Source organism: Stomoxys calcitrans, chromosome 1 (assembly GCF_963082655.1).
Source record: "Stomoxys calcitrans chromosome 1, idStoCalc2.1, whole genome shotgun sequence".
NCBI lineage: Eukaryota > Metazoa > Arthropoda > Insecta > Diptera > Muscidae > Stomoxys > Stomoxys calcitrans.
In genome coordinates this window covers 20,107,512-20,179,600 of record NC_081552.1, presented here as the reverse complement: position 1 = coordinate 20,179,600, position 72,089 = coordinate 20,107,512, and the positions used below count along the sequence as shown (strand labels likewise).

The window sequence follows — 72,089 nt, the reverse complement described above, 5'->3', positions numbered from 1 at the left end:
TAACATGGTCTGGGCTTATTGAAGCCGGGGCAAATGTGTGCGGTGATGGCATGCCAAGCAGTTGTTGTGCTATGCTGTCTTCGAAATCCAACGAGACTCGGAAGGAGAAATCTATTATATTTCTTGGCTACTGGTGAGAGAAGGGAGATCGGCCTGTACGACTACCCCTTGCAGTAGCGAGGTCACTTTGCCCACCTTTTAGACATCAGGTACTAAAAGGGTGCCCAAAGATCCAGCTGCTTCAGCATCAGTGCAGAGATTCCGTCAGGGCCCAACATCATAGATGACTTAGCGCCACGGATGACATTCATAACTTCTTTCACGGTAAAATGTGTTGAATTTCTCATCCTAGCTTTGGCACTCTCCAGATGCTCAATTAATTGATGGTCGAACAATCTGGTGCATCTCTTCGGTTCAGCCACAGTTACCGTAGTTCCGGCCTCTGGAAGACGCAATTTTTGTCCGATTTGGCTGAAATTTTGCGTGCAGTGTTCTGTTATGACTTCCAACAACTGTGTAATCAACTGCTCCCATATAAACCAATTTCCCGATTTGTATAAAAGAGTCCTTACAACTGTGCCAAGTACGGTCCGAATCGGTTTATAACCTGATATAGCTCCCATATAAACCGATCTCTCGAGTTGACTTCATGAGTCGTTACAAGCTGAAATCTTTAATTGTTGCTGGTTTAACAGAAGTTTGGTATGTAGAATAAAGTAATTTCCTTCAACTAAATTTAGTTTCTATAAATTTTTAGCACAATCCATGGTGGTGGGTTCCCAAGATTCGGTTCGGCCGAACTTAGCACGCTTTTACTTCTTATTATACCCTACACCACTACTGTGGTACATGGTGTTATAACTAAGTGCATTTGTTTGTAACACCCAAAAGGAAGAAAGATAGACCCATTGAAAAGTATACCGATCGACTCACAATCACTTTCTGATTCGATTTAGCTATGTCCAAACTACAGGTCGAAGTTTTCATCCGATCGTCTTCAAATTTGGTACAGGCCTAGAGAAATTGGAAAAAATCGGTTCAGATTTAGATATAGCTTCCATATATATGTTTGTCCGATTTGCTGTTATAATGCAATAAAATTGTCATTTGTTAACCAATTCTCTCGAAATTTATCAGGGAGGACTTTCTAATGACTCTCGATATAATTGGTGAATTTCATAGAAATCAGTTCAGATCTAGGTATTATAGCTCATATATATATATATATATATATATATATAACGCCCGATTTTCACTCCTAGAGCCACTGCAAGCGCATTTATTAACCAATCTTCCCAAAACTGTACAACGCTTTCCTCGATGACTTCCACAATACCTACGACATTTAGTGGAAATCGGATTAGATTTAAATATAGCTCCCATATATATGTTCGTCAGATTTGCATTAATGTTGTCATTTGTCCACCGTATTTATTACAGTTTGAACATATTTGCACGTAATTTAATACGGATTGTTTAATACTCAATCTGAAAACATCCGCCGAGGTCCATCAAAATTGGTTCAGAATTAGATATAGCTCTCACATTGTACATATAGTGTAGGTGTAGGGTACTATAAAGTCGGCACCGCCCGACTTTTGCCTTTCCTTACTGGTTTTTCATTGCATTACATATGCAAATACATTTCTGGGAGACACATTCAACCCTATACAGTCCACTACTTACAGAAGTTCTTCTGGGAATTATGCACGGACCGTTTGCATGAACCTATCCTGGATCTTGACTTCTTGAGCAGCTAGAGGGCGCTAGTATTATCCGATTTGGCTTAAATTTTGCGTGAAGAGTTTCTTTTTAACTTCCAACAACTGTGCCAATATGGTTCAAATGGGTTCATACCCTTATATAGCACTCATATAAACCGATCTCGAATCTTGATTTCTTGAGCCGTTAGCGCTGTTAGTGTAGGTCGGTTGGAATTGTAAATGGGCTATATCGGCCCATTATTTGGTATAGCTCCCATACATACCGATCTCGGATCTTGACTACTTGATCCGGTTGAGGGCGCAATTATTATATGATTGGGCTGAAGCTTTGCATGACTTGTTTCAACTTACACTTCCTACAACTATGCTTAGTATGGTCCGAATTGGTTCATAACCTGATATAGCTCCCATATAAACCGATCTCGAATCTTGACTTCTGGAGCCGCTAGAGGGCGCAATTTTTATATGATTTGGCTGAAACTTTACATGACCTGTTTCATTTTAAATTCCAACCACTGTGCTTTGTATGGTCCGAATTGGTTCATAACGTGATATAGTTCCCATGTAAATCGATCTCGGATCTTGATTTCTTGAGCCATTTATATGACAGCCATATCAAAACATAAAGCTATATAGCCCGTTGATTGTAAATGGTCTATATAGCTGTATATATGGCTGCCATATAAACTGATCCATATAAATCGATCTCGGATCCTGACTCCTTGAGCCGCAAGAGGGCGCAATTATTATCCGATTTGGCTGAAACTTTGCATGACTTGTTTCATTTTAACTTTCAACAACTGTGCTTAGTATGGTCTTAATCGGTTCGTAACTTGTTTATATTTCTTGAGCCTCTAGAGGGCGCCATTCTTATCCGATTTGGCTGAAATTTTGCACAATGACTTCTTCTATGACCATAAACATACGTGTTAATGCACCGAATCGGTGCATAACCTAATATGGCTCCCATATAAACAAATGTTAAGATTTTATTTCTCGAGCCACTATAGGGCTCAATTCTCCGATATCCGAAATTGAAATTTTGCACAGTGACTTTTACTTTGGTTTCCAATATGGCCCCAATGGGATCATAACATAGCAATTCTATCATTATTACCCATTATCCTTTGTTTGCCCATAAAGAGGTTTCGGCCAAAGAACTTGACAAATGCGATCCATGGAGGAAGGTATATAAAATTCGGCCCGGCCGAACTTAGCACGCTTTTCCCTATTTAATTTTTATGGCATTTGTTTTTTAAACATATAATAAACATTTGTAACGTTTTACATAATTTTTGCGGGTTGTTAGGGTCAATATGTTTCAAAATGCAAATAAAACAAGTTTATTTCATTCTTTTCTCGACGTTTCGTCGGCTTTTTTCCAAGAGTTTATTTAATGAAATATATGTTCACATTTGCATTATTCTATTAATTTATTAAAAAACTGGACATCACGACACATTTATAGTAAATAAAATAAATAAATAAAATGTAAAATATTGCAGCGAAAAATTAAAAACTAATATCACAGAACTATGTTTACACTCTAATTCACTGTGTTTGGACATACGAAGCCACAAATGTTCAGTAGAACCTCGTGTATATACCGCCTTTGTCCTTTGGCAAGAAGTTTATTGCGCATGCCTGGCTTTTAACATGCATAGATGCATGGCTATGTATGTATGGGTGACTTAAACGAAGTCGCACGCCAAACCTGCTAACCCGAAATAAGCGGTGCAGGGTTTCTAAACCAATGGAAGGAGAGAGAGAAAGACACCAGTTTAAGCCAGGTCTGTTGTGGTGCAAAATTAATTTCTTGGTAATATTTCAAAGCGGCAACAGATGACACGAGCCAAGCCACAAACGCCCTATGATATGGGTGCCCTGTCCGTCTGCTATGTGACTGGGTCCTACTGGATCCCCTAAGGGAAAGAGTGAAACCAAACAAATGTATTGTAGTGCAGTTCGAAAGCATTTGCATCAACTTTATCTTGCTAAATGTTGTTGTTGTGTTTGTGGTGTATGCAGCACATGTCGCCTGGTTCTATAATGACGATGACGATGACGACGCCAACAACAACGATCAAGACAATCCTTGCTGAAGTGTGCTCCTAGCTCCTTTTTCATTTGTTTCTTCCAACAAGAATTGCCTTATTTATGGCCCAGTAAAACCTTTTTCGAGAACAGATCCTTTAGGGACGATTTTGTTTTGCGGTCCTTACAAAGGACATTATTTTGTTTGTTGCCATTTATCGAGCATTTCTTAGTTTGGCAATACTTGGCTAAATGTTTGTCAAAAGATTAGCTGTTCTTTTGCTGTTATGGCTAAATTCGGCTTGTTTCTTTGACATGGGGTAAATGGCATGAAATCTAAGGTTTATTGAACCTTTTGTTTTATTTATGTTTGACAACGGCCAACAATTTGCTACCGAAGGTGGCAATGACCCTAAGACCCTAACTAACAACATTTGATAGGGGTTTTTGGTAATGGATAAAGACAAGCAAAATTAACATCAGAAACAGTTAAAATGGGCACGAGCCTTTCCAAAAAAAAAAAAAAAAAAACATTTTATGGTTGAAAACTATGGCAATTACCGTTGCATTGGGGATCAATAAACTCCTTGGCCTTTTTGCATCAAAGGATCAAAGGATAATAGCCTTAAATTCTTATGCAAGGAGATGGCATCAGTTCAATCACCTTCACTTTGGGTAAGAAGAAGAAGACTTTGCGAAATTTATTTTATTGCATTGGAAATAAATATTGTGGCGAATTTTTTTTGTAATTTTCTTTCTCTTTTTTGGGCGAAGAACATGCATACTTAGATGTTAGTAGCAACCACCAACATCAACCCTTACCAATCAGGCCAACAAACTGCAACTGCAGTGCATTAAGAAAAGTCTTTCGGTATTAACATACCATTCAAAAGGTTTCTTTTTGTAATTTTTACGCAGACCCTTTTCATGATGTTCTTTTAAATCATGTCTACCTCATTTCAAATATTTTGCCATTTTAATTGTGGTCGTCCATTGCGTACATTTATTTACAAAATGCATAGTACCCTACCTAAAACATGATGGTCGTCTTAGATATTCGCAAAAGAATAAGACAAAATTGGTTTTGAAAAAAAAATTATTTAAGAAAATTTTAGTGAAATTATGTTTTTTATTGAAAACTAGCTGAACCGGGTCTGCTACGCCTTCATATACTCCCTAATTAGAGTCCATTATCGGCAAATAACTCCTATTTGGTGTTGTTTTGGAGGTGGGACGGACCTCAGAAATTTCGCCAAGAATGGGGATATTAAATTCGTGCTCTACTTCCAAATACCTTTCATTTGTCATATTCGGTAATAAAGGGTTTTCCTATAGGGACTTGACAAATTTAAATTTATTTTTTGAAGGCACTTTAACATTAATCATCGAACTATCACTGTAAATTTATTCAGTGAACTCAACGCACAGTAGGATAAAGCCGAAAAAACTAGTACAAACTAGTACTGTTAAATTGCGGTTAACAGCGTTTTAACGAATTTATAATCATAATGAATTTGCCAAAATGAATTATAAGAATTAAGATTTGGAATTATTTAAACTTACCCTATTTAGACTAAGAATGGTGGGAACCCTTACGTGTTACAATGAAGAAAAACTTTTGCTTTTGTTTGAGTTAAATTGTACTTTTGAAGTCTACACTTGCTGAATATAAATAAGAATGTCTTCCCCGCTTTAGTGGTTGTAGCTTCAACTTTACTTGGTATCAAAACATTGAAGCGGTAAAAAGATAAAGGCTACCAATAAGACCACAACAACTAAAACGGAAAACATTGTTCTTTTTATATTGGGTTTTTTGTCTGGTTTACAATCTGTGAGAGTCCACAATAATACAGTCGATTTCCACCATAGAAACCTCACAGGATTTTACGTGGTCCTTCGAACCAAATTCGGCACAAACATTGTAATAAATATAAGTCTATGTTCAATTCTTTAGAACAAAATATTGCCTTTTTGATAGCTATATCCAACTATAGACCGATGTGAAGCATAAACGACATTGATGTCGAAAAGCCTAACACAAGTCACTAATTAAAATTTCAGCGAAATCGGAATATAAATGCGCATTTTATGGGGTCAAGACTTTAAATCGAGAGATCGGTCTATATGGCAGCTTTATCCAAATCTGAACCAAATTGAAGAGGAATGTCGAAGGGCCTCACACAACTCACTGTCCCAAATTTCAGCAAAATCGGACAATAAATGCGCCTTTTATGGGGCCACAACCTTAAATTAAGAGATCGGTCTATATGGCAGCTATATCCAAATCTGGACCAATCTCAGTCAAATTAAAGAAAGATGACAAAGGGCAATAAACGCGCTTTTTATGCTCCCAAAACCTTAAATCGAGAGATCGGTCTATATGGCATCTATTTCCAAATCTAGACCGATCTAAGGCAAATTGAAGAAGGATGTCGAAGGGCCTAACACAACTCACTGTCCCAAATTTTCGGCGACATCCGACAATAAATGTGCCTTTTATGGGCCCAAAACCTTAAATCAAGAGATCGGTCTATATCACTGCTATATCCAAATCTGGACCGATCTGAGCCAAACTAAAGAAAGATGTCGAAAGCCTAACACAACTCACTGTCCCCAATTTTAGCGAAATCGGACAAAAAATGAAAATAGAAAGATATCGAGGAGCCTAACGCAACTCACTGTCCCAAATTTCAGCAAAATCGGATAATAAATGTGACTTTTATGAGCCTAAGTCCTTAAATCGGCGGACGGTATATATGGGGGCTATATCAAGATATAGTCCGATATAGACCACTTAACCCGTCTATGGACAAAAAAGAATCTGTGCAAAGTTTCAGCTCAATATCTCTATTTTTAAATACTGTAGCGTGATTTCAACAGACAAACGGACGGACATGGCAAGATCGTCTTAGATTTTTACGACGATCAAGAATATATATAGTTTATATTGGCGGAAATTAATATTTCGATGTGTTGCAAACGGAATGAGAAAATAAATATACCCCTATCTTTCGGTGATGGGTATTTCCAAGACTCTTAGAAGTGAGATTTTTGAAATCCGTCTTAATATCTTTGGTTTCTAAATTGAAACAAGTAAAAGCGTGCTAAGTTTGGCCGGGCCGAATCTTATATACCCTCCACCATGGATCGCATTTGTCGAGTTCTTTTCCCGCTCTCTCTCTATTCAGACCAACAAAGGATAAAAGAAAATAAATGCTATGCTTCTGGAGCTTTATCAAGTTATGGTCCGATTCGGACAGTAATCGAATTGAATGTTGGAGACCATTGGGTTATATTTCAGTCCATCCGAAAAAGAATTGAGTCCTTTAGGGGCTCAAGAAGTAAAATAAGTAGAACGGTTTATATGGGAGCTGTATTAGGCGGATTCAAACCATATTTGACACGTATCTTGAATGGTGTATAAACGGTCCACCAAATTTCAGATGTGTAACAACATTTGCTCTTTAGGCCAGTTACTCCACAAGCTCACTCATTGATGGTTTTGGAAATCCCTGAAGGGCCTCAAGAATCAGAAGAGGATATGGAATGAGAACAAATTTATTTATTTAAATTTAAGTACGAGTCGTTTTTATACCCACCATCATAGGATGAGGGTATACTTACCTTGTCATTCCGTTTGTAAAACCTCGAGTATATATATTGTGGATTCGAACTAGAAGTGTCTGTCGAAATCACGATAGCGGTCGAACTCGTAAAGCTAGTCGCTTGAAATATTGCACAGATACTTTATATTGATGTAGGTCGTCCCGATTTTGCTGAAATTTTGCACATAGTGTTCTCTGATGACATCCAACAACTGCGTCGAGTACGGTCCATATCGGTCTAGAACCTGATATAGCTCACATATAAACCGATCCTTACAACCCGCAATTGTTGTCCAATTTAGGTACAATTTTGCACATAGTGTTTTGTTCTGACTTCCAACAATTGTGCCAAGTACGGTTCAGTCGGTCTATAACCTGATATAGCTCCCATATAAACCGATCTCCGGTTTTGCCTTCTTACTAGCCGCAATTTTTGTCAGATTTGGCTCAAACTTTGCATGCGGTGTTCTGTTATGACTTCCAACAACTGGGACAAGTACGGTCCAAATCAGTTTATAACCATATAAACCGGTCTCTTGATTACCCTTATTCGGTTTCCAGAAGCTTTAATTTTTGCTAGTTTGACAGAGTTTGGTATGTAGGATAAAATTATGCCCTTCAACTAAATTTAGTTTGTATAAAATTTTAACAGAATGTCTCAAAAAAGAAAAATAATGGACTATCACTTAATGACGTACTTTATACAGGAATAACACTTCAAAATGATTTAATGAACGTCATTCTACGATGGCGGTGTTCCCAATACGTTTTCAATGACTTTGCTGCAGTATGCGTTAACAATCGATATTTCACATAAAAATTATACAGTTAAAAGGTGCACGTGCACGCTCACGAGACAACATTTTTACTCACGCACGCTCACGAAAAAATCACGACTCACGAAAAACTTGCGAATAACGGTTGAAAAACTAGTTGTCAATGAAGCGAATAACATTTAGCAATGTCCGTCTCTCTGTCTGTCCGACCATGTTAATTCGTATACGAAGTACAGGTCGCTATTTTCATCCGATCGTACTAAAATTGGGACAAGGCATGTTTAGAGACGAAGCCTTTCGAAATTGGAAACAAGTAAAAGCGTGCTAAGTTCGGCCGGGCCGAATCTTATATACCCTCCACCATGGATCGCATTTGTCCAGTTTTTTTCCCGGCATCTCTTCTTAGGCAAAAAAAAGGATATAAGAAAAGATTTGCTCTGCTATTAGAGCGATATCAAGATATGGTCCGGTTTGGACCACAATTAAATTATATGTTGGAGACCTGTGTAAAATGTCAGCCAATTCTAATAAGAATTGCGCCCTTTATGGGCTCAAGAAGTAAAATAGAGATCGATTTATATGGGAGCTGTATCGGCCTATAGACCAATTCAGACCATAATAAACACATATGTTAATGGTCATGAGAAAATCCGTCGTACAAAATTTCAGGCAAATCGGATAATAATTGCGACCTCTAGAGGCTCAAGAAGTCAAGATCCCAGATCGGTTTATATGGCAGCTATATCAGGTTATGAACCGACTTGTACGTTAATTTGACATAGTTGTTGAAAGTAACAATAAAAACGTCTTGCGAAATTTCAGCCAAATCGGATAGAAATTGCGCCCTCTAGAAGCTCAAGAAGTCAAGTCCCCAGATCTGTTTATATGACAGCTATATCAGGTTATGAACCGATTTGAACCATATTTGGCACAGTTGTTGGATATCATAACAAAATACTACGTGCCAAATTGGATAAGAATTGCGCCCTCTAGAGGCTCAAGAAGTCAAGACCCAAGATCGGTTTATATGGCAGCTATATAAGGTTATGGACCGATTTGAACCATACTAGGCACAGTTGTTGGATATCGTAACAAAACACGTCGTGCAAAATTTCATTTCAATCGGATAAGAATTGCGCACTCTAGAGGCTCAAGAAGTCAAGACCCCAGATCGGTTTATATGGGAGCTATATCAAAACATGGACCGATATGGCCCATTTACAATACCAACCGACCTACACTAATAAGAAGTATTTGTGCAAAATTTCAAGCGGCTATCTTTACTCCTTCGGAAGTTAGCGTGCTTTCGACAGACAGACGGACGGACAGACGGACGGACAGACGGACGGACATGCCTAGATCGACATAAAATTTCACGACCATCAAGAATATATATACTTTATGGGGTCTCAGACGAATATTTCGAGTAGTTACAATCAGAATGATGAAATTAGTATACCCCCCATCTTATGGTGGAGGGTATAAAAACGGTTCAGGTTTGAATATAGCTCCCATATATATGCTCGTCCGATTTACAGTAATAATGCAATTAAATGGTCATTTGTTAACCTACTCTCTCGAAATGATAAGTTTGCTCGAAATAGGTTCAGATTTAGATATAGCTCCCATATACATGTTCGCCAGATTTTGGGTAATTTGCAAGAATGTAGTCAATTGTCAACCGTGGTTATTACAGTTTGGTCATATTTGCTCGAAATTTGATAAGGATTGTTTAATAACCCATCTTAAAACATCCTCCGAGGTCCACCAAAATTGGCTCGGAATTGGATATAGCTCCCACATTGTACTTATAGGATAGATGTGGGGTATTATACAGTCAGCATCGCCCGACTTTTGACTTTCCTTACTGGTTTAAATGCTACTTCTACTCACTTGGAGTGGCTTAACGCCTATAACATTGATCCTCATATGGTAGTCTATATATAACCAGTAAGGAAAGGCTAAAGTCGGGCGGAGCCGACTATATAATACCCTACACCTACCTTACAATTATAAATTCGGCCAACATATATATGTATATGAGAGCTATATCTAAATCTGCACTAGAGCTATATCCACATCTGAAGCGATTTTGATTAAATCTTGCAGATATGTTAAGATCAGTAACAAAACAATCGGTGTCAAATTCAGTGCAGATCGGGTGAAAATTATATTTATTGCGGCCTAATAAGTGTGAATCGGGCGAAATATATATAACAGCTATATATTCTAATCTTAGCCGATTATAATGAAATTTTGCATCTTTGTTTAAATGAGTAACAAAACAATGCGTACCAAATTTTATGCAGATCGGCAAAAATTTGTAGCTACTATGGCCATATAAGTGCAAATCAGGCGATACATATATATTGGAGCTATATCTAAATCTGAACCTATTTTAATGAAATTTCACAGATATGTAAAGACCAGTAACAAAACAATCCTTGCCAAATATTGTGCAGATCTGTTAAAAATTGTATCTACTACGGTCATTTAAGTGCAAATCGGGTGATACATAAATATGGGAGCTATATCTAAATCTGAACCGATTTTTACTTAAATCAATAGCGTTTGTCCTTGGGCCAAAAAAGTGACATGTGCAAATTTTCGTGATTTTGGGACAACAAATAAGACCTGCACTTTGATTACAAGAATACATGGACTTCCAGACGGACATGGCGGAATCGAAAGAGAAAATGATTCTGAGTCGATCGGTATACTTATCAATGCTCTTCTCCTTCTTAGCGTTGCAAACAAATGCACAATCTTATAATACCTTGTACCACGGTGGTGGTGTAGGGTATAAAAATGAACTTGTGTTTGTTTGTTTGGTTGTTTGTTTATTTGTGGGTATGTAAGTTTCTTTGTTCCCTATAGACTCAAAAACGGCTGAACCAATTTTCTTTACATTTTCACAGATTGTGCGGAGTGGTGTGGAAGGAACAATAGGTTACATAATTTTTTGATATCGGAAGGGGGGCGGACCCTTCCACTTACCACAAAAGTATCACCCAAAAATAAAATTGGACCGATAGGGACAATATGGTACTCAAATGAAAGGAATTTAGGAGTAGAGTACGAATTTGATACCAAAAATTGGCTCCATGTAACTGGGGGACCGCCTCAACCCCAAAACCCCCTAAAATAGGCTTAATGGACGATCATGACAATATAGGACTCAAATGAAAGGTATTAGAGAGTAGATTACGAATATGATCAGGAAGGAGGCATAGGCGACATAATTTGTTGATATCGGACTCGGCTTAAAACTTGAATCGGACCGCCCTCATTGATATGTGAAAAGTTTGTCGCTGTTCCTTATTGGAATGTTCATACCCAAATTTGAGAGATCTGCAATAACCGAGGGCGGTTTTTGAATTCATAAATTGGTTGTCCAGGGATTGAATGTCTACCTGGCGGTCTGAGAAGATATTTATGCCAATCGTCCAAATAACCACAATGTCCAGAGACATCACAACTGCACTGAGGACATGGTGTCGACCTAAGTGCAGCTGTAATCCCCAAACAAGCCATTCTTTGAATCCTGCTGAGTAGTGGTCAGTAGGTGGACTTATGAAGCGCCATCCACCAGACCACAACACCATAAAACATTATAAGTTTAACAACTTATGATCAAAAATGTTTGATTTGAAGTTTTTTGATGGACAGGATGTCCATCACTTCGTTATTAATAAACTTTCTTATGGTAGTGTTGCAATGTCTAAAAACTCCAGCACCTTCATGATAGACGTCGGTTTTAAATATTGAAAGTACCCGGCCAACACGGGATAAAGGTGAGCACCCCACGAGCTGGAACTTTGAGCTCCGACTTGTGTGGAGTTCATCGGTTATCACGGGAAGCTTAGCTGAAAGCTAATGTCCACAGTTGCGGATAGTAGAAAGCTTCGTATTGTGCGGATTAGCAAATGTGGCCGCGGGCAGTCAGCGATTTAGAGAGGAAAGTCCAATGATACTTCAAATGACAAGGCGTGTTATTGGCGCCTTCGGTTTGGATATCGTCGGGCCTAATAACACTCACTCATCCAAATTTCGGCGAAATCCGGTAATAAATGCAGCTTTTAGGGGCTAATCGGTAGATCGATCTATATCTTTATCTAAACATAGTCCGATCTGAACCATAATTGGGTAAAATTTCAGCAAAATAGGGCAATAAATGTAGCTTTCATGATTTTCAAACCTTTAGTCTGCACATTGTTCTATATAGCAGCTACATAGCACGATCTGGACCACATTTAAGTCGGATGTCATGAGGCCTAAAACAACTCTATGTTTCCAATTTCAGCGAAATCGGGTAATAAATACTGCTGTTATGGGCTTCAGACCACTAATCGGCAGATTGGTCTATATGACTGCTAATCTAAATATGGTCCGATTTCGCCCGTTCAAGAACTTAACCTGCGTGTAGCAAAAAGAAGAATCTGTGCCAAATTTCAGCTCAATAACTCAATTTTTGAAGGCTGTAGCGTGATTACAATAAACAGACGGGATTTTAAGACGATCCGAAATATATATACTTTCTAGTGTCGGAAATGGATATTCCAATATGTTGCAAACGGAATGACTAAATGAATATACCCCCCATATATACCCCATAAAAAGCTTTAAATACATACCAACAACAAAACACATACGTATATTGTTGTGGATGGGCTATCGTCGACTATAAAATTCTTATCGTCGATTATCGATGACGCCGACTATGGATAGTTCTCCACTTCTAATTTCAACATAAAACAAGTAAAAGCGTGCTAAGTTCGGCCGGGCCGAATCTTATATACCCTCCACCATGGATCGCATTTGTCGAGTCCTTTTTCCGGCATCTCTTCTTAGGCAAAAAAGGATATAAGAAAAGAGTTGCTCTGCTATTAAAACGATATCAAGATATGGTCCGGTTCGGACCACAATTAAATTATATGTTGGAGACCTGTGTAAAATTTCAGCCAATTCGTATAAGAATTGCGCCCATTGGAGCTCACGAAGTAAAATAGAGAGACCGATTTATATGGGATCTGTATCGGGCTATAGACCGATTCAGACCATAAGAAACACGTTTGTTGATGGTCATGAGAGGATCCGTCGTACAAAATTTCAGGCATATCGGATAATAATTGCAACTTCTAGGGGTCAAGAAGTCAAGATCCCAGATCGGTTTATATGGCAGCTATATCAGGTTATGGACCGATTTCAACCATACTTGTCACAGTTTTTGGATACCATAACGAAATACTTCGTGCAAAAATTCATTCAAATCGGATAAGAATTGCGCCCTCTAGAGGCTCAAGAAGTCAAGACCCAAGATCTGTTTATATGGCAGCTATATCAGGTTATTGACCGATTTAAACCATACTTGGCACAGTTGTTGGATATTATAACGAAATACTTCGTGCAAAAATTCATTCAAATTGGATAAGAATTGTGCCCTCTAGAGGCTCAAGAAGTCAAGACCAAAGATCGGTTTATATGGCAGCTATATCAGGTTATGGACCGATTTAAACCATACTTGGCACAGTTGTTGGGTATCATAACAAAACACGTCGTGCGAAATTCCATTCCAATCGGATAAGAATTGCGCCCTCTAGAGGCTCAAGAAGTCAAGACCCAAGATCGGTTTATATGGCAGCTATATCAGGTTATGGACCGATTTGAGCCATACTTGGCACAGTTGTTGGATATCGTAACAACACACGTCGTGCAAAATTTCATTCTGATCGGGTAAGAATTGCGCACGCTAGAGACTCAAGAAGTCAAGACCCAAGATCGGTTTGTATGGCAGCTATATCAAAACATGGACCGATATAGCCCATTTACAATACCAACCGACCTACACTAATAAGAAGTATTTGAGCAAAATTTCAAGCGGCTAGCTTTACTCCTTCGGAAGTTAGCGTGCTTTCGACAGACAGACGGACGGACGGACGGACGGACGGACGGACGGACAGACGGCCCTCTAGAGGCTCAAGAAGTCAAGACCAAAGATCGGTTTATATGGCAGCTATATCAGGTTATGGACCGATTTAAACCATACTTGGCACAGTTGTTGGGTATCATAACAAAACACGTCGTGCGAAATTCCATTCCAATCGGATAAGAATTGCGCCCTCTAGAGACTCAAGAAGTCAAGACCCAAGATCGGTTTATATGGCAGCTATATCAGGTTATGGACCGATTTGAACCATACTTGGCACAGTTGTTGGATATCGTAACAACACACGTCGTGCAAAATTTCATTCTGATCGGGTAAGAATTGCGCACGCTAGAGACTCAAGAAGTCAAGACCCAAGATCGTTTTGTATGGCAGCTATATCAAAACATGGACCGATATAGCCCATTTACAATACCAACCGACCTACACTAATAAGAAGTATTTGTGCAAAATTTCAAGCGGCTAGCTTTACTCCTTCGGAAGTTAGCGTGCTTTCGACAGACAGACGGACGGACGGACGGACGGACGGACGGACGGACGGACGGACGGACGGACGGACGGACAGACGGACGGACATGGCTAGATCGACATAAAATGTCGCGACGATCAAGAATATATATACTTTATGGGGTCTCAGACGAATATTTCGAGTAGTTACAAACAGAATGACGAAATTAGTATACCCCCCATCTTATGGTGGAGGGTATAAAAAATCACAAAGACAAGGTTGTCCTCAGATCAAGAAGTAAGAAACCAAATTGATCACGTTGTAATATTTGATCGATCCTAGGAGCGAATCATTACCTTGTTGCAGAAAAGATTCGCACCCGCTTGAGTATGGCGAGTACGATCTGACACTGCACGGAAGCTAGGCATTGAAAAGCTGCAAACACAACAGATAGCAACGGCATACTCCACTCGACTGACCCAACTGCTTGATGAAAGCACTCCTTGTTCCGATGATATAACGGGGCAGTGGCAATCCATTGCCCACACCATGGAAAATGCGGAGAAATCCGTACTTGTGTACCAGAAACCAACCCCAAGAAACCCATGGTACTACCAAGAGCGTCGAAATACGACTGATGTCAAGAATGATGCATACAGAGCAACCCTGCAATCAGTAGTAACACACTAGATAAATAATAGGTATCGTGAGAAGAGAAGAGAGAAAAACGACTATTCCGCTGAACGAAAACGGAAATGGAAACACGTGAGTGTAGGCGAATTGAGATTTACAGGAGTCAAACTGTATATAATATATAAATATATATACTCTTGAGCAGCGTAAAAATCTAAGACGATCTAGCCATGTCCGTCCGTCTGTCTGTTGAAATCACGCTACAGTCTTTGAAAATAGAGATATTTAGCTGAAAATTTACGCAGATTCTTTTTTGTTCATAAGCAGGTTAAGTTCGAAGATGGGCAATATCGGACGATATCTTGATATTGCCCCCATATAGGCCGATCCGCCGATTTAGGTTCTAAGGCCCATAAATCGGTCCAGATTTGAATATAGCTGCCATATAGACAGATCCCTCGATTTAAGGTTTTGGGCCCACTACACGCAAAATTTCAGCCAAAGAAGCCTTTAGAAGTCAAGCGAAGACCCAAGATCGGTTTAGATGGCAGCTTTATCAGGTTATAGTCCGATTTGGACCGTACTTAGCAATGTTGTTGGAAGTCAAAAACTGCGGCTTTGAGAGGCTTAAGATGTCAAATTGAGAGATCAGTATATATGGGAGCTATATCCAAATCTAAACCGATATGACCCATTTGCAATTCCCAACGACCTACGTCAATACTAAGTATCTGTGCAATATTTCAAGCTGCTAGCTTTACGCGTTCGACCTCTATCGCGATTTCGACAGATGGACGGACATGGCTAGTTTGACTTAAAATGTCATGACGATCAAGAATATATATACTTTATGAAGTCTTAGATGAATATTTGGAGGTGTTACAAACGGAATAACTAAATTAGTATGCCTCCATCCTATGGTGGTGGGTATAAAAAAGATGAAATAATCCCCAAAGTTAGTAATCTTTGTCATCCGTACTCATTTGACCATAGGCCGAGTCTTCGAGAGATTGAGGACAAGAGGCGGTTTATGGACGATACACTCTGTCAGGATATGCTGGCCATTTGTGAGTGGGGTCGAATGAATCGAGTAGATTTTAATGCCCGGAAGACTCAGTGCTGTTTGTTGTCACACAAACGATTCGCTGACCCATTACGATCATCTCTTTCTATCAACGGTATAAATGTTGAGTAATCAGAAGCTCTTGATATTCTAGGCATGAAGATACAAAGTGATGTGCTACATGCTGGTACAAGTAGAGCATATCTCCCTAAACCAAGGAGCCAGTCAATCGGCCACAGCTTGTAAATCAACCGGTGATACAAAATCACGACTTGTCGATTTAAAGGAGTCAAAACTTTTGAACCCCCAAAGGAATTTTCGACTCAGACACAATTTCCCCAAAAACCTCTGACGACTGCGTATCACTGATAAACTCTTCAAGCGCCACGTTGTCCGTTGGAAGGTCGGGAAATATGGGTCAACGATCAGTTTCATAGATTCTCTGACTTCTTAGTGTACCCTACCGTAATAGGTTTGGAGGATAGGATCTTCCGTAGGCTAGAGGATACGAATGTATCCTCCACGGAACTGCAGCATTTCAACCTGAATTTTCCTGACCTTTCTCACCTTTGTATTTTCTGACCTCGGCCTTATAGAAGTACCAGTCGTGGTGTCCTTGTGGCTTTCACTCTATTGAAGAGTTTTCCACAACCATTCCATAGACCAACCAGTTCAGTTGTCTACCATGGCGGTCACGGTTTGCTCCTTGGCTTGCCTTTGGCATCACGAATAACTTTCTTATTAAATGAACACAGAAGCAAATGCTTTTGGTGGCTTGAAAACAATATAACGAGCTGTCAATAAAACAAATATCATGTATATGTCATTTCTGACAACACTTTGTGTCAGCTACCCTGTATGAAATATTTGACACATAAGAAGAAATTACAGATAGTGATTATCCGGCGCGCTCACACGTATGTGCATCCCAGGAGTGCCAGCCAGTTGTCCTGGTTGTCTACGTATGCTTGACTGCGTTTTTAAAATTTCATCGCATTTCCCATCGAAGCTATCTCGCGTTATCCAAGTACCTGAGGAGGCAACCCAGAGATACATCTTCAAGATCGAAAAAAAACCGCCTCCTTAAGATTGAAAGCCTGTGCCTCTGCAGACCCGGGTATGAGTAGAGCAAGTGATTGATCGTCTCCTCATCCTCATTTGGACAGCTTCTTTGGTAACCTCTGGAGTTATAACCGCTCAGTGCCAGGTTATAACTCCTGTATTAGTACTCATTGAACTTTTAGCAAAGGCCAGCAGTTTCATTATTCTCTTCCGTTCGACGGTAGACCAGAGTGTACTGGCAGTTTGGTAACAATGAACAGACTACCCCGGTAGCTGAGTTCGCAGCGTGCTCAGATTACCAGCTCGAGGGTCGTGGGATCGATTGTAATCAGAGGACTGATGTGGCGCTATTATGTCTGTTTAGAAAAAAGGCTGCCACTTTGGCCTAACCCCTCTGACAGCCAACGTAGCGCAGAGGTTAGCACTCTGGCGAGACCATCGGAAAAAATGTTCAGCGTTGGTTTTCACCTCCTAATGCTTGCAACATTTGTGAGGTACGATGCAATGTAACAAAATCTCTACAAAAAAGTGTCGCATTTATAGCCGCTGTTCGGCTATAAAAAGGAGGCCCCTTGTCATTGAGCTTAAACTTGAATCGGACTGCAGTCATTGATAAGTGAGAAGTTTGCCCCTGTTTCTTAGTGGAATTTTCATGGCAGTAGTTCGACCAGTGGCACGTTTGCAAGTCCGGTAATTGGTTCGCCCCCAATGGAGTAGTCTTTTCTGGCAAATCGTCCTCCCTCTCGTTTGCCGGAATATTAACTTGTCCGGAAACCCAAATTAGAGCTATGTAGTGAGCCCGTAGTCTATTAGGGATTCTAAACACTCAGGCAAGCACTTCGACCTCATTCTCTTCTAACCCAAACACTTCCACCTCACTCTCCTCCATTTTTCGGAGACGGTAAATCGCTTCCCAGAATTTCGTTCGAGGCTATCGTTATGGCAAAAACCGCTGCCTGAAAGCCCATGCACTAGTCCGACAGTCCCACTGACATACTGATGTTGAATGTCTAGTAGTATACCCCCAATGCAGTCCCTGATTCCATCTTGGAGCTTTCTGTCAAGACTAAGGTCACATTCTTTTCAAACGCAGAATTCGCCACTAACTCCAACCCCACACGAAAGCAAGTATTTTAAAATCCCTCTCGAACCGGTCTCGGTGCCAGATAGTCTGAGACCCTCCTCATGGATCCGTTAAAAAACATTGATTCTCAATTTGTTAGTGTTTTTCAAAGAACTCAAATAAATAATAGGAACAATTTCGGCGTAATTTAACAGTGCAAATAAAAACTCTGCGAACTACAAACAGAGTACTCCTAGTCGACCACTCCTTAATAAAACTGTTACATATTGAACTAATCGTATGTTTTAAATGCAAGACGTTAATATACACATTGGTTAACTTATCAATGGTTTTCTTTCAAGAGGAGATGTGCGAGTGAGTAATATTTCACTCAGGGCCACGCGAAAAAAAAATTACTCACGCACGCTCCCTCACGGCTATGTCGACTAACGTTTACGCACGCTCACGAGACAAACATTTTACACACGCACGACTCACGAGACAATCACGAGCACGGTTTTTTTCCATGCGTCTCAAAACAGTATTTGAACGTTCGTATATCTATATCTATATCTATATCTATATATATATATATATATATATATATATATATATATATATATATATATATATATATATATATATATATATATATAAATGAATTTGTGTTTGTTTTTTTTGTTTGTATGTTTATAATTGGGTGTCGCTCACCTTCAAATGAGAATATAATTCGATGCTAGCTATATGAGCCTCAAATTAAAAATATTTGGTAACAGATTACGAATATGACATTAAACTTTGTGTCCAAGAATCTAGATGGTGCTTTACCTTCTAAAGTCGCCTCCAATAGTTTATTTGACCCATTAAAACAATGGGGGATCAAGTGATAGATATTTTTAAGTGGAGTGCATCATTCAAATTTGTGCTCAAGTAGCAGAAGGAGTGAGGCGCCCCCACCAAACGGCTGTATACACCAATTATGACAATATGAGGTTAAATTCAAAGTATAAGGTTGTAGACTGTCTTTATTCTGCTCATATTGATATCTAGCGGACCACCTCACCTCAAAACAGTTGATCAATTATAATGACCTAACAGGACACTGCCGCCGTACCCCCAAAGTTATGACGTTCAGTGTGATAGGAGCAGTTGCAAACCTTAAGTTAAGGTGGCCGCTATTTTTAGCTCATCGACATGGAGCCTTCTTTTCCTAGAGAAGTCCAAACAACATGCACTTTCATGTTCAAAAGTTTTACATGGTTAAATTACTAAAAACTGTCGCCACCGGCAAATTAGTTCTCTACCACTGAGAATCGTTTAATATGGCAATTTGATTTGATTTAAAAACAAAGACTAATTTATGACTATTCAACAGGTAGCCATTTAGTATGTTTTAGACAACTCCCACATCATGATCAGTATTATAAGCGCTAAGCCGCTCCAAGTGAGTAACAGCATAGACAAAGGAAATCTATAGACTCATAACATATGTTCAAAAAAGTTCTAACAGATGGGAGAAATGTAAAATTCTCAGTCGTTTATATGTGATTGCGCAAACATTCGGGGCGACATGGAACGGAGAACTTTTAAATTATTTTTTTAATATTTAGGGTATCAAAGTCTAAACCTTTCCGTTATTGATGGCAGCAATAACATATAAATAAGCGCCATCTATTCTGTTTGCAAATCAATCAACTGAATGGAGATGCCACCACAAACAGAGAGAGGGCAGAGTGGTAAAAATGTATCATGATTGTTATGGCAACCTATCGGTCCGTAAAATAAAGAAAAATAAAGTATAGGAATTTCGTTGCGGTTTATTGCTATATTATTTTTTAAATTTCCCACCCTAAGATAGGTGTTTCAGGTAGTTTAAGTAGCTATCTTTGCCATAGATAAAAATTTATTAAGTAGAGTGCAAATGTCCAAGTTTGTGTTAAACTGTTAGAGTGGAAGACTCAACGAACGTACACAGAAACAGAGCTTTTGGAGAGTAGGTTACATTACAGAGGTGAAATTTGTCTACGTCTTAAAAGCGAAAGCTCAGTGGAACGAATTTGATAGAAAATTTAGCTCAAAGATAATAAGCCTCCTTTTTATAGTCGAGCCCAAGTGGTATACCGATAAGCACACATTTTTTGTTGGTTTTGTCACTCGATTCGTTCGCCAAGTCATTGAAAACAGCTGATTTTATAAAGGGAAAGTAGTTGTTTTCAATGACTTGGCGAACGAATCAAGTGACAACAAGTAAAATCAGAAAAAGTTCGGCCGAGCCGAATCTTTCATACCCTCTACCATGGATCTCATTTGTCATTTTTTTTGCCCGATATCTCTTTAAGACAAACAAGTAAAAAGGCGTTAAGTTCGGCCGGGCCGAACTTTGGATACCTACCACCTCGGGTATATATGTAAACCACCTTTCATAAAAATTCGGTGAAAATTTCATACCTTATGTCCCATATCAGTTATATCTAAATATGTTCCGATTTGGATCACATACTAATAAGTACACTAGCTATATCTAAAAATAAACCGATCTGAACTATATACGACACGGATGTCAAAAACCCTAACAGTCACTGTGTCAAATTTCAGTGAAATCGGATTATAAATGCGCCTTTTATGGGGCCAAGACTTTAAATCGAGATATCGGTCTACATGTCAGCTATATCCAAATCTGGAACGATTTGGGCCAAGTTGCATAAACATGTCGAAAAGCCTAACACAAAGCACTGTCCCAACTTTCGGCGAAATCGGACAATAAATGCCTCTTTTATGGGCCCTAAACCTTACATCGAGAGATCGGTCTATATGGCAGCTATATGCAAATCTGGACTGATCTGGGCAAAATTTAAGAAGGATGTCGGAGAGCCTAACCAATCTCACTGTGTAAAATTTCAGCGACATCGGACAATAAATGCGTCTTTTATGGCCCCAAAACCTAAAACCTAGAAATCGGTCTATATGGCAGCTATATCCAAATCTGAACCGATCTAAGCCAAATTAACGAAGGATAATAAATGTGGCTTTTGTGGGCCTAAGACCCTAAATCGGAGGATCGGTCTATATGGCAGCTATATCCAAATTTGGACCGATCTGAGCCGGAGGATGTCGAAGGGCTTAGCACAACTCACTTCCCCGAATTTCAGCAAAATCGGATAATAAATGTGGCTTTTATGGGCCTAAGACCCTAAATCGGCGGATCGGTCTATATGGGGGCTATATCAAGATATAGTCCGATATAGCCCATCTTCGAACTTAACCTGCTTATGGACAAAAAAAGACTCTGTGCAAAATTTCAGCTCAATATCTCTATTTTTAAAGACTGTAGCGTGATTTCAACAGACAGACGGACAGACGGACGGACATGTCTAGATCGTCTTAGATTTTTACGCTAATCAAGAATATATATACTTTATAGGGTCGGAAATGGATATTTCGATGTGTTGCAAACGGAATGACAAAATGAATATACCCCCATCCTTCGGTGGTGGGTATAACAAAGCATAATGGATAAAAATTGCAAAGCTATTGGAGCTATTTCAGGTTATCAACCAATTCGGAACATGCTTGTTTTGGCTGTTGGGGACCATAGTAGATGTCATTGCGCAAAATGTCTGCAAGAATTGAATAAGAAGTGAGCCCTATAGCGGCTTAAGAATTAAAATCGGGAGATCGGTTCATATGGGAGCTATATCAGGTTATGGACCCATTCATACCATATTTGGCACGTATGTGGAAGGTCATAGGAGAAGTCGTTAAAATAATGTTTAGCCAAATCGCATAAGAATTGCGCCCTCCAGAGGCTCAAAGAGTGAAATTATGAGATCGGTTTATATGGGAGCTATATCAAGTTTTAAACCGGTTTGAACCATACTTAGCACAGATGTTGGAAGTCATAACAAAATATCTTATACAAAATTTGAGACAAATCGGCTAAAAGTTGCGGCGCTTAGGGGCTCAGGAAATCAAAATCCAAAATCGGATAATATGGCAGCTATATCAAAACATAGACCAATACGACCCATTTAAAATCCCAACTGACCTACACTAACACGAAGTATTTGTGGAAAATTTTAATGCGCCTAGCTTTATTCCTTCGAAAATTAGCGTGCTTTCGACAGATGGACGGACCGACATGGCTAAATCGACTTAGAATGTCAAGACAATCAAAAATATACATATATACTTTGTTGGGTCTTAAATGAATATTTCGATGCTTTACAAACGGAGTGACGAAATTATTTGCGAGTAAAATACAAATCTGATATCCAAACATGACTTATTTACTGACCATGACAATATGGGGTTTAAATAAAAGGTATTTGAGTGTAGAATACGAATATGATATCCAGATGTGGGACCAAGTGTATGAGGGGCCGCCTATCTCCGAGAACATCCCCCAAAAAAGACAAATTTACGACCATAGCAATATGGGACTCAAATGAAAGGTCTTTGGAAGTAAAGCACGAATCTGGTGTCAATGTTTGGGAAAAGTGTCTATGGAGCCACCCCACCCCCTTAACACCACCCAAATAGCAAGTATTTGCAGACCATTGCTATATGAGGCTCAAATAAGAGGTATTTTAGAGTAGAACACGAATCTGATATATATTTTCAAAACCAAGTCACTGAGTGGCCGCCCATCCCCCAAACCGGTCATGTTTGGCGAAACATAGAAAACGAATTTGATATCCAATTTTGAGGCCAATGGCAATATGGGGTTCAAATAAATGATATATAGATATATGAGAATAGAACACGTTGCTGATATATTTTCAGGGCTTAGTGATTGGGGGACCACCCCAATCCCCAAAACACACCTAAATCGGGCATACTTACCGACCATGTCAATGTGGAGCTTAAATAAAAGGTATTGGGGGGTAGAGCAAGAATTGATACCCACTTTCGGGACCAATTTTCTGGGGGTCTACCCCTTTCCCAAAATACCCCACAAACAGCAATTTTTTAATGACCATCGCAATATGGAGCTCAAAAAAAGTATTTGGGAGTAGAATACGAATTTGATATCCAAATTTAGGACCATGTATTTAGGGCATTACCCCTTCCCCAAAACACCCCCAAAGAGTAAACAATTGTTGACCATGCCAATATGTGGCTCAAATGAAAGGTATTTGAGATTAGAAAACGAATTTTATAACCAATTTTGGGGCCATGTGCTTGGGGGCGCCTCATTGTGTAAACTCCCCTAAACCAATTGCAATATGGGGTTTAAATAAATGGTATTTGAAAGAAGAGCACAATGCTGATATTTTTTCAGGGCCAAGTGTCTAAAGGACCACCTCACTCCCGAAAACACCCCTAAATCAGATATCATGAGAATATCGGGCTGAAATAAAGAATTTTAAGAATGGAGTACACCTTACATCCAAACTTAAATTCGTAGGCCAATAAAGATCATATATTGTTAAACTGTTAGTGTAGCGATATACTATTTTCGTAGTAAAAGAAGGCGCAGCGGAGCAGGCCCGGGTCAACTAGTTAATGTATAAAATGTATCAGACCTGCATAACCACTTACTTGATTTTTCCTTTCTTTGCATCTGTAGACGATATTTTTGTACCCTCCTTCATAGGATGGGGGTTTACTAATTTCGTCATTCTGTTTGTAACACCTCGAAATATGCATCTAAGACGCCATAAAGTACATATATTCTTGATCGTCATGACATTTTAAGTCGAACTAGCTATGTCAGTCCGTCTGTCTGTCGAAAGCACGCTAACTTTCGATGGAGTAAAGCTAGGCGCTTGAAATTTTGCACAAATACTTTTTATTCGTGTAGGTTGGGATTGTAAATGGGCCAAATCGGTGCATGTTTTGATATAGCTGCCATATAAACCGATCTTGGGTCTTGACTTCTTGAGCCTCTAGAGGGCGCAATTATCGTCCGATTTGACTGAATTTGCACGTGGTGTTTTGGTATCACTTCCAACAATTTTGTTAGGTATGGTTCAAATTGGCTCATAACCTGATACAGCTGCCATATAAACCGATCTTGGGTCTTGACTTCTTGAGCTTTTAGAGGGAGCAATTCTTGTCCATTTGGTTGTAATTTTTCATGTGACGTTTTGGTATCACTTCCAATAACTGTGCTAAGTATGGTTCAAATCGGTCTGCAGTCTGGTATAGCTGTCATATAAACCAATCTTGGATCTTGATTTCTTGAGACAATTCTCATCCGATTTGGCAGAAATTTTGTACAACGGCTTCTCTGATGACCTTCAACATACGTGGCTAATATGGTCTGAATCGTTCAATAGCTTGATAAAGCTCCCATATAAACCTATCTCCCGATTATGCTTCTTGAGCCGCATACAAGATGCAATTCTTATCCGAACGCACGCTCATTTTTTTTTTGTTTTGTTTCGTAAGTCGTAAGCGTTTCGTGAGTGTCTCGTGAGTCGTTATTCGTGTCGTGAGCATGATTTCACTCACTCACGCTTACGCACGAAGAATTTTAATTCAATCACGCTCACACACGATCACGTGATTAGATTTGGATCTCACTCAAGAATCACGTGACTCACGCGTGACACGACAACTCACGTGCACACCTCTACTTTCAAGTTCTTTTCTTATATGTGTGTGTGCCTATGTGCTTATCCCCTTCTATTCGTTGTGTTATTGCATTTTTCCATTGATTTCTTTCCTGTTTAAGTGTGACATTTCTTCCGATTTACAAAGAACTCAAACCATACCCTTCATTCTTTTTTGCTATTTATCCATACGTTGGCCTATCCACAGTTTTGACTCGGATTTGTCATGGCGGTCATTGTGCATTTAGCGCTCAACAAACGGAGCCCCCCACATAGTAGACACTAGAGAGGAGATTAAAAAATCTACTGCTTCTACAAACCACTACTACCACTAGCTTTGAGTACCTTCCTTGTAAGAGTAGTGGGTTACAAGCTGATTTCTCTACTGATGTGGGGATTGGTTACAAGTACAAGCCTCTAGATTTTCATCACCACCCATAGCAGGGGTTTGTTGGGACACTTCTAGGGTTTCTGATTTGATTTGCGTCTCTTTGCTAGTGAGTGTGCGAAAGACTTTTGCTGTTCTTTGTAATGGAATGCATTTAAGTGAGATTAAAATAAGACATCGTCATTAAATCAACAATGATTTGACTTTTTGTTTGCAGTCAGTCAAGGAAATTTTAAATATATGAAGGCTTGGAAGAATCTAGAGAAATGTGAAGCTCTTTCAATGCTTCTCTCAGCAAACAAAACAATTTAAATTCAGGAATAAGAGGCATTTAACGGTAAAAAGGCGTTAATTTTTGCCGGGCCGAACTTCGGATACCCACCACCATTCATCATAATCCGGTGAAAAATGCATAATTTAAGAACAAGTCATTGTTAAATTTTGTAAACAAAATATTGATCTTTATGGTAGCTATATCAAAATGTGGACCGATCTGAACCGTATACGACACTGATGTCGAAAAGTCTAGCATATGTCACTGTGTCCAATTTCAGCGAACTCCGATTATAAATGCGCCTTTTAATGTCTGCGAAATCGGACAATAAATGCGTCTTTTATGGACCCCAAAACCTAAAATCAAGAGATCGGTCTATATGGCAGCTATATTCAAATCTGGACCGATCTGGGTCAAATTAAAGAAAGATACCGAGGGCCTAACACAACACACTGTTCCATATTTCGGCGAAATCGGACAAAAAATGCGTCTTTTTTGGGCCCAAAACCTTAAATCGAGAGATCGGTCTATATGGCAGCTATATTCAAATCTGGACCGATCTGGGTCAAATTGTAGAAAGATATCGAGGGCCTAACACAACACACTGTCGCAAATTTCGGCGACATCGGACAATACATGCGCCTTTTATGGCCCAAAACCTTAAATTTTGAGATCGGTCTATATGGCAGCTATATCCAAATCTGGACCGATCTAAGCCAAATTAAAAAAAAAATGTCAAAGAACCTAAAACAACTCACTGTCCCAAATTTCAGCGATTTCGGACAATAAATGCGCCTTTTATGGCCCCAAAACCTTAAATCGAGGGATCGATCTATATGGCAGCTATATCCAAATCTGAACCGATCAGGCCCAAATTGAAGATAGACGTCGAAGGGTCTAAGACAACTCACTGTCCCAAATTTCAGCGATTTCGGACAATAAATGCGCCTTTTAAGGCCCCAAACCCTTAAATCGAGTGATCGGTCTATTAGGCAGCTATATCCAAATCTGGACCGATCTGGGCCAAATTGAAGAGGGACGTCGAACGGCCTAACACAAATCACTGTCCCAAATTTCAGCGACTTCCGACAATAAGTGCGCCTTTTATGGCCCCAAAACCTAAAACCGAGAGATCGGTCAATATGGCAGATATATCCAAATCTGGACCGATCTGTGCCATATTGCAGAAGTATGTCATGGGGCTTAACTGAACTCACTAGCCCAAATTTCGGCGACATCGGATAATAAATGTGGCTTTTATAAGCCTAAGACCCTAAATCGGAGGATCAGTCTATATGGCAGCTATATCCAAATCTGGACCGATCTGGGCCAAATTGACGAAGGATGTCGAAGGGCCTAACACAACTCACTGTCAAAAATTTCAGCAAAATCGGATAAACAGTGTGCCTTTTATATGCCCAAGACCCTAAATCGGAGGATCGGTCTATATGGCAGCTATATCTAAATCTGAACCGATCTGGGCCAAATTGATGAATGATGTCGGAGAGCCTAACAGAACTCACTGTCCCAGATTTTAGCAAAATCGGATAATAAATGTGACTTTTATGGGCCTAAGACCCTAAATCGGCGGATCGGTCTATATGGGGGCTATATCAAGATATAGTCCGATATAACCCATCTTCGAAATTAACCTGCTTATGGACAAAAAAAGAATCTGTGCAAAGTTTCAGCTCAATATCTCTATTTTTAAAGACTGTAGCGAGATTTCAACAGACAGACGGACGGACATGTCTAGATTGTTTTAGATCGCTGATCAAGAATATATATACTTTATAGGGTCGGAAATGGATATTTCGATGTGTTGCAAACGGAATGACAAAATGAACATACCCCCATCCTTCGGTGATGGGTATAAAAAGTACGTTAGGAAGATGTTCCACTTTTTTTTCTCCTAAAAGTATGCTATATATTGTTATTAATAACATACCCCATCCTTCGGTGATGGGTATAAAAAGTACGTTAGGAAGATGTTCCACTTTTTTCTCCTAAAAGTATGCTATACATTGTTATTAATAACATTAGATGTAATTAATGAATGCTCTAAAATATTTAGGTACATAGAATATTCAATGAAAATATCATTACAAATCTATTGAAAAAAAGGCAATATATTAAAAAATTTAGTTTCAACGCAAATGATTCAAAATTTAGTTTCAACGCTAAAAATCAAACTCAGGGAAAATGTGTCTAAAACTTCCATAAATTCCTAAATATATAAATACAAAATATTGACATTTTCTATAAAATAAAATGTTGACAAAATTTTCTTAAATAGAGGAAGTCATAGCGTCAGCTAAATCGGAATTGTATTGCGCCATCTAGAGGCTCAAGAAGTCAAATAAGGAGATTGGTTTATATGAGAGCTATATCAGGTTCTAAACCGATTGGCACGTATGTTGGACATCATAAAATAAGTTTTTGCAAAATTTCAGTTAAATCGGATAAGAATTGCGCCCTCTAGAGACTCAAGGAGTCAAATCGGGAGACCAGTTATTAGGTATTGAACCAATTCAGACCATACTTAGCGCATCTGTCGTATGTCAAATCTGATAATAATTGCACCCTCTAGGGCCGTAAGAAGTCAAATCGAGAGATCGATTTTTATGTATATATTAGCTGAACCGGGCCCGCTCCGCTGTGCCTTCTTTTACTTTATATGCAACAAAATTATTCTTTGAATATTTATTTTCAACAATTACAGAGCTTATAGTCAATACCATGCTACGAAAATAGTATATGAATATCGCTTGATTAACAGTATAACAATATAAATGCCTTAATCTGAATCCTTTATGATCTTTATTGGTCTCTGAATTCGCTCGGCGGTTTTAGGGCCATCTAAGTTTGGATGTTATATGTACTCCATTCTTAAAAGACTTTATTTAAGCCCGATATTCTCATGGGGATTTTGGGAGTGGGAAGGCCCCCAGGATGGTGGTTGGAGGGATTAGGGGGTGGGCCTCAAAGGGGGTATGCCTTTCATTTGAGTCCCGTATTGCCATAATCGGTAAATACGTAGTCCGATTTAGCGATTTTTTCGGAGGCGAGGCTGTCCTCCATACACTTAGCCCTGAAAAAAAATCAGCATCGTGCTCTACTCTATTATACCATATCCTATAGTTTTGGGGAGGGGGCGGTGCCCAAAATACATGGTCCCACATTTGGATATCAGATTCGTACCCTACTCCCAAATATTGGGTAGCCCAAAAAGTACTTGCGGATTTTTCCTATAGTCGGCGTTGACAAATTTTTTCACAGCTTGTGACTCTGTAATTGCATTTTTTCTTCCGTCAGTTATCAGCTGTTACTTTTAGCTTGCTGTAGAAAAAAAGTGTAAAAAAAGTATATTTGATTAAAGTTCATTTTAAGCGTTATAAAAAATGCATTTACTTTCTTTTAAAAAATCCGCAATTACTTTTTGGGCAACCCAATAGTTTTATTTTAAAATCCATTGCGAACATCAAATGAACATTTTGATGCTTTACAAACGGAATGACGAATTTAGTTAATGAAAGAAAAAAAAATTTAGTGGTTGTTGTTGTAGCAGTTTATTGTGTTCTATCTTTCGTCTGCTTAATTCTGTTGAATGTCAAGACCCAGGAACTCTACGACTAAGATGGGGTGCGTCCACAGGGATCTGGGTCTGAGTCGAGTGGGTCTGGCCGGGCAGTTAAACAGGTGACGTGTATCGTGCTGTCAATGGTTATAATCGGGACCTCTTGCTCGTCGGCATCAATCCTTGCTCTGTAGGAGTTGAGAAGGCTGCATCTGCGGGAACGTAATTGAGCCAGAACTACTCTGGTTTGGCGGGGGAGGTCAATTTCTTCAGGTGCAATGGGAGGCGGTCGTTCTCCAAGAACTACATTCACCCGGTAGCCATTTACCGCATATGCTACCGTGTCTGCATGAATGTTGTTTAAACCTGCTTGATATGCCGCTTGATCTAGAGGTTCTCTCTTGTAGCGCTGAACCTCATGCTCTAGGTCATGTAGATCTACCTTAAGGCTTCTGGGCGGTGGATATCTCTCCACAAGTTGATAATTTGGATGGTCTCTGCCGTTACAGTTCAAAATGTATTGCTTAGACAGCATGTAGTTATGTCTTCGCACTGGTAGGATCTTTGTCTCCAGATGGAGGTGGTCAACCTGAGAACTGAGGAGACAACTCGTCGTGGTTCGGAGGGCGGCATTCTGACAGATCTGAATATTATTCCACTACGTGTCACTGGCGCTGCATAACTTACCACAGATCGGCCAATTGCTTAGTACGTAGTCAACAAGGTTTCTTTGTCTGCACCCCAAGTGCTGCCAGCGAGTGACTTGAGGACCTTGTTTCTACTTTTGACTTTATCGCAGATTGCTGTGGCATGTGGGGAGAATGTGTAAGAGCTGTCAAATGTGACGCCAAGTATTTTGGGACACTTGATGGTCGGAATCATTTCTTCATCGACCATCACAGCCAGCTCAGTATTCACCTCACGCGTATTTGTAGTGAACAATGTGGCTGAAGATTTGGTGGCTGATATCTTCAGATTTCTTTCAGCGAAATATGAGGCAAGTTCGTTGAGGTAGACGTTCAACCTATCGCAGGTGTCATCAATGGGTGGGGGCGCTGATGCCATGATCGTACAATCGTCCGCATATGATACGATCTCTATGCCGTCTGGAGGGGGTGGAATGGAGGATAGGTAGAGGTTAAACAGTGCCGGAGATATCACACCACCTTGGGGAACTCCCTGTTTCACTCTACGGTGCTTCGACTTCTTATCCCTAAATTCCACAAATGACTGGCGACCACACAGATAATTCGCGACCCAGCGTTTCAAGCCTGGCCTCCAGCCTGACCGTTTGGCATGGCTGACCATGTCGAATGCCGTCGATAGGTCTAGTGCCACGAGGACCGTTGCAGTTTAACTGCATAAACGATACACTTCCCGGCACTGGCCTGGCAATATTTGGGCTGGGATGCTGCCGTTGCGTAAATTACCGTACAGGAGAGGTCAGGAGGTTCCCATAGTCCGACGACGAGGACGCTTGTGACCCACTGCTGGCCATGTTCGCACAGCACCTTACGACATAACCAGTATGACTATACTCCCGTAGTGAAGTGAGGCCAGAGCAAGATCGGAAATGTACCCACTCCATGCAACACCTTACCGACACCGACCGATGATGGAGGCTGTTCTGGCAAACCGAACAGAAACAGGGTCCGGGGTTCTTTTCAATCCCGGCACGGGCCAGAAGCGTGCGGAGAAGGCTCTCCGGGATGTTTCTCTCCCATGACGAAAAAAGACGAATACGTACACTGAGGCGGCAGCCCTTGCCGACGAGGATTCCATCGAGTCGATCTAGTGCGTACAACCGGCTGCCATGGGATTTTTAAATCGATAATGATTATTGTCACAACTATTATTGAAGGAATTTGTTTTTCATATTTTTGGCATGGGTAAGCCGAAGATGCTTACCCATGCGCAACGGTGACATTAGAAAGCAGACAAAAGTGGAAATTCGATTGAATTTAAAAATAGGCAATTGTGACAATATGATCGGAATCAACAGCGAGCATCACCAAAAAATGTCTATGGGGCCACACCACCCCCATAACACCACCTAAATAGGAAGTATTTGCTGGCCATTGCAATATGAGGCTCAAATAAGAGGTATTTTAGAGTAGAACACGAATCTGAAATATATTTTGAAAGTCAAGTCACTGAGTGGCCGCCCATCCTCCAAATCGGTCATGTTTGCCGACTATGGAAAAATTGAGTTCAAACGAAAGGTATTTGGGAGTAGACCAAGAATCTGACATCGACATTCGGGACCAACTGTCTAGGGGACGTCCCACCACCATAACAACCCCCATGTAGGACGTATTTGCTCACTAACAAAAGAGTGGAGCTCGATATTCATAGTTTTTAGGGCCCATGTCCCAAACCGAACATATTTGCTGGCTTTTTCAATAAGGGGTTAAAGTGAATAGTATTTGAGATCAGAAAACGAATGTGGTGCTTAAATGAAAGGAATTGGGGGTAGAGCTAGAATTGATACCTACTTTCGGGACCAATTTTCTGGGGGTCTACCCCTTTCACACAATACCCCACAAACAGCAATTTTTTATTGACCAAGTGTCTGGGGGGACCACCTCACCCCCGAAAACACCTCTTAATCAGACATCATTATAATATCGAGCTGAAATAAAGTATTTTAAGAATGGACTACACCTTGCATCCAAACTTAAATTCATTGACCAAATGGGATTCAGATAAAGGCACTTGTATTGTTAAACTGTTTGTCAAGCGATATACTATTTTCGTAGCATGGTATTTCACTAAAAGCTCTTTAATTGTCGAAAATGAATATTCCAAGTAAAATTTTGTTCCATATAAAGTAAAAGAAGGCGCAGCGGAGCGGTCCCGGCCCAGCTAGTATCGCCAAGCGAGCGCGGAAGGCTAGTTGCATAGCAACCAACAATAGGGCAACCGTTAGAAAATAAGCTCTCGACGGCGGAGGCCCGCTGCTCCCTAGACCAGCAGAGCATGAAGGCAATTGACTGGAGAGAGAAACAAACTTCGGGACTCACCGCTGGGAAGTTTTTTTCAAACATGTAAGCTTCTCTAGCGCATCCTGTACCTCCATCAACAGCTGGTTGAATAAGTAGATATAAGATTTTAGTGGCACCACCCCGCACCTATCCAGCAAACGAAGCAAATGCCTATGATGGATATGAATATACCAGGCACACACAAAAATCAGCAGTAGTTATAAATTCTTGCAAAATTCAAATGACACCATTTCTTAATCGTGCAAATCTAATCTCACACATTATTCTGATAGGGAAAAGTATTAAGTGATAACATTAACCGCTTTATCTTTAAAGATTATTTTTAAAATTTATACTGGCATTAAAAACAAATACATGATTGTAATTACAAGTACTTGGAGGGAGATCAAGTAGACGGAATGATAAACACATTTGCGTGTGCTCTTGCCCGCTACTATAGACGTTTCCAAGTGAAAACAATAAATGGAATTATTATAACTAGAAAATTGAATTATCTACCGCACTGCAGCAAAAAAAAGTTGGTATTATACTAAGCCAAATCACAGTTAAAATTAAAATTTTAACATATAAATGTTCAATTTTTTTCACACTACCACTGCCAATGCATAAGTTAATGTTTTCTAAGTATTCTCTGCTGCTGCATTAACCATTTCTTAGCAGACACTCCTGAGTTATAGTTCTAAACAACAGTCAATGAATCCTACTATCAATAGCAAATTGACGAAGTAAGAATACTTTTACACAAGGCATTATTTTGTACAGTTTTTTTGATATTTATATAGGTATAGCAAAAATAATATAACTCATTTTTAATATCATTTGATGAAATACTTGTTCATTTATCTTTCTTCTCAACCCCATCGACCACTTGCCGCAGACATTCTTCCGTTATCTTTAGAAGCACCTCCGATAATTTATCTGCCCCAAAAGGCATATCCAAGGGTGGTACATGGACAAATAAAGAACGCGAGCAATCATAGTCCAAAGATTTCAAATAGATATAACCACACAGATAGTTGCCAACATTTTTAGAAACTTTAGCCAATTTTAAGTCCATATCATTGGGTGTACATCCACAATTATCACTTATTACTTGTACAATTTTATTAACATTTAATTTAGTAAAAATCGCTGTCTTCTTGCCTGGGCAGTTTTTCAGGCAAGCTTTGGATTCTTCCAAATATCGACCTGCATAGTCCTTTTTGCAAAAGTTATTATTGTAGGCTAGCTTTTCCACATGTACACATGATGACTGGCCATTGACTCCACAATGTATGACCAGCAATGGATGTAATGACCATATGCTTTCTATATGCTTGTCCACAGCTTCATATTCAACAGGTACTTCGATTTTCTGCAATTTGTAGGTGTTATTTCCAAGCACTATACTATCAGGCAATAGTCGCACCTAAACGATAAGAGTTTAATGATGATATTTTTTATAAACAAGTATTTTAGGCATCGCTACTTACTGCTTCCCAGCTGGCATTCACCTCCTCATGACCAAAGAATGGACCAAAACCTGTGACAACGATGAGATTTTCTCTCGTCTCTGGCATACAATCTTCAACTTGTGCTTGCATTATTCACTATTATTAAATTTTCACACCACTTTCATATTTTTTTAAACAAAACTTTCCGTTGAATAGTTTAACTGGCTTGTGTGGTTTTTGTACAAAAATAATAATGAAGTCAGCTGGCAGGAATTTTCCTTGACTACATTGCCGTATCGGCAATAAGGCAGTGCAATTAACAACATGGCATCACTCGAACTAAACAAGTGATTCTAGCAATAGAATAAATATAATGGCAGGGTTGTATTCGAAAATAATAACCGTTAGATTAAAAGTCGGTGTTGAACCATGTTTCCATTAGAGCCCAAATCCACTTGATTTGACATAACCTCCAAAACCCGTTTCCACTACTATTTATGCCGTTTTTATTGGTCAACATTGACATTTTTGACAGCCTCTTTATTGCGATTAGCATTTGTATTGTGTTCAGCATATACATTGCGGTCAGCAGTTAAGTTTGTGAAACGATTTTATTAAATTACTACAAAATTTTATAATTTCAATAAGAAATGAAATAATAGCCGACTTTTAATGCAAACGCAGTGTTGCATTTGAATTTGGAAGGAGATATGCCGCAAAATCTCCTCAAATAAGTAGATTTGCTCACATTGAAAATGTATAGAAAACCTCGTTGCAAAACACGAAATTTCCGAAACCTCGTCGCCAATCAAATTTGCTCCAAGTGGAAACATGGTTTTAAACAAAATCCACTTGATTTGAGATAATCTCCGAAACCAGTTTTCACTACGATTTATGCCGTTTTTATTTGTCAACAGTGACGTTTTTTGTGTTCACCATATAAATTGCGGTCAGCAATTAAGTTTGTGAAACGATTTTATTAAATTACTACTTAATTTTAGATCTGTTCGCGTACTTTTCCAGTAAAAATTTGCAGAAGAGTAAGAGCCATTTAATTATTTAAACATTTGGAAGCAAAAGTACGCGAATGACTTCCAGCGAAAATTTGCAGATCAACAACTGATTTTTGTTTTGATTGGTTTTTTTATTTGCTTGATTAGGAAAGCATATGTTTTTAAATAAAAAATGCTGGCGATACTTGTGAGGTGTTTTTCTTAGATAAATGTCAATTTATCGGCCCGAGAGGGACAAGGCTAGAAGGTGAGCCATTCGTAGTATCCGTGATTTCCGTGCCACTGGAAAACCATCACAATTTACAGTGCACGAAGCTGCGAATGTCATTCGTGGCGCCAAGTCGCACAAGGTACTGGATACATGGATACTGAAGAATCTGGATCTGCCTGGAGTCGAGTACGTTACAATTGTCCTCAGCCTGTCTGAACACTATTATGGTACCCGATGTTTGGAAGATGGGCAGTGTGATCCCGCTACTGAAACCTGGAAGGCAAGAGGGACTACTCCTTCCGATCCACCCGTTGGACAATTTCCATTCCCCGAGCATCAGCATGCATTTTGAAGGCTGCATAGAAATACAACAGCTTTACATGCCATTACCGTACATAAAATTAGAAACAACGTTCTCAAGTCCCTGGTCGGCAGCACTTGATGTGCTGACAAAGGAACCTTGGACTAACCACATAATGCTTCTGGATATTGTGGCTAGACAAATTGCTGCGACCACTGATGTGAGGCTAAGGGAGCTTTCTATTTGGTCATGCAACGGCTACGGACACTGTGTTTTCGTAGAAGATATCTGTATCCGTTTACAATTGGCAGACTAATTTGCACTAATTTTTTTATTCAATCGCACTGTGCGTAACTTTAAATGGTCCAGCCAGACCCACTAAATATCATGGCAGCATACCCCTTCTTAACAAATTCAAAGGAAAGGTGTTGGTTTCGTCTTATATCTCTGATGAGGATGATTCCATCAAAAGCCTTAAGAAACCGACCTTTGCTCTTTTTTTTGGTATCTAGAAGAATACAGGATTCACCAATAGAAGGTTAGGTCACATTCGAAAACATAAAGTGAATAGGCCCCATAACATCATTGAGGATGTCAAATGTGCCGATTGGAAATGTCATCAAATGTCAGTAGATTTTTGTTTTCTTTCATTCTCTCCTTCTTTCTCTGAAAAAAAACTATCTGTTTTGTTATTTGCTGTTTGTTAAACATTTTATGGCATATGATTTTTCTGCTGACAAAGGCGTAGACGTATTCAATTCAAAAACTATGTTTCTTGAAGCCGCAGTCTTGGAAAAGAAAAAGTTCTAAATGTAGTTTTTCAAATCTTTTATTTCGAAAATTTCAAACGTTTCAAAATTCAAATTTAAATAAATGACATATGCAAACCATCAACGAATGTGAGAATGTAAGCAAAGAGCAAGTTGACATCCTCAATGCCGACTACTGTCAAAAATTCAAAAAATTGTATGTCGGCTGATTGCTTGGCCTAACCTTATTCAGTGAATCCTGAGAAGAATACAATGTTTTAGTTTTTCAAGATTTTCCAAATAATTCCGCAAATTTTGCACTTACCTTCTAATGTAGAACAACCGACTTGAGTTAAAATTACAACTTCATTTGGCGAGTTTTCTGTACCTGAACACTAGCTGCTGCCTTGAATCTTCATAAAAAGTATATAAAAATTAAACAAATTTAATGATTAACAATAAACAATATTTTTATTTTTACCTATCTCTGCCTTTTGATCCATTTTGGTGTTAGCTTTTCTATTTTCATGTAACGGATAATTATAAAAAAAAACAGCTGACCTTTGCAAAACATCTGTTCAAAGTTGCAAAAAAAGTCCCAGTAGAAATTTTTATTTTTGAGCTGTCAAAATTTGCTCTCTCTCGCGCTCTCTTCTGCTGGCACATAAAGTACGCGAACGACTTCCAGTTAAAATTTGTGCAATTTGCACACATTTTTGAGTTCCCGAATACAGCTTTTATAATTTCAATGTCAGATGTTAAGAAAAAGTACTGCCCAAATATCCCAATAATAACCGATATTCAATGCAAACGCAGTGTTGCATTTGAATTTGGAAGGCGATATGCTGCAAATCAAGATATATTCATTTACAGGTAGTGTCAGTTGCCCAACAACAAAATATTGAGTGCACTATTGTTCAAAATCAGTGATTAGTGCAACTCTGATTTTGTGTATGTTACCAGTTCGAGCCATTTTTCGTTATTTGTGAATGGTTCTTAACTTTAATACACATACACAACCAAAACTCGTTGACAGAAAGTGAACTTCAAGAGAAAAAATTGTAGTCAGCTGTTTACGGTACACTATCTGGTTGTTGTTGTTGTAGCAGTGTGTTGTACACTGAGACGGCAGCCCTTGCCGATGGAGAACTCCATCGGGTCAATCCAGTACGTACAACCGTCTGCCATGGAATTGGTAATTATGTCATGCTGCAAATCTCCTCAAATAAGTAGATTTGCTCACATTGATAATGTATGGGAAACCTCGTTGCAAAGCACGAGATTTCCGAAATCTCGTCGCAAATCTAGATTTGATCCAAGTGGAAACATGGTTTTATTTACATTTTTGTCCGCGAAAGGTCCAAAGTTGGGCTAATTTAACCGTAAAATGAAGAATTTTTCGATTGATCACCGAAAAGACATTTCTCAATAGAAAATTACTTTATGTCACCATTATCATGGCCAAATAAGCTCGACTCTTTACTTTAGGAGACAAAATAAGGAAGGAAACAAGGAATTTAGCGTTTCAGCGATAACTAAGAGTGTTATTTAGGACAAAATATAGTTAAAGGAGCTAGGGATAGTTGCTAAAAAATCATTATTAAAGAATTATTACGAATTATTGATATGCCTGTAACATTATAAACGGATCTCTCGATTTTATTTCCTTAAACCCCGTTTGCACTGCTCTTTTAGTCCGGATTTAATGGCTCGATCATCTTTTTTTTCTTTATAAAATCAGCTGACGAGAGCCTTAAATCTGGATTTAATGAGCAGCGTAAACAAGGTTTTAGAGAACATAAATAATATTTTCGATTTCGGTAAAATTGGAAGTGGTGAGTTAAATTACCCCCTTCTACATCGGTGATATGTATGAAGCTCTTGGGCATAATATTAGCTATGTGACCTATGTGTAACAAGATCTCTCGTTTTACTTATTGAGTCCATAAAGATGATGTTTTCCATCCGATTTCTGTGAAGTTTTTGAAATGGTGAGATGAATTACTCCCTCTTGAAATCAGCGCCTAACATTAAAAACATAATTCCACTTTTTGATTTAGCTTCCACATAGCCTGATCTGTTAATTTTACTATGATGGGTTGCGTCCAGAGGGATCTGGGTCTGGCTGGGCAGTCAAACAAGTGACGTGTGTCGTGTGGTCCCAGGTCACAATCGGGACACAAATCCTGTACGTTGACATTAAGCCTGTTTTATAGGAGTTGAAGCGGCCGTCGGCTCCTGCTGCCATGTTGTTCTTCATTCGAGTAACAGCTACTTGGACCTCATTCTGACTAGGAGGTAAATATTCTCTACCATCATCAGCGATTGATTGCGCAGCATCCTCTTCGCCGCCATCGTCGGAAACTATCAGTTGGGTAAAATGTTCTTTCCATATACCCTAGCACATTATCAGTGTCAGTTACCTGATTTCCTTCTTTGTCTCTGCAGGAGGATGTGCCTGCACTAAAGCCATCGGTTTGATTCTTCGTTATAACTTCCGGACTTTATTCTGACTCCTGTACATTTCAATTTGCTCACACTCACGCCTTTTCAATACCTTTTTGTTTCTGTGGAATAGACGTTTCTCCTCCCTCCTTTTCTCCCGATAACTCTTCGTCATCCGGCGGGTTTTCATGGAGTGGGCAATGAATTCCCATTGCGCCGTTATATCACCGGGAGAAGGAGTGCTTCCATCAAGCAGTGGGGTCAGTCGAGTGGAGTATGCCGTTGCCATCTGTTGTGTTTGCAGCTTGTCAATGTCCAGCTTACGTACAGTGTCAGATCGTACGTTTCTCGCCACACTAAGACGGATGCGAACCTTTGAGCCTTCCGAATCGATGTTCGCACCTAGGTTGAATGCCTTCCATCTATCACAACATGATACATTTCTCGTGTTTTGATCGGGTGATAGCCATGAGGCCGTGTGAATGCTTCGATGTTGAAATCTGGTGCTGCTAACTATCATATTCTTTGCCACCGCGAAGTCTATTAGCCTTAAGTTTCTTCGTGCAGGCTAAATTTTCGAACTGTTGGTCTAAAGATATTTTCCTTCCTCCCAGAACGATTTTAATATCATGGGCGGGAGGGTGGTCATATTATATTTCTAAGCGCTCCTAGAAAATATCCTTGGTCTGTTCGTCCCTGTCTTCCGTCGGGTCATTAGCGCAAATAAGACAGATGTGGAAGAATTTGACCTTTATGCGGATTCTGGCTAGCCTCTCATTCACCGGAGTAAATCTGGAGACAAGCTGTTTCATTCTCCGACTAACCACAAATTCACGGCAGCAAATTCAGTGGCAGCACTGACACCCATCCAAAATAATCAGTAGTGGAATTCAGTAAAGTGTTTGAACGAAACCCGTTTAGTTTAAATGCGATAACAGAAAAGTTGACGAAATTGGTATTTAGTAGTTACTTTTACGACATCTTTAAAATCAGCTGTTTTCGCTTACGAATAGAAATTTCTTAACTAAACGACGGACAATTATTTGCTGCCTGGTTCACAAACATTTTTTTACTCAAGTGAGTAGAACCACTCACTTCAATATCTGTTTTTCATCTGTGAAATCAGCTGGTTTGGTCACAAAGGCGAACGAAAATTGCTCACTTTCAGTGATACAAATTTAGTGAACCAGGCAGTTTGTGTTTACTTTAAAGGGTGGCACTAGGTTTTTTTAATTGAAAAATTTTCGGAAATCCGTTTTTTCTTATTGAAACAGAGATGCCATATTAGAACCTTTAGTGATTTTGGCGATTAAAACCACTTTTTTCGTAAAAATGCACCTGGCAGCATTGGTAGCAGTCAAATAAACATATGTTTCAATAATTATTACAAAATAAATAAATCTGGTGAGCAATAATGAAAGGCAATAGCTGAAATGGTATGAATTTAAAGAAAACATGATTCTCATATAAGATTTGATCGTTTTACACTAATATTCCTATTGCTCTAGTTCAAAATTCGTAGCGAAGCTTTGTCATTGCCACAAAAGCCATAGCTGAAGTCGAGCAAATGACGCAGAAATCCGAGAGAGTATCGTACACATTAGCAAAGGTAAGTGGGGTTTAAAATTAATACTTTCCAATTTTTTTTTTCATAAAATTATATGTTGCAAGAAGCAAATCATATACGTACCTTAAAATGCTGATTTTGTATCGAAGTCGTTGTGGTGTCTTGTGTTTTGCTGGTAATGGAATTTGGGACTGTTTTGCGCAGTCCTGGCTGCTGCGTTAACATTGTATTGACGTCAAATGCCTTTGTAGAATCGAATGTATGCATATAAAATCACTTTGTTAAAACTATTGTTTAATACTGGGTTACGATATGCCACATTTTTTCTTAGCATGTGTGGCGTAATAATAGCGGATATTGGATATAATCGATGATTTTTAAACTATTATATTTTATCAACACTGGTATAAACAGCACACGCGTTTGTTTCACTGTCAAACATTTTCAGTTTGGTCCGTAATTAAACCATGTATCATCTTACAAACGAACATCGCTTGCATATTATTGAAATTTATTATCAAAATGTGTACTCCGTTAAGAAAGTTCATCGCGCTCTTCTTCCATTGAGCGACGAAGCTCATTTTTAGCTCAATGGCTATGTAAATAAGCACAATTCTCGATTTTGGAATGAAGATCAGCCAGAAACATGCCTAGAGTTACCAATACATCCAGAAAAGTCACAGTTAAGTGTGGTTTATGGGCTGGCGGTATCATTGGACCGTACTTCTTCAATCAAATCGTAACGTAATTGTAAATGGTGAGTGCTGTCGTGAAATGATATCCAATTTTTTTTTACCCAAAATGCAAGAGCCTGACTTACATGACATATGGTTTCATCAAGACGGTGCCACATGCCACACAGCACGCATAACAATGGATAATCCATCCATCCATCCAAGAGGCGAGTTCGGTGAACATTTTATTTCACGTTCGGGACCGGTCAGATCATGCCGTTTAGCGCCTTAGACTATGTTAAAGCTCATGTCTATACAAACAAGTCCGCTTCAATTGACGCATTGGAAGACAACATTGAAGCATTTATTCGTGTGATAATGGCTAAAATGTTGGAAAGAGTATGCCAAAATTGCAGATGGACCATTTGAGGCGCAGTCACGGTCAACATTTGCTGATATAATCTTCAATCATTAATCGTACTATCTAGTACGATTCCAATAAAGATTTCATGAATTTTTCTGAATTTTATGTGTTTAAAAAAAAAAAATTCCTATAGCTCTTAAAAAATCACCCTTTATATTTTACCACATTTGGCTGATTGTTAGGATGAGAAATTTGTTAAAACCACGAAACTCAATCGTAAACTTGGCACAATTGCGGGGCCATGCGGCTATGGCAACAGAGCCTTCACGGTCGAACCGCCCTTTGCTTTTAGCTTTTTTCTACTCGCATCTTCAGCGGGGCGAATCGTATTAATTGCGAAAACGCATCTATGATACAATTACCACATTAACCAAGCTCGACAACCCTGCTTATTAGCCGTACTTTTTCCAATGCATTTATTTTTGTGTATTTTGACAAATTTAGGATCTAACCAGCTTTCCCACAAATTTAACAATTATTGGTCATAAAAAATCATCTTTTAGTAAAATTTTTAGGTTATGTCATATGAAAATAACATACAGGTGTGAAGCAAAAATGATGAATCGTATGTAAATTAATGATTTTGACAAACATTTTCAATAACATTTAAGACAAACAGTGACATATCATAAGACATCTACATGCCATGTAATAGCGCCTTAAGAAAGATATTAATCACAGCTAACGAGTGTTGGCTGTGTGTGTGAATTATAGTTAAGAACCATACACACACAATCAGCGAAAATGGGACGAACACTCGAAATCACAAGCAGAAATGATGCCTGCAATAACTTCAATTGATGCCACTATAATAGTTTTTGCTATTTTCCTCACTATAAGCCTATTTTTAGCCAACGTTTCGCCGACGTTTTTTTTAATATGGAGTTTGACTCCATTCTGCCTGAAAAGCTGAACAGAATACTCAGCTTTATAGTGAAGAAAATGGCAAAAATAAATTTAGGTGGCAACGCTTGACCTCATTGTCGGCATCATTTGTGATTTATTGGTTTCTTGGGTTTTCTTTTTGTTTTTTTATTTATTTGCAAAAAAAAAATAATAATAAAACCATAAGTGTAGATAAAAAACGTCTTTTGGTATGAAAATAAAATTAAAACATAACTGTCAATTTCAGCTCGCGGAACAATTTAAGATATCCGCCACTATTCCGAAAGCAGAATAGAATACCAACCTTAAAGCTGAGTATTCTGTTCAGCTTTTCAAGCGGATTGCTGGTAAACTCCATATAAAAAAACGTTGGCTGAAAATTTGCGGAAAAGTAGTACTCTGTTTATAGCGAGGAAAATGACAAAAACCTTTTATAATGGCAACACTTGAAACTATTGGCGGCGTAATTTTCGTTTGTTTTATTGGTTTAAATGGTTCGTTTTTCTTTATTTATTTCAGAAATAGAATAGAGAAACCAATAGGTGTGGAAATAAAAACATTTAATAGCTGTCAAATTCCGCTCGCGGAACAATTACAAATTTCAGCGGCTATTCCGAAAGCTGAATAGAATACCAACACTAAAGCTGAGTATTCTGTTCAGCTTTTTCAGGCAGAATGCTGTCAAACTCCATATAAAAAAAAACGTCGGCGAAACGCTGGAGGAAAATACGTAAAAAAGTAGTACTCTGTTTATAGTGAGGAAAATAGCAAAAATAAATTTTAGTGGCAACGCTTGACATCATCGTCGGCATCATTTTTGTTTTATTGGTTTCAATGGTTCGTTTTTTCTTTATGTTATTTTATTTATTTGCGAAAAAAAGGTAATACAACCATAAGTGCAGATAAAAAACGTCTTGCAGAAAAAAACCTCTAAAAACAAAACATAACTATCAAATTCTGCTCACGGAACAATTACAAATTTCAGCAGCTATTCCGAAAGAAGAATAGAATACCAACCCTAATATCGCTTGAAATTGAGCGTCATTCGGCGTTGCAACGCTTGAATTACTGTTTTTAGTTATCAAGGTTAAAAATTGTTTAACTTTTGCGAGTTGCTTTTTAACGTTTGTTTTGCAGAGTTGCATTTGTAATGCGACGCTCCTGTTTAGATTAATGAGAATTATCTAAGAACATGCCGCAAGTCAGGATTCACTGAATAAGGTTAAGCCAAGCGATCAGCCGATATACTTTTTTTTAATATTTGGCAGTACTTGGCATTGAGGATGTCAACTTGTTCTCTTTTTACATTCATTCTTTGTTTACGTTTTCTCCTATATGATGACATTTTCAATCGTCAGATTTGACATCCTTAATGATGTTTATGGGGCCTATCCACTTTGTGTTTTGCATGTGACCTAACCTTCTATTAGTGAATCCTGGCCGCAAGTGGAATTCTGTTCTCAATGGCATGCAGTTTGCGTCGTTTGCATTTTCTAAATTTGATTATTTCCTTTCCCGTTAAGGAAACTATGGCATAATGTACATATACAAGGCGGATTTAAAAAGGTGGTCTCACGGGAACAGCTGTTAAAATCCGGCCATGTTTGACAGTATTAAGATGTCAGATTTTTGTGTACATTCTCTTTGTTGCTTACTTCTTTCTCGTATATTCTCTGCTCATGTACGCACACGTATACACACACGCACACAAATTTCTTTGCGTGTGTTGACAAAACATCGATCAGCTTGATGATAAGATGGCGGATTCCTCCATATGATTTGTGGTTGTTGTACAAATGCGACCACCTTTAATTGTTTCAACATGGTACGTATGTATATAGGATTTCGGCAGTCTTACCTTCCAATCAGGATTCACTGAAGAGCTGCTTGATTTCAGGATTCACTAATAGAAGGTTAGGTCACATGCAAAAACACAAAGTGGATAGGCCCCATAAACATCATTAAGGATGTCAAATCTGACGATTGAAAATGTCATCATATAGGAGAAAACGTAAACAAAGAATGAATGTAAAAAGAGAACAAATTGACATCCTCAATGCCAAGTACTGCCAAATATTAAAAAAAAAGTATATCGGCTGATCGCTTGGCTTAACCTTATTCAGTGAATCCTGGCTTGATTTGAAGAAATATAAAATAATTACCGACATTTATAGGCTTGGCATTTGCTGTAAAATTTTTAGAGCACAAAAATTTCTGTTCTTTCAATCCTCTTTGTGAATATATCTTGGGACTATTTTCAGCCTTAACGCCTGGTTATCTCGTAAACATACCGTAAATGTAGGAAAAAGTGTCAGCTGTTTTGTTCTGCTTTATGAAAACGCATGCAAACGATTACCGAACGTCTGTCGCCGGTAAACGGAAAGTAGAATTCAGTAAAAACAAAATTGTACTTTCCGTTTCGTGTCAGGTGATAAAATTTTAAGTTTGAAGAAATTTTAAAACGAAAAATCAATGTTTAGAAAACTTCTATTCTCCTATTCTATTTCTCCGAGGCATTTATTACAATTTAATGTTAATAATAAAGGTTAATTGGTTAGTTCACCATGAAAAGGTGGCCAGTCTGACCTGTTGTGAGACATATGTATATGATAACAAGAAATTACAAGAAGAGAGAAGGGGTAAACGCCAATACGGCGCTGTCGTATCCGCTAATCCTATCACTATGTCGTGAATCTGAGGTCTATTCAGGGATTCCACACACTTCGACCTCACTGTACTAGAGCCCACGGCCTTGAAATTCTGAGCTCCAATTTGTTTGGTGTTAATCGTCATTACGAGAAGCTCAGCTGAGAGCGACCGGGCGAGTCCATAGGTTGCGATTAGTGAAAGGCTTTGTAGCTGCAATTGAAAGGAGTAGCTGCAATTGAAGTCGCGGACAATCAGCGGTATCGAAGGGAGAGTCGCCGTGCGAAACCTGGCGGCAACGGCTCTTGCTTAAATACTGAGTGCCTGTGATACGTGAAAAGGCGATCTATTTGCGTCTTTTGATAACCAATGGCCATAACGCTCAGGCGGCGAACGGTGACCGGAACGAGCTTGAAGAGAATCGCTACCTCACATACAAATGTGACTACAACATCATTCACAACACCTGATTTCGAAAACTGTAAATCCCTTCCCAGAATTTCTTTTGGGTTTATCTTTATGGCACATATCTCTCCCTGAAATGTTGTGTATGTAGCAGTATAATCCCAATCCAGTCCCATCTGCCTCCATAGTATCCAGAAGGGAAACTTGGCGTTTTCTATCTCGCTGTGCGGATCAGGGCGGTGACTGTCGACCCATCTCCTCGTTGTTAAATGCCATCTCAATATTCGAGAAGGCCGCCATTGCGTACTCCTTCAGTTGGAGAGACGTCTTAACTTTAAGCATCGCTGCGTGTCGAGCCGTCTTCTCCGACCTGCCCTTGAGTTATGCCTGAAGTTCTTCGACGTCAGATCTCCCTTACCTTGAAGTCTTTTTTTATTAAAAAAAAATGTTTTGTTTGGAATGTCAAATGCTACGTTTTGTAATAAACATAATTTACGATACATTTGTTCTACATTTACACTACATCACGAGAGCATAACCAGGCCTTTATATTACGTTACGTTACTACGTTACGTTACGTAAATAGCTATTGTGAACATTTCTGATTGGTTGAAATATTGAAATGTCGTGTGTTCTCTGTTCTCTTGGGGCATTTAAATGACGTGTCATTTCTCCCTCTATGACATTTGTTAACTTGGATTTCTCTACACTGGATAATTTACCATTTAACATTTAAATAACATCGGGTTCGGTCAGGGTTCCGCGTTTTCTCCTTCTCCGTTGTTGTAGTGTTGTGTGTGGGCATTAAGTTACATTATAATAGAACAAATATTTTTCCACATTAATTGAAGGGAAAATATTGAACAGAACGGTAAAAAAGGAAAAAAGATCCGCGTCAACAAAATGAAGTTCTTGCTGAGTTCGCTGCTTTTTGTAGCTGTAGCCACATTGGGCGTACAAGCCGAAGAAGAAATTAAAGTCGAAGATGGAGTTTTAGTTTTAACACAGAATAACTTTAAACAAGCCATTACCGATAATGAATTTATCTTAGTTGAATTCTGTAAGTACATTTCTATATTGTGAAATAAAATAATTTTAAGTTTTAAAGCCTAAGTGTTGCAAACAAATGTAGTGATTACATTTTCCCTGTTCTGGCCAGTAGCCAGATGGGAAGCATTTTAATGGATGCTTTTTGCAATGCGAGTAATGTGTTCTTATATTCCGGTATAAAAAATTGTGTCTGCGTGTTCAATTTACCTTTTCCAGCTCATCTTGCCTGTTCGTACAATTCCCATGTGAAGTGCATTTTTTGTTTTTGCCTGTTTTTTTTTTGCGTTTATCTTTTGTTCATAATCTAAACTTGTTTCTTTTTGATACCAGCTTTCGTTTTTTGTCTTTTTTTTTGCTGGTATATGCTACTTCTATTCCCAATTCTATGTCTTCATTACTTTGTTTGCTTTTGCCGGTATTTGTAGGAATTTCTGGTGGGGCTAGTTTATTTGTTCTCCCAGAGAGAGAGCAGTTAGTAAATGAACTCTCATACAATTTCCCCGGTTATCGTTCTCCTTCTCGCACATTATGTACTATGCCGCACATTTTTGTTTGTTCAAGGCATGTTGACGTGTCACATTTTAGTTGTTGCTTTCTTGCGGTTTTATTTTTTTGTAATGTTTTCATAACAAACTCGATTTTTTGCAAAAGTTAATTTCGTAAATTGTTTTTCTTCTGCTTAGTAATTATGTATTGAATTTACTTGTAACTTTTTAGAAATTTGTTTGCAATTCTACTTAGCTGACGGTGACACACATTCACACGTTCCCTATGTTCTATTGGCTTTGTGGTGGTCAGTGTTGGTAAATGATTTCTTTTTTGGTTAGAACTCCAGCAGAACTTGTATCCTTTTTTTTTTTAAGAATGTTATCATCTTCTAAAACTTTAGATAAGAACTGAGTCAGCATTCTACTATCCAAGTGACTTTAATTAAGAAATATGTGTACATATGTATTCATAAATGTGAAAAACATAATTTGTGCAACTATCTGCTGACAGTTTAAATTGTCAAATTCAAATTTGTAATTTATAGAAAGAGAAACAAACAAGGATTTATAGAAATTTACGCAGTATAATTCTAAATGTTTTTTTGAACAAATGTGATTTTTCTTAAAAGAAATTCCTGCGGTTGTAACCATTAGATCGCATTTTAACCACAACTAAAAGAAGCGATTGGTTGTTGTTGTAGCAATGTGTTGTACACTGAGGCGGCAGCCCTTGCCGATGAAAGACTCCATCGGGTCAATCTGGTACGTACAGCCGGCTGCCATGAGATTGAGAAACTGATGATCTGTGTGAATAGCATCCACTCGACATTTTTTTATCATTTTTATTTCTATGTAAACCTGCCTTCATGTGGAGCAGTTTTGGGCACTTAAACAAATTTTTAAATCGGCGGCCTTTATTGTTGTTGTTTTAACCATTTTTTGCATGTGGAGGTAGCGATCCTCATAAAGCTCCAATCTTTCGCCGCCTGAATATGATGGCGACTGGTTATTAAAAGACGGCAATAATTTGTTTTGTCATATCGATAAACACAGGCACAGTTTTTAGGCAAGAGCCTCTGCCGCCTCTCACTGAGACTCTCAACTCGATACCGCTGATTGGCTGTGACTGCAGTTGCAGCTGCTACGGATTATTCCACTATTCGCAAAATGTTGATTCGCCCGATAGCTCTCTTGAGCTTAAAGTGGCAACCTGTTTCGGGGCCTATGTTCTTATTTCTATTACTGTTTGTTGTTTTTGTAACTGTTTTGTACCTTCATCTTAATTGGCGTGAAGGTTTTTATGAACTTCCAACTTGAGTGGGGTGCGTCTAGATCAGTGGTGGGCACATTAACGTTCATACTATTTGGAAGATTCTGGGCTCATGTTCTTGTGTACGCCTAGCGAACCAAATGTCTGATGTCACACAATTCTGAACTCTTTCGACAAAACCTTTTTGAGTACGTTCCGAATTCTGTTCGACTTTATGAAGGAAGTTTTTTTTTGCGAACGATTTATGTCCTGCTTGCCTTGAGGATCTTTGTTTCGACAGTCCTGAGAAAATTCTGAACAATGTCTGAATTCCCTTTCGTATAGGTCTTTTTGAACCGCTAAGAATTTTGCTTCCGACATTTCGGAAAGAAATCTGAACGAAGTCTGAACTGCGATTCAGATGCTTTTTATGGCGATGAGCAATATTTGTTGGACCGCTAGGGCTTGTTGTTCCGACATTTCGCAACGAATTCTGAACGATGCCTGGACTAGAGCTGGCAAACTATTAATAATCGAAACATTTGAGTTTTTCGATATTTCTTATGATAAATATTGATAGTGTCGATACTATCCTTAATTTCCCATCACCTATGTATATTTCAAACGAAAATGAGAAGGAAAAATTAAGATGCATGCACACACCGAATAAAGCCAAATTTAATAAAGTCGGTTGGAAGTCATTTAAAAAATTTTCGCCTAATCGAATGCAAATTGAGTCCTCTATAAAGGATACATTCAGTATCTGATCGCTTTTTGTCAGCCCCAGTCTGGACATCACGTCGAAGTATTTTTGTTGTTATATTTGTGGTCCAGTCTGAACTATTTGTTGTACCACTAGTAGTTTACGAGAAAGAAGCAGTGTACAACAAACTCATTTTTTCGGAACGACACGGCCGAGGGAAATCTGATATATTTACCGCCATATCGTATCGATGACGGAGCAAAATTCCAGGAAAATTCGAATGGGAAATTTTACGTCGTACCTAATTGGTTAGGTATTCGCAGACGATTTCGGACCGATTCCTTAACGAATGTCTTACAACTGACCAAACAAAACAAAAATTGTAAGGCAACAGTTAAAGGTACCAAAAAAAAAAAAAACATATATATACCCACTCCACCATTTGTGTACATTTCACATACGTGGTAACGAAATGTTGCAATGCAAAAATAAAAATGAACCAATGAAAATATTTCTCCGAAACGCCGTACAGAAATCGTTACGATTTCGTACTTAAATATCAAAACAGAAAAATAAATTCCCTCAATCTTGTCGAACCGATTTCTTTTCGGGTTTGGTAAGAATTGTCGTAAGTTTCGTTCTAATATGTGCATACAAAGTCGGATCACATTGTTAGCTGGGTTAACTACCCCATACCGGGTAATCGATCATCTTTCACAGGTGTTGGAAGGTTTTTTTCTTAAAAAATAATTTCTATCATATATTTATGAGGGTCAAAAACTCAACTTAACGATCAGAATTCCATACGAATTTTATAAGACGTTATTTCAAAATTCGATATGACACTTCGGCAAAGGCATCCGAATTCAATAAGATTCGGGATTCAAAAGGAAAAAAAATATTCTGATTTCCCTGCGTCATTTCGTTCCGAAATCATGTCAACCGATACATATATTTTTCATTAAGAATGTGGATAGACTTCGGATCCAATTTGCCGTTTTTCATACAGACGTTTGATTCACTGGGTAGATAGAGGTTCAACAGTACCAGAAATATTATCCCACTTTGTAGAACTTGCACTTTCACTGTAAGCGGCTGTAAGGTTATGCTCTTCTATTCATTACCAATAATAAGGGACTTCCAGCGATACGTCTTTACATAAAGTCTTACATGACTGAATACCTCACAAATCTCACCGCTGAACAGTTGTTATGATTTTCTCAATGGCTTTTGAACCAATGCTCGACTAATGCTTGCAATATTTGACTCGACAATATTGAACAAGCTTCAAACGAGACGGAGCACCTACATATACTGGGGCATCTCTAAGGGATCGACTATGATTGGTTCCGCAACTATAGATGCATTGCCAGAAATAAAACCATGTAATAAAACTTGTATACTCATTTGGCTCAAGTTCATTTAATAACTGTATTTTGAGCGTTCAGCTACTAAATAAATTGTTAAACCATATGTAATTTAGTACAAAAATGTAATTTTCTATAATAAATTCGGCCGTTGGCATTGAAGTTGAATTTGGCTTGCAATCCATAATCGGCCCATAAGTTTCCCAGAATAACAAGGTGCTCTTTCCCGTTGTATCAAAAATTATAAAATAATTTGTAATAAATTAAAATAGACTTCTACACGTGTGCTTGTACTCCTTCATATATTTGTTCCATGACTTTCCGTATGCTCTTCGCCAAATTCTTATCTTTTCCATTATATCTACGTTTATTTGGTAACTTGAAAATATAGAATCCAACTGTTTTTTTTTTTTTTTTGGAAACTTTGTAGCTTTATCATGGCAGAATGTTCTTATCTCTTGTTTTTAAGGCGAAATATATAACGTGTCTCCGTTTAAAAAAAATGCTGTTATCTATAAAGTTTTATTCGGTTTAATACCAAATATGTAATTCATTATATTTGTTTTCCGATTTTAAGAACCACGTATTAAATTTCTTAAGGTCAATAGGTTTCCATTAACAGAACAACAACAACATCAACCATATGTTGCTTTGCTAGAAATATATAAAAATAAAAGAAATTCATTCTAGTTGTTATGGGCTGCATATCAGCATGCAGCGTATCCGTTGGTTATGAATCCAAAGGTTATGGCTTTTCGAAGACATGCATTTCAGTTTTACTGATAGCTGTTGCATTGACTATTGTTGGCTTCTTTGAGGTGAGGTGAGGCACATAAAGTAAAAGCATAAGGTTATTTGTTATCAAAAACAAAACTGTTGCTTAGGTTTTTGATGCAATCATAGAAGATAACTGAAGCCTAGGCTGCTTAGTTTTTTTTATTATTTTATGAAATAATAAGAAAACAAAAAAAAAACAAATAAAATGACATGGGATCTTTAAGAATTACCTTCTTTGTTGTCTTGTCTTTGGTTGAAGAAGACAAAAAGTAGTTCTGAAAGTAGATTTTGATTATATGATTAAGAATTTTATTAGTTTAAGTCTTAAAAGGGATGCAATATAGACGAAACGAAGTTTTCCCGTAACTCTACTTTTATAAAGACAATGAAAACGTTTAAATTCTAGAAATGCTTTATGATATTTTTATAGAAGAACCTGGCAAGTCTGAGATTGTTGGTGTGTTTTTTTTTCTTTGGTTTTGAAAGTGGGCAACTGGTTAAGTCTACTATGATGACATAACTGATAAGCTTAGAGTTAATGGGATTGAATACGTATTGAATAGACTCGACATATTTGGTAGATTATATACACACATCTGCAGTCAAAAAAAAAGCAGCGCAGAGCAGTAAAACCATTTAATTGGCAATCCCAAGGCAGCCGGTTGTACGTACCGGATTGACCCGATGAAGTCCTTCATCGGCAAGGGCTGCCGCCTCAGTGTACAACACACTGCTACAACAACAACAACAACCATTTAATTGAAAACAAAAAAATATATATTTTTCTATTTTTGTTTGTTTCTCTTTCGAGACGAGCTCAATGATCGGAGATGCAAATGGAAAAGGAAAGCCAAAGATAGCAACACACACTAATCACTATGGGGCGCGTTTCGTCTTTGGTTAGAAGACTTTTCAACCATATTAGTTGCGATGGCTTCAAGGGCCGTGCGTTGTTGTAGCAGTGTGTTATACACTGAGGTGGCAGACATTGCCGATGAAGAACTCCATCGGGCCAATCCGGTACGTACAACCGTTTGCCATGCGATTGCTTTGAATCATATTAATAGCAAAAACGCATCTATGATACAATTACCACACTAACAACGCTCGACAACGCTGTCTATTAGTTGGAAGTTGTGTTGATGGCTTCGAACGCTGGACAACGGTAACGGCTCTCGCTGTTGCTTCGTGTGTCCAGGTTCGAATCCCGGCCGGGCTCTGCCGAATTTTTTACATTTATATATTTTTCTTTTCGGGCAGTCAAAATAATAGCAGTGATAACCTAGTCTTAGCAAAAAAAAATCAGATAACGTATTTTAGCTATCTTTTTTTATATGAATGTAATCAAATACATTAGTCCTTAAAAATTGTTTTTTTATTGGACAAGCTATGCTGCGTAAAACTTCTTTACAAAGATGTTCCAGTGAATCTACTACATTTTTGTATATTTAGCTGGCATTTTTTGCCAGGCCCCTTCGAATAACACGTCAAAAGTTATTATTATTGGGTTATACTGTGGCCATCTCCTTTTCGAGATCCCACCAAAATTTTTTTTAAACTAATATCCGAAGGCTATGCAGGTCATTCCAAGTGGTCGTTATATTTCCTTTTTGCTAAAAGTTCGGTGTACTGCGGGTCATAATCCTTTTGAAATTTTTATGATAGAATCATTTCAATCTCCGCATATGAGAGCATAACAATTTAGAAAATTTCATTGTATTGGGATGCATGCATGATGTTGCGGAACCAATATATAGGACCACCACCTTTGAAACGGAGACACACTCAAACCAACACATTTGATCCACCCTGTATTTTTATTATAGTTGAATATTGAGGACTATATTATTAATATCTACGAACGTCTCATATAATTTTAGGACACAGAGCCACACTGCAAAACAATTTTTTAGAGTTCCACACAATTTTTGATTCATTCAATCATAATATTTTTCTTTATTTTTCGAATGGCATATTAATGTAAAATTTTACAAACTATATTGGCTCTGTGATATGTATTTTTTCAAAATTATCAATTTTTCTCGACTTATGGCATACAATATATTATCACGTAATGCTCTGCGAATAATTTTCGTGCCTATGGATGGACAAACACGGTCTCTAATTACAGCCAAGTGAAGAATTCTGTATCAATTGTTCAACAATATGTCCCTAGAGAAATTAAATCGAGATATCAATTTATATGGAAGAATAAACGCCTAAATTGTGCTGCCCTGCATAAAGCCAAAAAAAATCTAATACCTATCTTGCTGAAAAAAAGTTAAATGAACCAGATTTAGTGGATATAAGAAGAGAAAATTAACCGATCTTTTTTTAAAAAACTAGCATGAGATATTCAATTTAATAACGCAATTTATTTTCAAAATTTCGTCGGAATCGGAAAAGTATTAGACATAGCTTCCATATATATCTTTCAGTCGATATGGGGGTTGTTAGCTGCAGTAGTCACAATTTTGGTCCGATCATTACCAAATTTGGTTTGAGAATTTCTTTTCATGCCCCAATACGTGTTGAAAATTTTACGTTTTAGATTTAGATATAGCTTCCATATATATATATTTCCTCCGATATGCCCTTTTTTGGCCATTAAATAACATTAGATATTAATCCGCCCATGCCACGATGGACCTTAGGATAAAGAATAACTTTTTTACAACCTCATATCCCTGTATCATATTTTGATGAGTTGATATTTAAGATTAGATAAAATCTTACATTTAAGGTGATTCGATGTCATTGGAAACAGAATTTTTCTGCTTGCGGCTTGTTTTTAGATAATTCTCATCTCAATTCACAAGCAACACCAACCAGTCTATATGCGAAGTTCAAATTCTTTATCTATGTATAATTTATCTATGCTCATCTTACACGTTCTGGGTTTTTTTTGCGACTGTTTGAGCTTTCCGATCTTTTAATTTAAACGCAATCAACTTATTTTCTTTGGATACAGTCTTGAGGACCACGGTCTAATATTCAACGCTCTCAATGTGTTTGGCGTCAAAGTGCATGCTCCACATTTCCAGATAAAGAGTGCTTACCAACAAGTACTACTTCACCCGAGCAGCTTCTTTGTACATAACCTTGTAGATTTCTAGCTGACATGGGCTTGGGATTTCAATGCCCACAGCGAAAAGCTGGTGGCAGACAGTTGCTACTCCGTGGGACGACAGCATTGAGTTTGTAACAAGGCGTTTTGCAATGCCTGTTGGGTTATGCTTCCTTTTTCTCGTTGATGTTGCATTATTATCCTCCCAAGTACTATCTGTACTTTCGGAACAATCAAGTATCGATAAGTTTCTAAGTGGGGAAACATTCGCTGCCATTGCCCTCTTTCGCGGGAAGTTCAATGTTTTGCTCTATAGGGACTTAAGCTCTATGCAATTAGGTCGATTCTCTCTCACCGTTCTTTGGTAGTGGACTTAAGAAATTTGAAGCGTCGTCCAATGACGTGGTTTTTGGATGTTGGCAATCATAACAAAACACTACATGCAAAATTTCAGCCAAATCGGACATTAGCTATGGCTTGTAAGGACTCAAGAAGTCAAATCGGGCGATCGGTTTATATGGGAGCTATATCTGGTTCTAGACCGATATGGACCGTACTTGGCGCAGTTTTTGGAAGTCATTACAGAGCTCTAATAGAAGAAGTCAAATCGGGAGATCGGCTTATATGTGAACTATTCAGGTTCTAGACCAATATGGATCGTACTTGGCAAAGTTGTTGTAGGCCAAAAAAGAAAACCACGTGCAATACGTTATCCAAATCGGATAAAAATTGAGGCTTCCAGGGTCTCAAGAAGTCAAATCGGGAGATCGGTTTATATGGGAGCTATGTCTAAAGCTGAACCGATATGGACCATTTACAATCCCCAACGACTTGCATCTATCGTGATTTCGACAGACGGACGGACGGATATGGCTAGATTGACTCAGAATGTCAATACGATCAAGAATATGTATTCTTTATAGGGTCTTAGACGAATATTTCGAGGTGTTACAAACGGAATGACTAGATTAGTATACCCCCTCCTATGGTGGTGGGTATAAAAAACTAAAGAGCAATTCGGCATAAATTCAAGAGAGTTTATTAGGTTCCTAACGTAAACATAAAATTTACACAAATTTTTATTTCTCACTAATTTCTTTAAATCATCAAAAACAAAAATGATAATTGTCAAAAAAAGGAAGTATTCAAACCAATTTTTACGATTAATATCTCATTTTGTTAATAGGTTATACGACTCCTTGTAAAAGATATAAGAATTGAAAATTTTTTCCGTTTTGGATTTGTATGATTTAAAAAAAGGAAAAAATGAAAATTGTTCACAAATATATAATTTCAAAGTGGTTTTTGCGTGATCTTTTATACCCTCCACCATAGGATGGGGGTATACTTATTTCGTCATTCTGTTTGTAACACATCTAAAATGCGTCTGAGACCCCATAAACTATATATTTTCTTGATCGTCATATCATTTTAAGTCGATCTAGCCATGTCCGTATGTCTGTCGAAAGCACGCTAACATTCGACGGAGTAAAGCTAGCTGCTTGAAACTTTGCACATATACTCATTATTAGTGTAGGTCGGTTGGGGTTGTAAATAGGCCAAATCGGTCAATGTTTTGATATAACTGCCATAAACTGGCTAAATTGGCTCATAACCTGATACAGCTGCCATATAAACCGATCTTGGGTCTTGACTTCTTGAGCTTTTAGAGGGAGCAATTCTTGTCCATTTGCTTGTAATTTTTCACGTGACGTTTTGGTATCACTTCCAATAACTGTGCTAAGTATGGTTCAAATCGGTCTGCAATCTGGTATAGCTGTCATATAAACCGATCTTGGATCTTGATTTATTGAGCCAATAGAGCGCGCAATTCTCAACCGATTTGGCAGAAATTTTGTACAACGGCTTCTCTGATGACCTTCAACATACGTGGCTAATATGGTCTGAATCGAACAATAGCTTGATAAAGCTACCATATATACCTATCTCCCGATTATGCTTCTTGAGCCCCTACAAGGTGCAATTTTATCCGAATGAACTGAAATATTACACAATGACTTCTACAATGTTCAGCATTCATTTATGGTCCGAATCGGACTACAACTTGATATAGCTCCAATAGCGTAACAGTTCTTATTTAATATTCTTTGTTTGCCTAAAAAGAGATACCACGCATAGAACTCGACAAATGCGGTCCATAGTGGAGGGTATATAAGATTCGGCCCGGCCGAACTTAGCACGCTCTTACTTGTTCAATATATAAATGGAATAAACGTTATTTTAGTCATTAATAGGCCAATGTCAATTTATTCGTGACACAGGAAATAACTAACAATATGTAAAACTTCCTATTTAACAAAATGTTTAGGGACCATACAAAATTGGTTTTTCCAGTAGTCGGCATTTAAGTGCCGAGTGTAAAATGGTTCTTCTGCGCCCTTCCGAAATCGAATTGGCAGATCAGTTTATAAGGAAGATTTATTAAGAAGATTTAACAATGTATCGGAAAAAACCTGCCTATAGAAGAAATAGTAATCTATACTATGTTGAAGGCCTCCTTGGCACAGAAGTTCGACTGCTAGGTCCTGACTTATAGGCTGGGATAGAGACTGGGTTTATAGTGAGATCCACACCCTATTCTCATAATGATCCTTCCTAAATGCCATTAACGTAAAATGGTTTATAGAGTGCAGCCCACCATTTGTAACCTCAGTTCTTAGCATAGCCTATCTCTTCAAAACTTCTTAAATCTAAATTTCTCCCTTAAAGAATGACCTTAATGTTTTTTTTTCAATACACATGTCTGGTTTCCATAGCATGTATTACACCACATTAAATTTTTATTTAAATTTAATTAGGCAGACGTGCTTGAACTTCATATTTCAATCGAAAGGCAAGCCATCGACCGCATTACAACAAAAATCAAAGATAAGTAATGCATGAAATACAAAAACAGCCGGTTTTACAAATAAAAACAAACTATCGTCCGGTTAGGCAGCATTTTTTGTCGTTGTCTGTATGTTATTGGGTAAATTTCGATTTGATTTGTATAACCAACTATTCACTCAAACATCAACAAGTCAATGGCCATACAGCAAATCAAGCCGCGCTGTGAAGCGAAGGGAGGTTATTGAACTTGAATATAGACATAACGGTATGCTTACGCAAACACACACTTATATTAAAAAAATATGGCTGTAAAGAACTAAAAGAGAGAATAACTGAAAACGTTGATTTTTAAAGCAGAATTTGTTGATGCAACGCATACAAGCTCATTGAATCAGTTTTTGTTAGCTTCTCTGATAAGTTTTATTAGTTTTTCGTTTTTTATCGGATGACCTAGTTTAACGGTATTCTGTGCTGGATAGGTAGGGTGGTCTGCATAAATATAACCGGTTATAAAATTAGCATGCAGAAAAAGAGAAATGTTAAAGCATATTACGAGGTGACGAGTTGGCGTTTGCTAGAAGTTATGTTCTGTAAAAACCATAGTTTGTTTTGGCAAAATTGAAACAGATTTTGTTAAACCTATCCAAATAAAAAATTCTTTTATAGGGAAAGTTAGAAATTGCAATTAGTCATTCCAAAAATGTCTATATGCGTACATTTTCTTTTGCAATTAAATTTGGCTGTTTTATTTTTTAACTGTGGATACAACAATTTCATATCATATCATCATATTTCTTTATAATCAAATCGTTACGCCTAACATTATTCTCATGGTCATTCAGCTCGACTCAACTGGGAAAAGAAACAACTAAAGTATTTGTTAAATATTTTTAGTGTTTATTTGATGTTTTTCACATAGTTTTTAGACATTTTTTTTTTAATTTTTATATATTGTTTTAATTATACTTTTATTTTTATTAATTTTTGTTTTTTTTTTTTTTTAATTTTTATTTTTTTATATTTTTTAATTTATTCTTTTATTGCTATTTGTATGCCTTTAAGTTTTTATGTTCTTAACTTTTTTCTTTAATTTTATTTTGTGGCAAAATTGTATTTTACGGGGTAGTTCGCAAAAAAAATCTTACTTTTTGCATACCCCCAAATTTTTTCCCTAGGAACCCGAATATGAAGTCCGTTTTTGGGGCTCGGGCCCGTGGGCCCCCCTAAGGGTCGGTCCTTAACCGGATATAGCTGCCATATAAACCGATCTCCCGATTAGACTTCTTAAGCTTCTAGAGGGCGCAATTCTTATCCGACTTGGCTAAAATTTTTCACATATCGTTGAAGAAAAACTTCCAACAAGTGTTCCAAGTATGGTCCCTAACCTGATATAGCCGTCATATAAACCGATCTCCCGGTTAGACTTTTTGAGACTTGATCTAAGGGTGCAATTCTTTTCCGTCTTGGCTGACATTTTTCACATATCGTTGAGGAATGACTTCCAACAACTGCAAATCAGTCCTTAAACTGATATTAGAGCCACATCAACTGATCTCCTGGTTAGACTTCTTGAGGAATGAGGAAGTTATTCGTTGAGGAATGACTTCCAAAAACTGTGCCAAGTATGGTCTAAATCATTCTATAACCTGGTATAGCCTTATTGAGTTTCTAGAGGGCGTAATTCTTCTCCAATTTGGTTGAAATGTTTTTTTTTTAATAAGTCTACAAAAGACAATTGGAATAAAAACATATTAAACTAATGATGCAGTAGTGCTTGTGTGATATATATGTACACAATTTCATTGTTTTTAAAGAAAAAAATAGTATTTATTGGAACAAAAAGGGCCATTTTACAGCTGAACACAAAAAATTAAACAAAAAAAGTATTCATCATTGCAAAAAAACAAAAAAATAAATAACATAATTTAAAAAAATTAATACTTTGTTATTCGACCACCGCGTCTTATAACTTCTTTTAAACGGTTTGACATCGATTGGACTAATTTAGCGGTTATATTTTGGTCTATATTAGTCCATTCCTCCATTATCACCTGTTGCATTTAACTCTTGCTCGAAAAATTGCGCGTTCTCAATTTGCGTTCGAGATGTTCCCAAAGATGTTCAATTGGGTTCAAGTCGGGACTTTGAGGAGGAGTTTTAATGACTTTGGGGCAGTTATACAGCATCCACATCTTGGTATTTAAAGCAGAATGTTTGGGGTCATTATCTTGATAATATTGAAAGTTATTACCAAGCCCAAGTTTTACAGCACTATCTTTTAAATTCCTCTTTAAAATGTCAATGTAATACTTATGATCCATTACTCCATTAATAATTTCAAGATTTCCCGCTCCTGAAGCCGCCATACACCCCCAAACCATTAAACCACCTCCACCATGTTTTACAGTAGCAACTGTGTTTCGTTCTTCAAGCTCTGTATTTGGTTTTCTGTACACTATGACCTTTCCACCGCACCCAAAAAGATTAAACTTGCTCTCGTCTGCAAAAATGACTGTTTTCCAAAATGATTCGGGCTGTTTTACATACATTTTTGCGAAGTTTAGCCTTTTCACTCGGTTTATTTTATTTATAAAGGGCTTCTTACGTGCAGTTCTTCCTCTGTAACTATGCCTTTTGAGTGTATTTCGAATTGTTTGTGTAGTAACTTCCTTCCCTAAATATTCCATAGTGTTTTTACGAAGAATGGTCGCATTTGTCTTCGGAGTTTTCTGAACGTGCCGCACTAGCCAACGCACATCTCCAACTGAAAGTGCTTTTGGTCGACCAGATCTTGGTTTATTGTCAACAGTTTTCGTTTCTGTCCACTTTCTGATGATGGATTGTATAGTAGATCGTGGTCTATTTAATGTTTCACTGATAGTTTTTTGAGTTAAACCATTCCTGTGGTGTTTTATTATCAAAACTTTTACCTCATCAGAAACCTCGTTTTGCTTACGACCCATTTTGACAAAAACTATATTTTCAATGAAATTAAATATTTGCTGTCAAGGGCAAAGCCTCCTTTACTAAATAAAACAGAAAAGGGGGATTCCCAAATAATATTTGAATTTGACTTTGATGATAGCACATCAATGATGAATACTTTTTTTGTTCTGTTTTTGGTGTTATTATATAAAATTGCATTTTTTGCGCTAATTAAATTTATTTTTTGAATTTATTTTAAAACATATTACGAAAAATAAACTATTGCATAAAACTGCATTATTTGTTTACTTTAAATTTTCTTCAATTACCCAAAATAAGTGAATTTATTATCAATTTTGCTAATGATGAATACTTTTTTTGACCGCTGTAGGTCGTTTTGGCATGATCGGTTAATAACCTAATGCCGCTGCCATACAAAAACAGATCTCCCAATTTGACACTCTGAGCTACTGGAGGTCGCAATTTTCACTCGATTTGCCTGATATTTTGGAGGTGGTTGTTGACAAATGCGATACATGGTGTACATAAGATTCGGCCCGGCCGAACTTTTTTTTTTTTTTTTTTTTAATTTTTTTTTAATTTTTGTATATTTGTTTTAATAATTTTTTAATTTATTTTCATATTTTTTTTTTATTTTTTAATTTTAATTAAACTTCTTTATTTTTAATAAATTAATTAAATTCTATTAGTGTATTTTAGTTAAATTCTATTAGTGTACTTCATATACATACGTATAAAATTTAAGTCAAATCGGGAAGTTTTAAAGGGCTGCAGTCAAACGGGTGGTAATGTTTGGGTGTATACATACGGATACGTTCATATTTGCATATCTTTTATACTTAGACGATTTTTACTCTTAAGAAAATCTTTTAATTTCTCCCTTTTTGTGCTTTATTGCAATAAAAAAGTATATACAAATTATAATTTGCTATTAAGCAATATTTTTTACGATTTTTATAATTAGTTCCTTGCTTAAATGGTATGGTTTCAATGTTCTCTGTTTATAGTATATAAAAATATGATCGTTAAAAGATATTCACTCAAAAATTATTCAGATGAATGTTCCATCTTCCAATTCTAATTTAGTATATGTAGCTATGATCTGTCCTTTGGACCGGAACGAACTTGCCAACAGGTGCTTGATGAGGATTGCCGCCTCCACATAAAAATGTGGGTTCAACAACAACAACGTTTTATGTATGATTCACGTTTGGTCCATACTTAAACGCGTATAATTTTTTGATTTGAAAGGCTCAATCCACTTGCACAAAGTATGCTCGATCTATTTTACTTTCCCTCACAGAAACAGAAGTAGTCTGCATCACCCCTTGTACAGCGCGATGATTAAACATTTTAATTGACAGTCAGCACCCTCATTTGGATTCTGAGGGCAAATTTTCTCATCCCGAGGACAACAACTTCCTTCCCCAAACTAAAAACTGGATCAGCCCCATGGCAGCTGGTTGTACGTACCGGATTGACCCCATGGAGTTTTTCATCGACAATGGCTGCCGCCCCAGTTTACAAAAACACTGCTACAACAACAAACAAAAACTGGGTCTTGACCACCCTGCACACCATATCACAAGCCCAGACTATATTCGCCCAATCACAGAATGTATCAATGCAGCGAAAATACTTTAAAATTATTCCAAATCATGGATCATGCCTAACTATGAACCATTCCTGATCAGTTCGTCGGTAACCTCATTTCCACTACCCCCTTATAACCGGGGACTCCTGACCGAAAAGCGCCTATATTCTACCTTTTGTTAAATAGAACAGCAATGCCTTCTAGGGTGTATGCCATTGACTGTCGCCCATCCTTGTTTATATTCGTGCCACGTGTATGACCACAGAATTGTGACCACGTGATGGTTTTGTTATAAAAAAAAAATTTACACCAATGAATAATTGATGTAATCCATTCATTATTTCAATGAATTGAATTGAAAGAACAAACATGTTCATATATGTGTGTAACCTGCAAACATATTTCATAATTTTGGAAGAGCGTTCGTCACCGCGATGAATAAAAAATCTTCTGGAAGATTTTTACGTAATGGTTCTTTTGTATGTGTCGCGAAATACTCTTCTGAGATATCATTGGGCAATCCATTGCATGTGCGAAAGTTTTAGCTACTCTTCGCGGCGATTCTCTTACAATTCATTGCGTTTTAGTCGTCCATATGAGTCGGGAAACACTCTTCTGGGATATCATTGGACAATCCATTGCGTGAGCGAAAGTTTTAACGACTCTTCGCGACGAGTATTACGCAACTCATTGCGTTATAATTGCTTTTATTTTCATACGTGGTGTGTTCAGGATAGGTATTGAACTATGTTTATCGATGTTTTAATTTGAGTGGACGACTTTCACAACGATTGGTATTTAGTATGACCAATATGACGAGCAAAACTAAATTTTTTTTTTATGTTTTTTTCGGAGTGCATTATTTTTTTTGTAGTCTGTAATCTTCAAGACCAATTGTTTTTGGCTGGCATTTACCAAAGGGTAAACTTATTTATTAGTTGACAAACGTGGTTTTAAATCAAAAAATGTTTTCAAAAATCGTCGACGACTCTTAGACAAGCTCGTCCGCGATCATAACTTTCGTCCAGAAGATTAGAGGAACATTATTTGGGGATCAAAAATGTTTGCAGGGTAAATACACACGAAATAATTCCCAATGTTTTTTAATGCGTGTTTTGTACTATTTCCGTTTTCACGTTTCTCATATCCACGTTTTCTATTTCAATCGTGCATTGCATTAAGGCGTTATTTCCGTTGATAAGTCTTGTGTGTAGAGTATTTTATTGTTTGTGACTTTTTAATGAAGTGTTATAAAGGGAATTGCATTTGAACTCAAAACTATTTTAGATAAGCATAATTTTTGGCTCTTAGTTCATTTTCTAGGCAAAAAGAAAGGGAGAGAGAGATTTTTTTGTTTAACAAATCACCGATGCGCCTTGTCAATGGGCGATTAAAATAAACTTTTCGATAACAAGCTGGTTGTACGTTTTTTTAATGAGGTATTGTTTATAGGAAATTGCATTTGAAAAATAAAATAGCTTCTGATAAGCATATTTTTTGATTTGGTTACCTCTCAAACAGCAGAAAAAATACTGTGTTTTATTTTCATTAAGTTATCGATAACATACAGTAACAGATAATAAGAAACGATTAGTCGTGATTTCCACTATATAGTACTAAATTCACAGACAATAGATGAATTTTCCGTTTCACAAAAAAAAAAATGGCAACCACGAACAACGACTAGAAATTTTATGTTTTCTTTTGTTTCATTCAGAGTCACCCAAGAGAGAAAAAAAAGGAATTGGGGGTACATACAAACTGTAGAAAAAACAAGTAAATTAAGAAATATGTAAAACTAATTTAAAGTTTAAAAACAAAAAAAAATGTACAGAATCGATTGAAAACAAACTATAAACTATATATGAAAACAAACAATAATTCTGAGTTTACATGGCACACTGATGTATGGTCATTGTAATAGTATTGGTGAAAACAAAGGTGTATTCGTCACATGTACACATAACCATCAGTCATGGTTGTTGTTGTTGTTGTAGCAGTTTATTATGTTCTATCTTTTGTCTGCTTGATTCTGTTGAGTGTCAGGACCCAGAAACTCTGTGACTAAGATGGGGTGCGTGCACAGGGATCTGGGTCTGAGTCGAGTGGGTCTGGCCGGGAAGTTAAACAGGTGACGTGTATCGTGCGGTCCCTGGTTACAATCGGGATATACATCTTGCACGTCGGCATCAATCCTAGCTCTGTGGGAATTGAGGCGGCTGCATCTGCCGGAACGTAATTGAGCCAGAACCACTCTGGTTTGCCGGGGGAGGTCGATTTCTTCGGGTGCAATGAGTAGCGGTCATTCTCCAAGGACTACATTCACCCGGTAGCCAAATACCGCATCTGCTACCGTGTCTGCATGAATGTTGTTTAGACCCGCTTGATCTAAAGGTTCTCTCTTGTAGCACTGAACCTCACGCTCTAGATCGGGTAGATCTACCTTAAGGCTTCTGGGCGGTGGATATTTATCCACAAGATGATGATTTGGAAGGTTTCTGCGATAACAGCCCAAAAGGTATTGCTTGGATAGCATGTAGTTATGTCTTCGCACTGGTAGGATCTTTGCCTCCTGATGGAGGTGGTCCACATGAGAACTGAGGAGACAGCCCGTCGCAGTTTGGAGGGCGGCATTCAGACAGATCTGAATATTATTTCACTGCGTGTCACGAAGTTGCCAGTCATGGTTGAAAAATCAATATCATTTGATTTTTTTCGATGAACGACGTCTATCGATTACCGTTTACAAAGAAATATATAATCATTAATTGACAGATATTGAAAAACACGCACTGTGACAAATAAGTCTACAAAATGAGAAGTAAAGTATGAAAAATTGAATACAATCAAAGAAAATAAAAGAAAAACTCGATGTACCGTTTTAGGCTGTAATCAACACGTACACAGGATGAGTCTTGATGTACCATGTAAAGTCTGCTTTAATCATATTCGTTGATCATACATAGTTTCTCTTGAAATTCTCTCTTCTCTTAATTTTTTTAATTTATTTCCAATCTTTGTACTTAGTGCCTCTTAAAAGAGTCGGTTGTTTATCTATTTCCATTTACTGTCTGTGAATAAAACAAAACACAGCAAAAGAGAACATATTTGCTCTGTTGGCTTACTTTTCCAGCAAAAAATTGCAAGAGAGTAAGCACTGCCTTCACTCTCTTTTGGTATTTATTTGAATTAATTAGCTGGTTTTTCGTAAAACAGCTGTTCATTGCTGCAAATTTGTGCTGGGAAAAAACCTCTATTAGGAATTTACAGGCTCCCAATTGCCAAACTCTCAAGATTTTGCTCACTCTCACGCACTCTTCCGCTCTCTTATGTTGGCAAATAAAGTACGCGAACGACTTCCAGTAACAATTTGTGCAAATTTGCACAAATTTTTGAGTACACCACGAACACACTTAATGGTCCCGGCACGGGCTGGAACATTCAGGTCCGATTTGTGTGGTTGTTCATTGCTGTCACGAAAAGCTTAGCTGCGAGCTACGGGTCGCGTCCACAGGTTGCGGATAGTGGAGTGCTCCATAGCTGCAACGGCACAATTGTGCACAATTATAGCCTACAGCTTGTCAAGATATTTCTGAGTTTTGATAACAACTTTCAGTCGTCATCCTACAATCGTTGGCTAAAATTAGATGCTTCCAAAGTGGTCTGGCAGATGTTGGCGTTTTACCTTGCCAAGAGGAGAAACTACTTTAGTGATTATTATAAACGTTTGCCAAGTATTCCTGATTAATTGATGGTCTGAAGTGTAATGTTGGAAACTGAAACCATGAACATTCCATTAAGGAACAGGCAGAAGACTTGCATATCAATGAGTGCTGTCCGATTCTACTTTAAAATTTTCAGTGGTGGTTTTTTCCTCCTAATGCTGGCAACATTAATGAGGCACTATGGCATGTAAAATTTCTTTCCAAAGAGGTGTCGCACTGCGGCACGCCGTTCGGACTCGGCTATAAAAAGGAGGCCCCTTATTATTGAGCTTAAACTTGAATCGGACTGCACTCATTGATATGTGAGAAGTTTGCCCCTGTTCCTTAGTGAAATGTTAATAGGCAAAAATTTATATTTTTTGTACTTGTATATGGCTATATTCCAAAGTAGAGGAGACAGTACACCTTGAGGTGTTCCTCTGCTGACCCATCTTTTTAGATCCACATATACCACGTCTGCCGTAATGCATCTTTTAGTAAGTAACTAACTAACTCCATGATTGATGTCGGTTTTACATTATTGAAAGCACCTTTAATGTCAAGAAATGCTATCATTGCACATTCCTTGACAGCGAGAGAACCCTCTATGTAGCCGACTAGTTCGTGAAGGGCTGTTTCAGTGGATTTGCCTTTACTATATGCATGCTGCTGCCGCGACAGCCGATCTCCAGGGATCTTTGCCTTAAGATGTGTTTCTATCAACCTCTCAAAAGTCTTCCGCATAAAGGATGAAAGACTAATAGGACGACAATCTTTCGCCTTCGTGTGGTAGGGTTTTCCTGCTTTCGGAATGAAAATTACCTTCGTGTCCCTCCATTCCACAGGTATATATGACATCAATCTCTCTAATCAATCCCAAAATTTGACAAAATCGAAATCAAGCGTACTATAGTTATTACAACAAAAACTTAATTTCATACCTCCAAAACACTTGAAAATTTTTTAATCTTACCTTAGATAGGTGAGAGTTAATTAAATACCACATTGCTTAGAACAGACCTTATCATTCTTTAGATGTTTTGTAGCAGTCAACTGCAGATCCGGCCGGTCCCCCTGATAGTAAGTAAATATAGAGCAGTGATGAAAACGACATATATACATATTTCGACAGTTCTAAAGCAAACTTATTAAACTGATAAGAACATTTTTTTTTGTATATATTTCTGTTGGTTTCATATTTTCAAAACAAAAATTAATTTATTTCTTTCTATTTCTATTTTCCTTAAACATTGACTTTATCTTTAAGCAAGTCTATGGCAGCATTTCTGAAAAGGCCACGTACGTTTACTTTCCTTTTGTGGGAAAGAAGTGAGTGACTGAGAGAGTGAGAGAGAGCCCGCGTGAATATTTCATCTATGCAAACAAAACATATACGTGGCACTTGCCACCGGTTCTGTGTTTATTCCCACACAACATTCTCACTTCTTTCTTGTTGCTTTGCTGGTTGTTGTTAACTTGTTGTGTTTCTTTTTATAATTATGATTGTCTTAAAGCCAAAGACGTCATTATAGGCAGATAGCCAGTCAGTCAACCAGCCAGTCCACACAATTGTTTAATGCAATGAAAAGAAAACAACACAAAGACGCACAACAAATACATATGTGTTTCTGTATTAAACCTACAATGGTTTCACAAATTGTAGAAAAGTAAACTCCGCCATGTGCTTGGAAACAACTCATGTTCTAGATACGTGGCTTTTGCTCTTGTTGTCAATAATTATTATAATGATCAGCTATCGTCATGGAAGGAAGTGACGTTTGACATTATTTCTATATCCTTTTTATTGTATCCTTTAATTTATGCAAATGGTGAAATCACTTGTCTTGTAGATGTTGTTGTTGGGGGGTCAAACCGACCATAACATCTTGTTCACTTTGTTTGCATAATTTTTTCTTATTTATGAGCCATTGTTCATTTCTCCTTGGATAGGTCGTGATAGGTTATTTATGTTAATTATCAGAATGCGAAGGAAATGCATGTTACCTATTTTAAAAGAATTGTCTTTCTTAGGAAGAAAACAAAACTTAACTACCCAATTCACAGAGAGGACTGTCAGACTTTCCTGTGTCAGGGAGCATTTGGCCACGAAGATTGTTGTTGATTGTGTGTTTTGCACACTGGGACGACAGCTATTGCCGATGAAGGACTAGGCCGAAGGACACTATCTGTCAAAATCAGTGATTAGTGGAAACCTGTTGTTATGTATGTCGCCATTTTTCGTTGTTTGAGTGTGTCATAGTTCTTAACAATAATACTCACACACACAACCAAAACTTGTTGACAGATAGTGCACTCGCAAAATTGTACTCAGCTGTTTATGGTACACTACCTGGTAATTATGTCATGTTTAAGACATGAGCTTTAACATAGCCCCACAAAAAACAGTCTAAGGCGTTAAATCAAACAATCCAGGCGACTAATTGACCGGTCCCGAACGAGAAATATAATATTTACCGAACTAGCCGCAAAAAGTCCATTGTTACGCGCAGTGTTACCGTTGCGCCACATTAGTATCAAATTTGACGCTTTTTTGGACGATACCACTTGTCTGCCACTTTTTTATTTTGATACTAAATGTCATACTTTTAACATTTTTGCGTCACTTTTCCATCTATTTGTGACACATGTTCAAAAAAAAAAAAAAAACAACGTAGCGATTATCTATTGTTTGTCGTCCAATAAATCGCATGTAAATGTTCAACGAGAGTAAATGGACGAAACAAAAAAGATTTTGTTTATGTTTGTTAAATATATTACATAAGTATTTAAATACCCACCACCGCAACTCGTCAAAACATTTACTCTAAATCCAACAAATACATGTTCTGTATATCGTAGATCGATTTTGCGAAATCCGTTCGTCCGTCCAAATTTGAAGTTGGCTTTTTGGTTCCAAAAAGTCTCGACCGAAAACCTAGGATTGATTAACGGTGGTGGGAATCTAAGATTCGGATTGCCCGAACTTATCTTTTATACACATTTTTATGTTATTTAAAAAAGAAAACTGAACTGTTTGCAATTATCGTCTGATTTGACTGAAATTTTGGTATCACTTCCAACAACTGTGCTAAGTATAGCGCTAATAGGTACATAGCCAGATATAGCTGCCTTATAAATCGATCTTGACTTCTTGTGCCTCTAGAGGGCGCAATTCTCATTCCACTTTTTTTACAAATCACACTTTGTGCCACGTGCTGTGTAGCATGTGGCACCGTCTTGTTAAAACCACACTTCATGCAAGTCAAACTCTTGCATTTTGGGCATCATCTCACGACAGCGCTCACCATTCCCAGTTACGTTACGATTCGATTGAAGAAGTACGGTCCAATGATGCCACCAGCCCATAAACCGCACCAAACCGTGACTTTCTGGATGCATTGGTAATATTATATAATCGTCATATGGATGGATAATGGATATAATGGTGATATTCACTCCAAAATCGACAATTCTGCTTATTTACGTACTCATTGAACTAAAAATGAGCTTCGTCGCTCAATGGAAGAAGCGCGCGATGAACTTTCACTTTCTATCTTAATGTCTGGCATAAGGAGGCGTTCAACCTTTAATACAGGCCGAGCGAAAACATAACTCGCGGAATGGCCGCAGCGGGAATGAGTTTGCAAGCTATTCTGCTCGGCATTGAAAAGATTTCATTCCATTTTCTGTAAAATCTGGGCCGCTCCTGCGTCGCTCCAAACCCCTAATACAGGCCGAGATCTTGACTCCTCTTGAAGGACACCCCTTTCCAATCAGGTCACATCTGAAGCAATTGTTGTTTTCTTGTTGCAGTCAGATTTGTGAGAGGTTGTGAGAGTTTGGCCAAGAATGGTCCTAGGTCAATTCCAGTACGTCGACTACAGTGTTTTGTTCGTTTTTGCGTTGTCCTATGCAGTAGAGGGCGGTACACTTTACACATCTGCGGTTTATTTGTATTAACTGATGTAAAAGCTGCTGCTTAGACTCTATTTGCGATCCTTGTATGCCGCAACAAGTGTTTAATGACTTCCTCCCGCCTTTGCTGTCTTTTGCGGGTGTGAAAATTTTCAAATTCTTCTATTAGCAAAAAAAAATTTCTCATGGATCCCTGGAATACCAAGAAACATGTGACGGATTTTCAGACAACTGTTTTGATAAATTTTTATTATTTTGTCTTATTTTTTAGAAACCAATCCTTTTGTTTTTTAATATTTACTTAAATTTTTTTCTTTTAGACGCTCCCTGGTGCGGACATTGTAAATCATTGGCCCCCGAATATGCTAAAGCCGCTACACAATTAGCCGAAAAGGAATCACCCATCAAGTTGGCCAAGGTTGATGCTACCGTTGAAGGTTCTTTGGCTGAAGAATATCAAGTTCGTGGCTATCCCACTTTGAAATTCTTCCGCAGCGGTGCTCCTGTCGATTATACTGGTGGTCGTCAAGCTGCCGATATTGTTAGCTGGGTTAGCAAGAAGACTGGTCCTCCTGCCAAGGAATTGTCTTCGGTCGAAGATGCTGAAACTTTCTTGAAGGACAATGAAGTAAGTTTGCAATGAAAAATCAAGAAGAGGAAAGATTTAAATCTAAACATAATACTGACTTCCACTTTTCGTCCGAACAATTGTCAAAACACGTTATAAAAAAAAATAGTGACGAAGAAATGCGAACACATTCCGTAGAAGTGTTACTCAGTTTTATGAGCAAAATAGTCGTCGTCGTTGTAGCCACATTTTTATGTGAGGGTGACGATCCTCGTCAAGCTCCTGTAGGTGAGCAACCTCGTTCCGGTCCAAAGGACCGATCGCCGCGTGGACAGGGAGGCCATTGGTTGATTAAAGGCGCCAATAACTCGCCTTCTCTTATCGAGCATCATAGGCACTCACTATTTATACAAGAGTCGGTGCCGCCCGACCTCTCACTGAGACTCTTCGATTGATACCGCTGATTGCAGCTACTCCATATGGAGCATTCCACTATCCGAAACCTGAGGACGCGCCCGTTAGCTCGCAGCTAAGTTTCTCGCGACAGCAATGAACGCCACACTGATCGGATCTCAATGTTCCAGCCTGTGTGGTGCTCACAGCTATCCCGTGCCGGGCATAGTAGTGACATGTTCCTGTGTCAGTAAAATTTTTGTTTAAACTTAATTGCAAATGTAATTAAATGCTCAAGAAGTGGGTGCAAATCAACTCTGCTTCAATGCTGTTATCTTTGTGGTGTGTTGTTATTTAAATTTTCTTTGTGGTCTGGCGACGAATAGAGTTCGCAACAATTTTATAGGCATTTTCACTGCGAATGAAGTCCGTACTAGGCTTTAAGGTGAAATTTGGATACGACTTCGAATACATGCCTCTAAAAATTACAAAAACCTAAATTTTTGCAAAAACGGATAATAGTTTTTTTCTGTTGCCCTTGGCCTTTGCTAATTCTCCCTACCTTCTTCTCTGTTTTTTTTTTCTTTCAGATTGCTGTTGTTGGTTTCTTCAAGGACTTGGAATCCGCTGATGCTAAGGCTTTCGTCTCTGCTGCCAATGCTTTGGACAGCTTTGCCTTTGGTATTAGCTCCAGCGATGATGTCTTCGGCAAACACGATGCCAAGGATGGTGCTATTGTTTTGTTCAAACCCTTCGATGATAAGAAATCCCTGTACTCTGGTGAAATCAATGTTGAAGACATCAAGAAATTCGTCCAAGTTGAATCGTTGCCTTTGATTGTTGAATTCAATCATGAATCTGCCTCGAAAATCTTTGGCGGTTCAATCAAATCCCATTTGTTGTTCTTCGTTTCCAAGGAAGCCGGTCACATTGAGAAGCATGTTGATCCTTTGAAGGATGTTGCCAAGAAATACCGCAATGATATTCTATTCGTAACCATCTCCTCGGATGAAGAAGATCATGCTCGCATCTTTGAATTCTTCGGCATGGTTAAGGATGATGTACCCACCATTCGTTTGATCAAATTGGAAGAAGATATGGCCAAATACAAACCCGAAAAGGCCGATTTGACCTCAGAGACCATTAGCGATTTCTTGGAGAAATTCATGGAAGGCAAATTGAAACAACACTTGCTGTCACAAGACCTGCCCGAAGATTGGGATAAAAACCCCGTTAAGGTTTTGGTTGCCACCAACTTTGATGAAGTTGCCTTTGACAAGACTAAGGATGTTTTGGTTGAATTCTATGCTCCCTGGTGTGGACATTGCAAACAGTTGGCTCCCATCTACGATCAATTGGGTGAGAAATACAAGGATAGCGAAACCATTGTCATTGCTAAGATGGATTCCACTGCCAACGAATTGGAACATACCAAAGTGTCCTCATTCCCTACCATCAAATTGTACCGCAAGGGAGATAACAAAGTTATTGACTACAATTTGGACAGAACTTTGGATGAATTTGTTAAATTCATGGATGCTGGTGGTGATGTTAAGCCTGTAAGTATTTTGAAAAACCTTGCGTGCGTTTTTTAAAATCAGTTTTACTCATTTATTTCTTTTGCTCTTATCTTTGCAGAGTGATGCCGATGAAGAAAGTGTTGAAGAGAAGGATGATGAGCACAAAAAGGATGAATTGTAAATTCCCCCCTCTATCCATTTTAAGTTTCAAAGATCTTTCCTATTTTCTCCCACTCCGCCCACCTCCACCATTAGCACTAACACAACACCATGATCATTTGAATTTTTCTACATATTTAATTTAATTAAAAAAAAAAAAGTTATAAGGAAATAAAATGAAATGATACACCAAAACCTACATACATACTTACTGGCTCTATTCTTCCTATAACCCCTTCTTCACTACTCCTTAAAACCACATGCCAAAATTTTTTGCAGATTCAAAGATTCCATTGCGTAAAGAAAAAAAATGCATTCTTTGTTTGCATGCAAACACAAAAGTGTGAGGACGCCCGCTCATTTGTTTTATAGAACATGGGGCCGCCCTAGTATATTTTTTTTCCAAACTAATAAAGTAGCGCTCAGCAGAGAAGTTGCTTTATACATTTTGCTTTCCGTTTTTTAAAATTAATTAAGTTTGTAATACTATTTTTTATAATATATATATATATATACATATATGTAATTGTAATAAAAATAACAAAACCTAAATTAAAACCATAAGAAACGAAAAAAATATATCTTTTTTATAAATATTTAAATTGCTCTCTAGGTGGAAAAGAAACACAACACCCCCTACCGAATACTGAAAAAGCCTTTGGGGTGTTGATTAGATTTATCTTTAGGTCAGTTTGATAGTTATAATGAAATTCCTTTTTTAAAATGGCTTTAATTCCAGAGAGAGAGAGAGAGAGAAAAATCATCTCTTAATTTCTTAACATAAAATACATCTTTAATTGTAATTCTCATAAATCCCTCTTGTGTATAGGCTT

General features: G+C 38.0%; 2 protein-coding genes across 2 annotated transcripts; one reads left to right on the top strand and one right to left on the bottom strand.

Moving 5' to 3' along the window:
• Positions 1 to 32,902: 32,902 nt before the first annotated feature.
• Positions 32,903 to 33,867, bottom strand: LOC106084649 (pyroglutamyl-peptidase 1). Its single transcript, XM_013248503.2, has 2 exons — positions 33,626 to 33,867; positions 32,903 to 33,561 (listed from the first exon to the last, which is right to left on the bottom strand). Exons 1-2 carry the CDS (start codon positions 33,734 to 33,736, stop codon positions 32,989 to 32,991), a joined length of 684 nt encoding a protein of 227 aa, XP_013103957.2. The 5' UTR covers positions 33,737 to 33,867; the 3' UTR covers positions 32,903 to 32,988.
• An 11,746-nt stretch (positions 33,868 to 45,613) lies between these two features.
• Positions 45,614 to 71,455, top strand: LOC106084655 (protein disulfide-isomerase). Its single transcript, XM_013248516.2, has 4 exons — positions 45,614 to 45,966; positions 68,937 to 69,244; positions 70,168 to 71,136; positions 71,216 to 71,455. The coding sequence occupies exons 1-4, from the start codon at positions 45,810 to 45,812 to the stop codon at positions 71,276 to 71,278; spliced, it is 1,497 nt and encodes a 498-aa protein (XP_013103970.1). The 5' UTR covers positions 45,614 to 45,809; the 3' UTR covers positions 71,279 to 71,455.
• The last annotated feature ends 634 nt before the right edge of the window (positions 71,456 to 72,089 follow it).

What these genes read in the sequence shown, in the direction of transcription:
- LOC106084649 (XM_013248503.2), bottom strand. Translation starts at nt 33,736, where the DNA reads ATGCAAGCACAAGTTGAAGATTGTATGCCAGAGACGAGAGAAAATCTC. An exon ending in TGAATGCCAGCTGGGAAGCA is followed by an intron (nt 33,562 to 33,625) that starts GTAAGTAGCGAT and finishes CTTATCGTTTAG; the next exon opens with GTGCGACTATTGCCTGATAG.
- LOC106084655 (XM_013248516.2), top strand. Translation starts at nt 45,810, where the DNA reads ATGAAGTTCTTGCTGAGTTCGCTGCTTTTTGTAGCTGTAGCCACATTG. An exon ending in ATTTATCTTAGTTGAATTCT is followed by an intron (nt 45,967 to 68,936) that starts GTAAGTACATTT and finishes TTTTTCTTTTAG; the next exon opens with ACGCTCCCTGGTGCGGACAT. An exon ending in CTTTCTTGAAGGACAATGAA is followed by an intron (nt 69,245 to 70,167) that starts GTAAGTTTGCAA and finishes TTTTTCTTTCAG; the next exon opens with ATTGCTGTTGTTGGTTTCTT.